Here is a 72,089-nt window from a genome sequence, read left to right as displayed (position 1 = left end):
TATACTTTATAGTTCCCTTGCCTGTCTAGAGCTTTACCCTTGGTCCTCTCACATAAAGACCTGGTGGCAGCTGAGTAGCCGACGGCTCCTCCCGAAGCCAAAGGCGGCTGCTACAGTCAGAAGTGTGAGCCGAGACCAGGACCTTGGAGTTTGTTCTGGGTTTTGGGATACCATATGTTACAGGTAGTGCCTAAAAACTTGACATTTACTCCAAGTTAAAGGCCTAAACAAAATAGTATAGCATACTAGTAAGAGTAACCATAATTATATGTTCAGCTGCTTGACATTTGCTCATTTAATAAAATCAGCACTACATACATGGTAAAGGTGTGCACCTAGTTTTCTTTTTATTCCCCATGGTGCGGAAACTGATTGACTCTACTGGTTTACCACTAATTCAGTGCAGTTTATAAAAAAAAAATACCAAAATAACAGAAATGCAATGGTTTCTTTATTTCTACTTGGTATAAAAATTACTAGTTATTCTGTTAATTAGGTTCCGTTTTTTACACCTTGTGGCCTCAACAATAAAAATGTGCGACATACAGTAAGTCATATCGTGATCTGAACTGCAGAAGATGTCACCCCAATGGGTAAACAGCTGTTGACCACCAATAGTAGTTAGGTATATAGCCTCAAGTTTATATTAGAAATGGTGTTTTGCCTGTTGCACCCTGAAGTGCAAATCTTTGTGCTCCTAAAATGGACCATCTCACTTTGTTTTCAGAGCTGCATATAAAAGGGGAAGGAGGTGGGAGGCATATGATCATGCCTTGGAACTGCCCAGCACAGAGACACTCTGTGCCCTTCAACACTGTGTGTAAGGATACTTCCTGATGTCCGACACTCTCCAATTCCTTGGCGGTGACATCAAGTCCAGGCGTCAATGTGAGCATCTCAATAATCCCCATATGTGCACAGATGCTGATGTGCGCACATTTCGATGCAAGGCGTCACACTGCTTATGTCTTGACAAAAACACTGCGTAATGTTTGGACGCGAGTGTCATAACGCCTGCGAATTGGCGCCAAATCTGATGCTATGTAAGGAAATGCCAGATTCAGATCTGTGCCTGGTTATTAAGATGTACTAGATATATATATATATTCAGTCATCAGAGGTCTTCACAGATTCTACCTTGAAGGAGCCTCTTTATATATATACGTGTGATTGTTTTTATTTTTCTAGTGTCTACTGTTCTTGTTTTTCAACTGGTTCTGATGAGTAACCTTCAACATTCCAATACAACACAGACGTTGGAAATGATTGTAATAATGCAATAGTATTGCCTAAGGTCAAAATGGTATAAAATCTCCCACAGAAACTGAAATAGGCCAATAGAAACAGGGGTTGCCTCCTGTAATATTGATGTGCAACATAACTGGTTTTATGGCTATCCTTGTGCTAATTCACTATTTTTAAAATTATTTATATCTTTAAATTATATTAATGTACAATCCATACACAAATCTCAGTGCAGATGCAAAGCTAAAACTAAAGGATAATGGAAAAATCAAAGCTCAGTAAATATTCATTTTTTAGTGTAAAGCCAATAGTTTCAGACTGTGCCTGATTCTGACTTCTCTGTTGAGTCATGGAAAATGTTGTCTAAACATAGTGGTTTGAGGAATGCTTCTCTTTATTCCAAGTTTATGCATTCCCATAACCAAAAACATACAGTTATGTAAAGAATATTGACACATTTCTGGCAGATGTAAGACTGAGATTTCTTAGTTTTTTTTAATGTATACTCGAAAATTAGAGGATCTTATTGAAGGCTGAAAAAAGTCAAATTCATCTTTACTATGTTTGGATGTTTTGTGTGCTGTATCGCTTCTGAATACAGAGAAATCACATGGCCATTACATTGTGATTATTAACAATTCAATCTTCCTGGTCAGAGAAATATGATAATTTTTGTTTAAAAAAATGATAAAACCATTACAAGTAGCCTATTATCTTCAACATTGGCTCTTTTTTGCCAATACCAGCTAATATTCAGTAACACAATGTGGTTAAATAAAAGAAAAGGGTCTGTAAGTAAGAAATTCTAATATTGACTTGTAGGTGACTGGTAAATTAGTCTCCCAGTATTATTTGGCATGCAGTCCCCTAGTGTAATAGACTCCTAAACTACAGTTAGGAGGGGGACCTGTTTAATAATCCTGCCACGAGCTATGCCCCCTGTAGTTCAACAAGTGTCCATTAGATGGAACTGTGCTAAAGTAGTCCTGAGCAGCCATGTGCTTAGGCTCCATTTTGTTAATCCTTGCATGAGCAGGCAGGAAGGGTAAAGTGAAAACTAAACAGGTCAGGTCTAGTAAGGATAGGCTACTCACCTTAAGGGGTCACTCTAGGAGTGATAGATAGTCAGGCTATTTAGCTGAGCAGCCTGAGGCTCCTACGATGAGTGTGAGTGGGATTAAAATCCCAAGTACTAATTGCCCAGAAGTAGGGACTAAGTGTACAGATTTAGGGATGTAGTGATTCCCCTGGGTTTCACTTAGGGAAAGTTGGGTGTACCTTCATTGCTGCTGTGTATGTTTTCTTCCCTGTGGGGACTAATGAGTATATGCCTATCCACTGTTGCTCTATGCTTGCTTGATCTTTATGTACACTCCTTTGTGGATTGCTCTGTTCAATAAACACATTCTCTGGTTAAGTTACAAGAACAACTGGCACCCAATTATTGCACACTGCACCTATTTACAGTTATTCTACACCCTGCCTCCACACAGTTGCGAGGGCTCATCTATAGTAAGATATTGGGGTAAAGCTCATAGTTAGAGAACAGTGCCACTCAATTTACTATAGCGTTACAGACTCTTGGCCTCTTGGAATTCCATTGGCTATCACTTAACACCATAAGAGGAAACTACTACTGTGCTATGTGGAAGGCAGGGTGCAAAGTAGAAAAAGCAGATGCACTTTGAACCCTGCCATCCACCCTAGAAGCCCAACCTACCCATCCCCTAATATCATTCAGATATGCAAAGTAGTCAGCAGTGGAGAATATAGGGTGGACCAGGGCCCTGTACTTACCAAATGCTCTGTAGAAAACAGTAAGGATAGGGCATTTGCCCACCAATGCTGCACTATGCATGTCATGCCAGATTAAAAAAAACAGCCTCCGAAAACCCACATAAAAGTTCTACTCATCATCTCCTGTTGTCCACAATAAATTTATAAAATAAAAATAATAGCTTTCTGTACATTTGTAGCTTTTCTAAACATTTGTACCAATGAAGAGGAAAGTAAAGGGAAATATGTCCTGTTGACAAGTAGAACACATATTTTCATAGAAATCTTCCGCAAAACTCATATAAACCCAAAATCTGGCTATCCCAGATATCTATTTCCTCCATGTAAATGGAATATTCAGGAGCAATAGTTTCTCAGAATTCCCTGTGCTTTGCTAATGAACTAGGAGGGAATCTCCAAAATGCTCTTTATTTTTTGTTTGTGAAACCCTCTGCTAAGAAAGTAATTTGAGTAAGATGGCTCAAGATAACCCGAATTCCCTTGAGGATACATCTGTCATCAATGGAGCAACAGTGCATGATTGAATGTTTTTTAATATTTGGTGTTGCCCACCTTTTTGTATACAGCTACACATTGGTTCTGAAACCTTCAAGCATATTTTACAAGGATAGCAGGTATGGCAATTACATACACAAATACAAAGACAGCAGAGACCTTTCTGTGCCCTATGTCTTCACATGGGGCGGCAATTAGTCATCTCCAATCTGAGCTCTAACTTATCCTGTGTTTTGGCATTTAACACAAAATAATTTTGATATGTTTGCAATTCGTTTTCCATGCTTCTACAAATCTTGAACTATCAAAGATATCCTATTTTGTAGGATACTAACATATACACAAGCATGCACCCACACCCACACACGTATTTATTATAATCGCCACTTGTGTGGAACAGGTGGGGCTTAAAGGACTTGCTAAGAATTTTCATTAATAAACAGCTTTATGGCCTACATAGTAGTAAAATCTGAAAAATTCTAAGGATAAGAACTCATCTTACTCTTCAATTTTTTTTTTCCATAATGATTATCACAATTCAGTAATTCTCTGGCTCTACTTCTATGAAAGCTGAATCTTCAGTGGGGTGATAGAAAGAGGAAATAGAGTCATTTCAATGAAAAGTCTACTAAAGCCTAAAAAATGGCTACATTGGACACAATGGGGCAGATTTATCAAGGGTCGACGTGAATCGAGGGAATTTTCTAAGTAAAAAAATTCAAAATTCAAAGTCATTTTTTGGATACTTCGACCATCAAATAGGATACTACGACTTCAAATTAGTTTCGAAGTAAAATACTTTGAATATTCAATAATCAAAGTACTGGTTCTTTAAAAAAAACTTCGACTTCAATACTTTGCCAAATTAAACCTGCCGAAGTGCTATGTTAGCCTATGGGGACCTTCTACAGCATTTTCCTAAGTTTTTTGAAGTCTAAGTAAAATCGTTCGATTCAAAGTATTTAATCGTTCGATCGAACGATTTTACTTCGACCACACAATATACAAATTAGATGAAAATAGTTCGAATTTGATATTTTAATTCAAAGTATTTTAATTTGATGGTCGAATTTCAAAGTATTTTTTACTTCGAAATTCGAAATACATCTGTGGAGCCCCCTTGAAAATTACATTTCACTTTACATAGTTATAACTATGAAGATGTAATAAAATGTGTCAGTCTGGATAATATCACACATAGTGTTCCTTAAATATGATTCACATCCCTGTTAAATAATCCACCCCATAATTTCAGCTGGACTTGTTAGAGCAAGATTGTGAAAGGCATCTATTGTAAGTTCATAGCAATCAATTATCTGCTTTAAATGATCTGCTTACAAATTAGTCTGCAAAAACAAAATGGGAAGACTAGATGGGTCTGTAGGTTCTTATTATCTATCACAGTTAATGTTCAACATGTTGGATGAAGGAAATGCATTTCAGGCATGTATGCAAGAGGTATGATAGATAGTGGGGGTGGTGCAGACCTTCTTTTTTGCCTCCAGATTGAATGAACTGATTTCATGGTCAGAGAGGGATTTGGATCACACGTATTGGTCGTGAATGTTCATTTTAAATTGCAGATTGAATATTAATACATATGGCATCACTAAGAGCGGTGGCACAAGATTCCAGGGAGATTAGTCAACCCGTGACAAATCTCCTCTTCTTCAGGCGACTAATCTCCCCAAAATGCCCTCCTTCTGGCAAGAATGTGAATCACCGGCGGGATGACACTTGGATCACTTCATTTTCCTGAAGTCGCCCGAAGTTTCCTTGTGAGGCAACTTGGGACAACTTTCAAAAACTAAGTGATCCAAGTGCCATCCTGCCGGCGATTCACATTCTTGCCAGCAGGAAAGCATTTTGGGGAGATAAGTCGCACGAAGAAGAAGAGTACATTTGTCACTGGGCGACTTATCTACCCAGATTAGTCGCCACCCCCTTATTCTTATATCTTAAAGGGATACTGTCATGGGAAAAAAAAAAATTTTTCAAAATGAAACAGTTAATAGTTCTGCTGCAGCAGAATTCTGTGCTGAATCCATTTCTCAAAAGAGCAAACAGATTTTTTTATATTCAATTTTAAAATCTGACATGGGGCTAGACATTTTGTCAATTTCCCAGCTGCCCCCAGTCATGTGACTTGTGCCTGCACTTTAGGAGAGAAATGCTTTCTGGCAGGCTGCTGTTTTTCCTTCTCAATGTAACTGAATGTGTCTCAGTGGGACATGGGTTTTTACTATTGAGTGTTGTTCTTAGATCTACCAGGCAGCTGTTATCTTGTGTTAGGGAGCTGCTATCTGATTACCTTCCCATTGTTTTTTTGTTTGGCTGCTGGGGGGAAAAAGAGAGGGGGGTGATATCACTTTAACTTGCAGTACAGCAGTAAAGAGTGATTGAAGTTTATCAGAACACAAGTCACATGACTTGGGGCAGCTGGGAAATTGACAATATGTCTAGCTCCATGTCAGATTTCAAAATTGAATATAAAAAAATCTGTTTGCTCTTTTGAGAAATGGATTTCAGTGCAGAATTCTGCTGGTGCAGCACTATTAACTGATTCATTTGGAAAAAAAACATTATATCCCATGACAGTATCCCTTTAAGCCTTTTATCTGTTGCCTAATTATTACTACCTATGGTTGTGAAAGGTTAACAATCGAAAGGGCTCTACAGTTTGCCCTTAAGGGACATCATGTTTCTTCCCAAAAACTCCATGTTGTTTAAACTGCCTTGTGTGTCATAAGCCTATTTCTTAGAACTGCTGCTGAAGTCATAATCAGAATTGACTCATATAGCCGGTCTGGTTTGGAATTATTCAAGGTGTCATAAAGACATCTACATGTAGTAAACACAGATACAATAAATACATTTTAATCAACATACATCTCATTAATTAAACAATAACGAAGTAAAAATATTTAGACATCAGCACATTATAGATCTATTATTTTAAAAATCCAGAGTTACTTTTTAAAGTCCTTTAATATAGTCAGTTGTGTTGATGATTATTTTCTACTGTCACAAGTAGAAATAGAGTACTAATAGGAATTGAAAGGAATGTAGTATCCAAATTGGTTTATTCTGCTAGAAAAGCTAAACTGCAAATTCAGACCTCTGCACACTTGCCGAATTTTAATGTTATGCCCTGCAGTGAATTTATTCTGGAATTCTGAATTTGTTCTCCTGGAATTCACAGAGTTAAACCAAAGACCCCCTTTTATTCCTTTGTTTTCCTTTGGATCTTGTGCGCTGAACGGAATCAGACTGCGTGCAAAGAATAAAGAATACTGAACAAGAATTGGAATTTAATTTTATATAGAAAATCAAAAGATTAGCATAGATTTAACAGAACTGATTCAAATATATCCCGTCTCCATTCAGATAGAGAGAATCGGGTTGGCCCTGGCAGAGGATTATTGGGGTTTTAAAATTCATTGTTCACACAGCACAAAATAATTGTGTCCCCCACCTTGTTTTTTGTTTTTTTGTACAGTGAATGAGCTTTAATAAGTGGGTTACAGTCAGCAGAGAACAATGGGCCTCCCTGGGAATGCTGGACATTTGCCTGTTAAGATATTCAAAAGGGGCTGATAAAAAGACTCGGCAGGGTGTAGGAAGTTAGAGACCTATGGGAAATAGCAACAGATCTTTTTAAATGGAAACACAGGTTTAAGCATTGATCTCTCTTTTTTACTCATCCATACGATTTTAATTTTTGAATTGATTTTCTATTTCTTGTAAGCATGCTAGAAAGAAACCATGCAGAGTTGAAAGTGAAGTGGACAGTTTAGTGGGTGGATACAATTTTTATTGGATATTCCTGCAGTTGGCGCCACAGTGAAGGGTAGATATCAGCAGAAAGTTTCAAGGATAAAATATGAAACAGCCGTTTCAGTTTCTCATCTGAAAGTGCAGGCAAACTATTTAGGCACGGTAAAGCAGGACCATTTTTAGGGCACGGCAAATAAATAAATTAAATTTAATGTATTTAAATAATATAATAAATATTTAAATACATTGACCCTCCAATGACAGAAGGGAAGATGTAACTAGAAAATGTGAGAAAAGTGCATATTGCAAATTAGTACACTGTTTGGTAAATGATGTACTGCATCAAACTTTTAGAGGGTTATTTACTAAACTCTGAATGCAAAAATCACGAAAAGTTTGTGATTTTTTTTTTTTATAAAATCAGACTTTTAAAAAATCACGAATTTTTCGGAATTTATTAAACCCAGAGGATGGAAAAGTCTGTATCAGAAAATCTGGCATCTCAGACCTGTTAAGGTTGCATATAAGTCAATGGGAGAAGTCCCAATGATTTTTTGAAGAGCGCTGGGTTTCATGCAATACCCCGTTTTTGGGCGAAAAAATCTGATTTTTTTTCCCGCAAAGAAATTTTTCAGGAAAATTTAATAATAAATAAGCGCGAAAAACCCGAGCGGATTTGTTCGGAGTTTGTAGCAGAAAATATTGAGATAAATTCTGACTTTGATAAATAACCCCCTAAGTCTAATTATACCATAGATTCCAGAACCCAGCCAACAGCCAGAGGGTCTTTATTTTACACAATGCATTTCTCAGGTATTAAATATGCATCTTCTACTTCAGTGGTCCCCAACCAGTGGCTTGTTGCTCCCCATGGCCTCAAAGCAGGTGCTTATTTTTAAATTTCAGGCATGGAGGCAAGTTTTAGTTGCATAAAAACCAGGTGTACTGCAAAACAGAGGCCCCTGTAGACTGCCAGTATTCATGGAGTCTACTAAATTGGTACTTCCAGGAACATTTTTCATGCGTGCGTTGCTCCTGAACTCCTTTTACATCTGAATGTTGCTCACAGGTAGAAAAGGTTGGGGACAGCATTTACTTTAAATAAAGTACTGAGCTAAGTGAAGGGTATTGCATTTGTGATTACTTTTTTTTTGTTATGTTCTTGTCTATATTTTAGTCTTGTTTGTTTGATTGTTTAATGTTAGTTTATCCTTCTACTTTGTATTCAATAATTCAGTTAAGCTCCATATGTCCTGCAGGTTATTAGTTGGGGGGGGGATCTTTGTGAATTAGTGTAGACCAGGCAAATTTATGCCTTGGGAAGTGTTGCGATGTGCACAAAGCCAGCGATGGCGGATTTTCAGAGGTAAGTAAATTTACCCCTTAAGGTGGCCATACACAGAGATCTGCTCATTTGGCAATTTTACCAAACAAGCGTCTCTTTCCCCGAAATGTCCACATTGAAGTGGGAGATATTGGCCCGACGATCATATCATAATGCAGTCAACGCACAGATGCGGCCGCAATCCGAAGGGATTTTTAACCCTGCCCAATCGACATCTGCCCGACTTTCAGCCATAAACTGTATCAATTAGGGAAGCCTGTCGCAGGGCCACACACACGGGCCAATAAGCTGCCGACTCGATCTGTCTGCAGATTTTAGCGGTCCGTGTATGGCCAGCTTTATCAGGTTTGCTTCTTCAACAACAGGTAATTGCCACAAGTAATGCACTAGACTCAGAGAAACTGTCATAAAACATGTTTGGCGAGTAGTGATGGGCGAATTTATTCACCAGGCACAGATTCGCGCGATTCGCCGCTGGCGAATAAATTCGAAAAATGGCCACAAAAATTTGCTGGCAAAAACGGACGCTGGCATCAAAAACTAGACGCCGGCGCCATTTTGTAAATTTTTCGCCGTATCACGAATTTTGCTGGAAATTCGCAAATTTTCCAAGGAAGCGAAAGGGCGCAAATTCGCCCATCATTACTGGCGAGATTTCTTAAGGTGGCCATACACATAGAGATCTGCTTGTTTGGCAATTTCAGCAAATAAGTGGATCTCTCCCCGAGATGCCCACATGAGGTGGGCAATATCAGGCTGATCCGATTGTGGGCCCTAGGGCCCAATGATCGGTTCATAATGCAGCCAATATGGGCGGTCAGATTGGGCCAATAATCTGATGACTCGGTCTGCCGGCAGCTTTTATCGGCCTGTTTATGGCCAGCTTAACACACTGCAAATGTTTTTTTCTGAATTCCACAAATAAAAATACTTTACTTTCATGAGCGTGTCCAGCTAGTTGGAAGTGCAGAATGTTTAAAAAAAAAATGTACAAATAATTAAATCCTGTAAAATACATCTATAACAGGATAATTGGACTGCTTGTGTCACTTGATTGTCTTCATATGTCTATGTTGGCACTTGTACTGCACATTTTGTACGATATTTTAGCTGTAAAATGTTTGTAGAAAGTGGGAGGTTAGAAAAATATTCTTAGCCCTCAAGAGTAAAACGATTATTCAAAATACAAAAAAGATTCATCAAACAGCTCGATTTTCATTCCTGCAAAGAGCGATTTGCTTCCCTCTAATTTCCCATACTACAAAATGAGAAATATATGCAAGGCCTTCAAGAAAGTGTTTTTTAAAGATATCTCTAATGTGTCTTGTGGTTTTTTTCCTTAAACCCAATCATAAAGTTGTGCACTTTTGATTGGCTTTTTAGATTGAATATGCCAAGAAATACAGAAAGCCTGGTCTAGAAGGAGGTCTGTCTAGTTTGTTTAAAAAGCCACTCTTCCAGTTCTTATAAACAGACTTTACTCACACATTGCATTGGCTAATTTTTGGTTACAAAATGGATCACATTTTGTTTTGTATGATATATATTTTAACTTTCGTTTAAATAAGAGTAACGTTTTTTTCTGTAATGAAAACAAACAAGAATTAATTTCACAATTTAAGTATATGTTCATTTTTACAAAATAATAGACAGAAATATCATATTGGGCTTGTATCATAATCATCATCAGGTAATTAGTAAAACCAATGAGATGTTGGAATATATCGACCTATTTATAAAACGTTATATATTTTTTATAGCAGCAAATTGATAATATTTTTCAGATTTTGCCAACTTCACTTACCTTCAAAAATTCAACAAATACATTTCATTCTGTTTCGACATTAAAGTTGTTTGTAAAAACTTAATTCACCAAAATATTGCTAAAATTAATGGAATTATTAGTTTGGTGTAACAATGGTCGACATAACTTCACTAAAGTAACACCAGCCTCATCATTGGTAATGTTTAAGTTTGTGGCAACTTTAATTATTAATAGATGGCTTATGGCTTATATCCCTGATTGAATTGGCCGGGATTTTCTAGCAAGGTATAGCTGCTTTTGGGAAATGTTGGAATATAGAACGCTATTGCTAAAATTCAACTCAAACCTGGTGAAATCCCAGTATTTTTTTGGGCAAAAGTAAGAATTTCATTTGAGCAAATAAAGCTTGTTAATATTTTGCCACCAATTTCAGTGTTGTTGAAATAATGGAATAGTAACATTTTACTACTTTGACTACATGTCTCCTTATAGATTGACAACTACGTCATCACTCGTTCTGCAATAAAATTGTTTACAGCATCAACAGAAACTATTGCTATTTTAGTCAGAAACTTTTATTCTTCAAGGTATTGATGAGCGAATCAGTTCCGTTTCGCTTCACCAAAAAAATTGCAAAACTGCTAGAAAAATTAGTGGAACGGCAAAAAAAATAAGTATTTATTAATTTTTTTTTATATTAAAATAAAATCAATAGGTGACAATTTTTTTACGCACATTTTTTATATACGTAACTTTTTTTCTCTCCAAATGCATTAAAGTCAATGGCATTTTTTCTTATAGCGACTTTTTGTCTTGCTGTCTTTTTTGTTGCTAATTTTTGCCGCAGTTTCATGAAAAAATTTGCAGATGGTGAAATGTGGAATTTCATTGGGAATCCATGCCTAGCAAAAAAATTCATTCATCACTAATTGAAAGTGTTTTCAAAGAAGCAAATATGTTTCTGTTCTCTACTTTTAATTCGTTATAACCTTTCTGGGAACATATGCACATTATCACCTATATCGACCAATCAGCAGTCAGAATTTACTGGTCACCAGTTTAAAAGCAACCATCTCATTGGTTTCTATGGGTTACTGCACCTGGTCAAGCATTGTACTTTTTAATTACCAATCGGGGGGTCTGAGGTATATCAAAAAACTATTATTATACCCAAAATGAATTGTCTATGTGTGTGCCTACTGTGGCAATGTGCCTACATTTAACTGCTTTAAACTTCCCTACATTGGGGATAAATATCATGGCCTAATTTATGCCACAATATTCAATGTGGCATCATCTGAAGGTTAGACCAATCACAGGAAACTATCATAACATGATACAGCATTGAATATAAATGAGTTTTTTAGAGATGGGTCACATCTAGGGGCAGATTTATCAATAGTCGAATTTAGAGTTATGGGAGTTTATGAAAATTAAATTTTTTAATTTTTTTAGATTCTGGTGAATCTAAACTCAAATCGAATTCGAATCAAATTCGATTCAAGCTTTTTTTTACAAAAAAAAAAATGATTTTCAGAATGCCACCAAACAAATTGATTCCAGGAAGTCCCCCATAGGCTAAAATAGCATTTCAGTAGTTTTAGGGTGGCGAATAGTCAAAATCGAATTCTTAACGGGCCAGTACATGATACATTTCAAAATTAATTTTTTTTAAAAAAAACTCAATTTTAACTAATTCCCGAGTGGAATTACACTAAAATAAACTCGAAAATTCAAATTTTTGAAATCAAAATTTGAAATTAGAATTTTCCCTTGACAAATCTGCACCCTGATGTCATCTGATGCCATTCAATAAAACCTTCCAGAGACTGATTTTGCAAGCTATGAGTTTTCAGCATGAGTATTCATTGAATAAATCAATCATATAGATTTATTGTACAAAAGTTGTCATATTCTGTGCTTGCATGGGTTTATTTCCTGGTACTCATATGAGTGTCTCTGTTTTCTTCCAGATTGAAGCACTTTGTTTTATTGCAAGGATTATAGATACATATTAAATAACAGCAAGTTTAGGCAAGAGTTACAAATCCACACTATATAAATGCATGGAGATTTAATCATATATTGAGACTCAGCAGAAAGAATTTTGCAGACTGAGCTCTTAAATGTAATGTGATTTATCTGTGGTAAAGCCCAGGGCCATTGATGTGGTTTGGTTTTCTCTGTAGGGGACTTGATTTGTATCTGGAATTAGAAATACAGATACAGAAGTAAAAAAGTTTTTAAAAATTCTAAAAATAAAAAAGTATTTTGACACAAATTACTCAGATACTTTTTACTTTCGGCAGAATTGGATTTCAAAAGACCAATCACTTTAGATCAAATTAAAAAAAAACATATTTGCATATGATACAAACCACAATGGTTTCCAGGCATTTTGCAGATATAAGGAAATATCATTAAACAAATATCTAGAATGAGCAAACATATTCCTGACCAGGGTTCTACTGCTAAGCTGTTCTGTGTTGCTTCCTAAACATATTTGATGTTAGCCAGCATGTTCCTCTGCACTTTACAGTGTACATTATTTTTAAAGACAAAAACCCATATTAATTTGAAAATGCATATGATTCAAAATTTTTGGATGATTTTCACAATTTTTTTTTGGAAATTTGGTCGGAGTATATTTCAGAAAATACATTCGGAATAACCTCCTAAGTCTCAGTGACATGGTAGATGATGAGAGGCTCTGAGTAGGTTCTTTAAAGCAAGAACATGTTTTCCTGAGAATGAAGATGTTTATTCACCTGGCATGGATTCAAAGCAAATATCTGTATTTTTCGCAAAACTGTGACAAAAATTTACCATGAAAGAACAAAATTGTTGCGTGTCAAATTCATGTGAGTTTTTACAATTAAAATTTATTTTAAAAAAAAAATCAAAAATGTTTAACTCTGTTGAATGGAATCGACCTGAAAACTCGAATCAAATTCGATTTGGAATTTTAAAAACACAATTTGAGTTTTTTCTCAGAAAAGAACTCGAATGTCAGGAAGTTTGCAAACAAATCAAAATTGATCCCTGGACCTTTCCAATTGACTTAAACCAGTTTTAGGTGGCGAATAGTCGAATTCGAGTTATTAAAGGGCCAGAGTATGATAAATCTCGAAAATCTAATTCAATTTTCGTTTTAAAAACTCGAATCTAATTTGAATTACTCCGTAGTCAAATTTGACAGTTTTGACCATAAAATTTTAAATTTGACCCTTGATAAATCTGCCCCTAGGTGTCCTCAACAGAGGAGTGACCCTTGCATGACCATCTTTTGCACTAGTGTGATAAATGTTTATGGGTATTTCATATTGCTTTTAGTGATGGGTGAATTTATTTGCCAGGCGTGAATGCGCTGCGAATTCCCACGATTCGCCGCCGACGAATAAATTTGCCAACATTCGCTGGCAATTTAGCCAAAAACAGACGCCGGCATCCAAAAAAACTGGACGGCAGCATCAAAAACGGAAGCTGGCGTCAAAAGCGGACTCCGGCGCCATTTCGCGAATTCTTCGCCGTTTTGTGAATTTCGCAGGAAATTCACACATTTTTCCATGAAGCGAAACGCCCCAAATTCGACCATCACTATTTACTTTGCCATATTGAAGAGTGCCAGTGATTTTGAGATTACGGTATCTAAAATCCCTTCTGTAGAGCAAGATAGTTAGACATTAATACTACTCAAATAATTATATTTTTATATAATTAGATGGCAATTTAAGTACTGCAAAAATATCCATCCTTTTTTACATGTTCACATATTGATCATACACAACACTCTTGGTAAGAACACTGTGGGGCCCATTTACTTAGTTTGAGTGAAGGAATAGAGGAAAAATTGTTCGAATTTCAAATGGTCGAGTATGGGCTACTACGACCTTCGACTACGACCTTCGACTTCGAATCAAACGATTCAAACTGAAAATCGTTCGACCATTCGATAGTCGAAGTACTGTCTCTTTAAAAATTTCTTAGACCCCCTAGTTCACCACCTAAAACCTACTGAGGCTAATGTTAGCCTATGGGGAATATCCTCTGATCGATGGATTAAAATCCTTTGAATCGTTCAATTTGAAGGATTTAATTGTTCGATCGAACGATTATTCCTTCGATCATAGGAATAGTGCAAAATCCTTCAACTTCGATATTCGAAGTCGAAGGATTTTACTTCGACGGTCAAATATCGAGGGTTAATTAACCCTCGATATTCGACCCTAGGTAAATGTGCCCCTGTGTATGCACTATGCTCCCAGAGAAATTTGACAACAGAGAAGGGACCTGAACTCTAAGAGAGAAACAATAAGAGGCTTTTATAGCCCAGGACACTATTCAACAACAGATAATTATACTATAAAATTGATTTGCCATTCACCAAAAAAATCCCTTTAACAGAATAATAACTAATTTGCATAGTATTGATTTTTGAAAGTGTCTCAGTTCTCTTTTGTGAAACATCTGACTGGCCCAACCATTGATCTTGTTCCTTAAAGAAGTCACATACTAAGTTGTCAGATATATTTCACTTGATATTTTCCAGTTCTTTCCATGCTCAGTCTGCATGGTGAGCTGACTGTCATTTATTTATATCTAAGGGAAGAAAAGCTGCATGCATTTATTTATTCTTCAATATGGCTGTAGCATGAAGTTGTATACATACATATATATATTCAAAAGTAAACTTGGAAGAACAACAGTAAAAGAAAAGTATTTGAAGTGCAGAACAAGTTTTCAAAACTCCTCTGCTTTTTCTGCTTAATTGGAAATAAACATTTACAGCACAATCCTCCTACACATCCCAGAATAGGAGCTGCTAGCCAAGTGGGGTGTGGGGCTGTATATAGTAACTGAGAGATATCTGGATGTCTGCTATAGCTTACTAATGAGTTCCATGTGCTAGCTGCCTCTTGCAGAACCAGACACTTTCTGTTGCCCCTCTAGTTCAAAAGCATGCCTAAGTGCTCTCTGGAGTTCTTTGTACCCCTGCTGTTTTATCCACCTCCCATGCATCGCCTATTCCGCTTTGCTAAGAGCCTCATTAAACTTTGCACAAATAACTCAGGTTCATTTCTTTGAATTAATTTATTGTGAGTGCAGGTTGGCTGGAAAGATTAAACATCATGTTAAGCTGTGCTGCAGTAATGAACGGACCTCTCCGAATGTTGCCTGCATGATTTGACAAGTGGTAAACCTTATGTTGCATGAATAGTGCACTCAGCATTGGTTTTCTTGCTGTTTATCCTGACAGTTTGCAAATCATACACATCCAGAAAAGACTAAAATCAGCAACACAGCCAGAAAAGACTAAAGTCAGCAAAACTGGGTCTTAAAGTGCAAACCAGAAAAAGACTAAAGTCAACAAAACTGCGTCTTAAAGTGCAAACAATCTTCTTTCACTTGAATGTGGTAACCTGTTTTCAACAACTAGTAGAGGGTTGTAGGTGGGTTATCCGTAATCTAAATGTCACCCACACTAGTGATCCAGTAGATACACTGCTATACATAAACAAAGGATTTTGCAGCACAGCTAGAATTCTAGACTCTAGTTTGGGTTCCTTCAGCATTGCTTTTACCAATTCAAGGCTTGAACTATCCACATTGTAATGAGCGCAGGAGTATTGAAGATGAGAAGCTTTAGGAGATTACACACACTCACACTGACCCTCTATAGACTCACATAAACTACATATACTGTATACCTATATATATATATATTAATTGTAGATGTTAGCATTACAATAGCCTTGGATATTATGGTTGTCAAAGAAATCATCCAACCCCCTCTTAGGGTAAGGACACACAGGCAGATTCGAGGAGATTAGTTGGCTATAATGAAAAATTGCCAACGGGATGGCACTCGCGGTGCTTCGTTTTCCAAAGTCGCCCGAAGGCAACTTTGGGCGACATCAGGAAACGAAGAGCCATGAGTTCCATCCCGCTAGCGATTTTTCATTATAGCAGGCGGGAAGGTAGGGGAAGGCAGTTTGGGAGATCGTCAACCCAAAGAAGAGGCGATTTGTCGCCGGGGCGACTAATCTCCCTGAATATGCCCGTGTGTCCTTACTCTTCAAGGCATTAACAGAATCAGCCATCACAACATCTTCCAGCAGTGCATTCCATAACCTAACTGTGACTAACCAACTATGTTGTTTCAGATTAGTTATATTCCTCTAGTCTAAAGGGGAGGCCTGTGGTGTGGTGATCCTTTTTATCGGAAAAGGTCCTAAGGGTTGTGTTGTTTATCGCTTTATTGTTATATTGTAAATGAGGAGCAAAGGTAGCCCAAACCATTGACAGTGGAGTGCTTCAATTTCTTGTTCTCTCCTGTTCCCATCTTATGGGATGATCAGTATAGTTTAAGGACATATGCCATTAAAATCAAATGAAGAAAGGTCACAAAGTAAACTCACCAAGTATAGGAGGAGGTTCAGGTGCACTTCCGTGTTCCATCAGCTAAGGGAGCTGATCCAAACCATAATGTAGTTGAGCAGGCATTCAAGGACCATTCCTAACCCCAGATGTGTTAAAATTCAAGTATATTTATTTTGTTCATAAGACATGGCCTTACATGTTTCGTATCACAGCAGATATTTAATTATAGGCTGCCATTCAGTCATATTCCCTTTTCTTAAACAAACAAAAAAACAATAAATATGTACTTACTTGTTTGAGGTTAAATTATATGATGCTTATTATAAACAAGGTTCAACCTGAGATCCAGCCACTTTTATACTGACATTTATTTCCATTTCCAAAAGACTGATCAAAGCTATTGGTTTCTGCTCTGGTGCCACTTTTCTGCATTCATAAATGAGTCCAATGAGTTGAGCTCTTGACCTCAAAGTCAACTCCTGCTCCTAAAATTTCCAGCATCCAGTATTTTCATTATTCCAGCATACATCATCAATGCAGCCTCTTTCTGATTCCCCAACACAACTCTCCTATTAACCTTTCTGATCATAATTATACATTATTTATGTCTTGATCCTTTCATTATCAGCCCAAAAAATTTTTTGGCCATTACCTACAGAGGTCCCTTGGTTGGCCATTCACTTCTCCATTAACCTTTTACCTCATTAAGAGTCACTGACCTCCTCAACAGAGCACATTTCCAACCTCCATATCAGAGACAGCTGTTGAATACTGACCTATCCTTAGATTAACCTGCTATTGATAGATCACTAGGAAAGCTGTCTATATATCCCTTATTCATTCTCTGTTTCTTAGCTATTCAAGCATATATATGCATTTCTGTGTATACAGATGAAATAATATGATTTCCATACAAATCCAAACAAATTGTTATGAATTTCTGATGGTGTGTGAAGTAAGAAACAAACAAGGGAAAGTTGTGCTCACCACTTATTTTTAAAAACATTAATCCGGGGTGCAATGAGGCTGTGACCACAAAATTCACATCGACTAATACAAGAGTCATCTGCACTCAACCCATTATCAATATATTAAGGACATTGAAACATTTTGTGCCTTAAGCTACTAAAAAATGCCTTACCCTTTAAACAAAAAACCAAACAGGGATTGTTTGTCCATATATTACAATATATTTAAGATGGCCAACTACATCAATGTCATCCCCAGTATGGCCAGTCCTATGCTCAACTGTTATCTGATTCATTAAGAATTCTATTGCTTCATTATACATTTTACAAAGGGACTAAGTTTTACCTGCAACTTACTTGCTGCTTTCAAAGTAAAACTCCCAACTTGGTTGCCCTTCAGCGGGATCACCTGACTTGTTATCACAAGTACGCGAGGTGTTTCTCTGCTTTTTTTGCCTTTCTGAACTTGAAAGGAAAACTGAAGTCTAAAGTTGGCCATCGACACACTGGACCAAATTGGGCTGATCTTTATGAGGGCCACATCCATGGTCCTCCACATTTACAGCTTTAGCCGTACATGAGTATTTGGTCATTAATCACATAAGCACAGTGGCTATGTAAACTAGTTTTAGATATCAGCCAAACAGCTAATGTTCTATAGCAGATAAGGGATATTCTGTTGACACAAAATATTATGACTTTAAAGGAAAAACAAATCACAGTAAAAGAAAAAATCACAGTCAGCACGAACTTCTTATTTCTAACGTTATGTAATAAGAAAAGTTTCAGTAGACAACAAAAGAACCCCTTTACAATTCTGGTCCCTCTGATCTGCCTTGTTACTGATGACCACACTGCAAGTGGTTACAGGCAGATGGCTTTGTTCTCCTTTCAGGTTCTGTATTTACTTGATAAAACAAAGTGCTGCCGTGCTGTCTTCACAGTGGTTCCATTGATGTTAGTCTGTAGGAGTTAGCTTTTTATTTCTTGTAGATTACTAGTGGCCAAACCAAAGATAGGCTGGCTCCCTGACTGACCTATTTGTACTTTGAGTAGGCTGGGAATGCATGGTGATCAAACTTTCCTTATTCATAAATGATACACTCATGAAAAACAAAGTCTGAGGCACATATGAAACAGATGCATACAGTGACTTGCTGGTTTTAAAATACCACGCAATATACTGGTTTCAGCCAGCAGACCTAAGAACTGAGGCTAAAGCATGCACAATACTCAAATAATATATACAGACAAAAATGTTCTAATGCTGTTGCAATGAAACTGCAATTGGAACACTCATAGGATCTGTACTACTGTATACGTATGTCAGCAGGCTTGCATTTATCCTTCATTACAAAAGCACCCGCGCTGTAATTTTTGCCCGTTTTTTTTATTGCACCATGTTGCATTATCAGCTCTGATGTATTATCATCTTTTATTCTCCGATTGTGATTGTCTGTTGTATTCCAAGGAACTGAAAATAATGCACAGTCCCTACCAGAAAAGCTACAGGTATTTTTAAATACAAATGCCATCTGCTTACGATATACCCCTGGTGGTTTTAAGTCATGTGCAGGATGAATAAAGTGAAGAGGCAGAATTGAAAATTAAAACTCATTTTAATGACTTTTTAATACAATAAAGCTTAATATATAGACTCAACAAATTTGGCTAATAATTCCAATGCCATTATTGTCAGTAAAATGAATTCTGTATCTGATATGTTTATTCATGCTGCAAAGCAATAAGGATGTCCACTGTTCCATTGTCAACTAAACACCAAGAGAAGTCACCCAAGTGTGACACCCTTTCAACGCAATTCATTTGTGGATGAGCCAGAAGCTGGGCTTTCCACACATTGCTTTCTTTTCCATCCAGCAATAAAAGAAGCAGGTGGGTAGAGAGATGCAGGCCCAGATTTGTGTCGAGGCCGCAGCAAAATATTAGGGGTGGCATGCCGCCCAGCCGCTTTCCGGGGAGCAGTGGGGAGCGCAGCGCGCTCAGGTGCTGGCGCAGCCGGTCACCAGGACCACGCAGCCTCGGGCGCCCGCCCACTAAATCCAGCACTGGAGAGATGTAGAGTGGAGAAGAGAAAAATAGAAGGGGGACAGGGATGAACAAAGTCACTGATCCCAGCATCCAAAAATACAGATTGACTGAGAGGCTTGAAATGTATTATTGTTCTTGTTTTTTAATTGCTTATATACTCACTTGATGCTCATCTATTCTGACTTTCAAACTGCCGTCTGTTTGCTTGGTAAATGTAGTTTTGTTGAAATTCCGAGCCTGAGAGATAGCCTTTCAACCTTTTTTACCCATGCGACACATTCAAAAATAAAAAGAGATGGGGACCAACACAGGCATGTAAAAAGTTCCTGGGTGCCAAATAAGGGCTGTGATTGGCTATTTGGTAGCCACTATGTGGACTGGCAGTCTACAGGAGACTTTATTTGGCAGTGCACCTGGTTTTTATGCAACCAAAACGTGTCCACAAGCCTGGAATTTAAAAATAAGCATCTGCTTTGAGGCCACAGAGAGCAACATCAAAGGGGTTGAATGGTTGGTGAGCAACATGTTGCTCGAAAGCTACTGGTTGGGGATCACCGATCTAGAGCATACTGTAAGTTCATTTTAAAGTCAACTACCCCAGGACAGTGGAACAGGAGAAGGAAGATTGAGGAGGGAAATAAAAAAGAGGGATGCTGTTTTATGCCATTTATGAAATGTCTTCGTTCTGAAGGGAGATTATCCACAATTATCCAAAGCTGTGCACACACATTTGTCAACACTTTTCCTGACCTTGAATTTGATGACGTTTTTCATGACCTTTGGATTTTTTCTTTAATTCATACTTCCCTACATACTGTACCCTGTCTTTATCTGTATGGGTTCATGCTATATATTGGACATTTGACCCTCAATCAATAAGTCTGAATTCTTTAGACAATCCCCACTTTGTTGCCCCAGTACAGGCAATGTACCCAAAATCTCTTTCTCAGTTTTATCTACTTCATAACCTATTTAAAAGTGTTGATACTAATATAGCGCTATAGTAGACTGAGTGCACCATCATCTACTATGAGCTCCACTCCCAATATTGTACTCCGGATGAGACCTTAATTCTTTGGGGGTAAGCCCTCGCAAACGATGAGGAGGCAGGGTGTAGTATAACTATAGCTTGGTGCAGGGTACAATAATTGGGCCCCAGTGGTTCTTATAACGTAACCAGAGAAAATATTTATTGAACAGGAGCATCCACAATGGAGTATACATACAGAGCAAGCAGGATCATACAGCAACAATGGATAAGCATATACTCACAGCACCTTTGGTCAGTATCAGTCCCCGCAGGGAAGAGAACATGTATAACAATGAGGAGGTACCCCCGCTTTCAGCCTCTTCCCTAAGTGGAACCTGAGGGGAAACTCTACATCCCTAGGTCTGAACACTTAGTCCCTACTTCTGGGCAATTAGTACCCGGGATCATAATCCCACTCAACTTCTTGGAGGAGCCTCAAGCTGCTCAGTTAAATAGCCTAACTATCTGTCACTCTTAGAGTGACCTCTTATGGTGAGTAGCCTATCCTTACTAGACCAGACCTGTCTAGGTTCCACTGGAGCCCTGCCTACCTGCTCAGATAAGGAGATGAACAAAATCAACCCTGAGCACATGGCTGCCCAGGACTTTATACTTTAGCACAGTGCCATCTACTCTGCACTGATAGAACACCAAGAGGCATATGTTATAAACAGGATAAGGAAACAGGTCCTCCTCCTAACTGTATTTTAGAACCCAGTTATGCGTATATAACACTAATGGACTGCCTGCTAAATAGTACTGAGAGACTAATTTACCCGTCCCCTACACTAATATGACTAATATTTAAATACCTAGATCTAGAACCCAGTAACAATACATTTATGCTTCATCAACAAGCCAATACATTTCTAAAAATTAAAAATAAATCTAAATTAACTGACCTTTAAAATTAAATGTAAAATAATTAGATAAAAAAAGCCTCTCTTTGATGTGCCTTATTCAGCAAGTCCTTATATGAGAGACTCTTGCAGATAGGAGTAGAATAGCTAAAATGAGTGAAAATGTGATACCAGAACATGTGATTCCGATAATGTAATTACAGAGCTTGTTAAATGTATTGAACTTGTTACAAGGTAACAAGATAAAAAGAACATTCAGACTGTAAGTAAACCGCTAATACATGTGGGAGGGACGACCAGAGAGAAAGAATTTGCCCAGAGAATGATTCGAGTAAATTCTTTTGATATTATACTGGTTTATATGATCAAGGTCTCTGGGTTATCAATTTCATATTTTAATGTAGGGTGATAAGTTCCCAAACTGATCAAATTTCAAGGTACCGGGGTTCATATCTGGCCTCAGATCCGTTATTATTTTTTATTATTTTTATAACAGCAGTACACTGTGTCTAGCCTTTTCCATTGAAACCAACTGGCTCATCACACATATACATCAACATGACCTCCTACCACTGAACAAGGGATTTTCCAGTCCTGATAATCCATTCACTATATTTTGCTTTGGTAACAAAAATATAGTGAATGGATTACCAACAGCCAATGATACAGTCACTCCTGGGGACAAAAGGGGAGTTTGGATAGAAAAACATATTTTACCAATATATAGGAATTTACAAAATGTATTGCTCAGAATGATCAATAAACTCGAAATTAGAAAAAAAAACAACTAATCAAAATTTATTTAAAAATTCAGATTTTTTAAATTTGGGTGAATGGGATTGACTCGCAAACTCGAATCCAAATTGATTAGAGTTTTTTCACCAATAGAAAATGTTTTTTTGTTTTTTTCAAAAGTCCACCAAACGACTCCAAATTGATTGTAGGAGGTCCCCCATAGGCTAAAACACCAATTCGGCAGGTTTTAGATGGGGAATAATTGAATTTTTGATACATTTTGAATTTTGACTATTCCTAGTCGAATAACAATAAAATAAACTTGAAATTCTAATTTAAAAATTAAAATTTTAAATTCGACACTTGATAAATCTACCCCTTAAACTCTATTTATCTAAAATCACGAATGCCATTAAAGTGATTAAAAGATCTGCATATAAATAGAAGGAATAAAAAAAAAAGATGGACGGTGTGCTGAGAAATACGAAAACCTCTAAATACTGTATTTGAGTTTTAACGACAATTACTAGCAGAAAAATCAGAAAACCTCAGAAAATCAAAGTCCAAATTGATTAAATGTAAATGGTCCAATAGGATAAGCTCAGCTCCCATTGACTGCTATATGACCTCAGCTTTTACCTTTTTTAATTTTTGTATTAAGGAAATATAGAAAAACCACAATTTTTTGTAGAAAGGAAATAAAATAGATTTGAATGTTAGTAAAAAGGCCCCATAGTCAAAAAAATATATTAAAAAAATATATATCAGAAACAATTTGAATTAATTCAATCAAATATTTATCTCGATAATTGTAGTTTTATTTAAAAATGGGCAATGGGTGACACAGAAATCAACATATTTAATTAATTTAGTATGAACGTGAAAACACATCTGGTGCTATAGATGCATGGACAATTAAATGTAGGAAACAGCTGGCATAAAGAAATATAGGGTGAACTGTGGTATGGAGATCATTTTCTTGGCTGACCTCCCAGTAAAGTGTCACTAGACTTAAAGGAATCCTGAGCTAGACTCTGGATATTTAATAGGATTCTACTATAAGCCCTCTACAGTTAAAGTGTGAAGATTTCTCTCTTTTTTAGGCATGGGTGCACAGTGCATGCCTGTAGGGTCCATATTTACCGTAACTTTTAAACCGAAGGTGTCAAACTCCTGATCTTGCAGCTGTTTAGAAAAGCAACTCTCAGCATTCCACTGTAGCTTTCAACTAATGGGTAACGCTAGACATTGTCATTCACAACAGCTGGAGGGTTGCAATTAAACAGCTTTAACTTTACTTTATATAATTCATTGGAATGTTTGCAGAAAATGGCTGTTTGGTTATTGGCCCAGTGAATCCCCGAAAGAGGAACTTTGAAGAATTGTTGAATGTATGTTTGGAAAACACCATAGACACTACCTTTCACTGGAAAGAAAGCTCTTAACTAAAAATACACAAGCAGACACATGGACAACTTGTAGATGTAGCTTCCTTGCTGGTGATAACTCATGAAGTGCATTGATAAATAACAAACTAAACATAGGTGCTTGTTTATAAACAGAATATAAGCCATTGCATTTATTATTCCACCAGAATTAGGCACGGGGTTGCACCATGCACCATTCTCAAATGCAATTGACTGCATTTTGTTGCTTATTGATCACTAATTGGTGGAATTAATGCATTAACAAGCAGAATAAATCAATATCTGAATGTGTACCTTATGTTTAAAGGGCAACTATTATCCAAAGCAATTACCCAAAAAATCCTAAAGCAGCCTGAATTCTGATTGTGGGAAACAATTGTTTTTCCACCCACACTTGGAGGAATAGTCTGGTGCTGAGTGACATGTTGTGGCACTGAGAATAGTGCCACAGCTTTTACTAATTATGTGCATATGTTCAGGCTTGGACTGGAGCACGAGGGGCCCACCGGGTTCCACACTTCCGGGACCGCACAAATGCCGGCACGGACTGTGTATGCGCGGATGACAGCACAAATGCCGGTGCGCTTCGCACTAAACATTTTTTTGAGGCATCGTCCGATAAGGGGAGAGGGCCTGGGCCCACCGGATTTTTTCCCAGTGTCCTGCCAGGCCAGTCCGACCCTGCATATGTTGATGTCAACAACCAGGATAATCGCTCATTACATGCAAACATACCACTAAACGGGTAGTGGCATTATTCCCCAACCGAAGTGCAGGCTGTATTAGCCAGGGTCGGACTGGGGGGTCCAGGGCCCCCCTTCGGCCCCCCGCTCTCTGTGCGCATACGCGAGTGGTGTTTCTTTGTGCGCATGCGCAAGTGTTTTTTCTTTGTGCGCTTGCGCGAGCGGTGATGCGTCGGAAACTTTTAATTTTGGGAGAGGGGGACTGGCCGGCAGGAGCCCTCGAGGATCGGGCCCACCGGGTTTTTTCCCAGTATCCCGCCAGGCCAGTCCGACACTGGTATTAGCCAGCACCTCTGATGGTGAAAATTTTTTGGGTGATAGGTGTCCTTTAAGGCATAATGCCTGGAGTTACTAACCAAAAGGAACAGCCAACTGTTACCAACAGTACCAAACAGAAACTGATTCTTCAGAAAAGCTACCAATAGTTGAGCTCTTATCTGACCCTCAATGGGTGCTGCTTCTAGTAATTTCCCTGAAATATTTTTAAATATTTCAAAGAGGTTCAGCCATACATATGTTTTGAGCAGTTCTGCTTAACTGATAAGCCCCTTTTGTGGGACTTAGAGAATAACCAAAGCACAAAACACATAAATCCTATCAACAATCACTTTCATGCACAAATTAGATCTAATACATTTATTAAGAAATCTAGGCAAAAGCTATGTGTAGAGCATGGCATGTGAATATTCTGTTTTCGGGTGGCATAATAAGTAACTGAAAAATATACCCCCTTTAGTGCTTCCCAGTAGAAGCAGAAACCTTGTTGTCAGCATAAACAGAATAGACATAAATAGTATCTAATGCATTTAATTTTGGTGTTTCTTGTCCCTAAAAAGTAAAAGGCGAAAGACAGGATTACTAAATCGAGCTTCTTCCTTATTTAACTAATGGCCAAGAACAAATTACTAATTAACTACCGGGTGAAACTGTGGAATCCATTTTACATACACAATTGGTTTCTCTATATTCTTTCCCGCATAGTGTAGTAATATTTCAGATGTCTAACAAGCCTTTCTTCTGTAGCATAATGTTTGCTCTGTTTTTTACAGTTGACTTCAATACAAAATCCCATAGGACTATTTAGCACAATTGTACCCATTAAACAAAGTGAGAATCAGAAATGATTCCTAAACGAAAGAAATCCTGACGATCCCAGCTGTTTGAATTTGAACTTCACTTCCGCGACATTTTACCCTGGTGTGTTAGCTGACCATTGTACAAGATGGGCTTGTTTTCAACATTCTTGGTCTGCACTGGCTGAGCTCCAGCAAGCAGTTCACTGAGAGTCCACACACCTCAAGAGCTTGCAGGAATTCTGCCGTTTTCTTTAACCCCTTCATTCCAGAGGCAGAAAGTTGGGATGCTCTTCTTCCAAATAAGAGTGAGCATGAACACATTCCCACCTGTTAGCTGCTGTAGTCTCCCAGACAATAAAACAGAAAACACTTGGACGATATGCTAGCACTTGTTTCCCAAACTGTGGGAATCTCCCAGTGGGGCCCATGGCTTTTGCAAAGGCAAGTTATAGTGAAACTTGAGAGTTAAGGCTTATTTAATGTCCCTGGAATAATATCATGTGACTGTGAAGACCATCTTTTTTCCTATAACTGCAAAACTGTTATAAGCTAAGTGAGTCCTACCAAGTGTTAGGGTAGAAATGGGCTTGAAAAAATCAGATAATCTACCTTAAAGAGAAGTTGCCCTTTTTTTTTTATTAAAAAAGTGTTTCTAAATAATAATAAAAAATTAATTAATCCGTTTTAGTTATTTTAAAGTTCACCTTTACGTGTATTTGCTATTGAACGTAGTACTGTATCAATCTATGCATGGGGGATTCTCTGCAGTGCTGGTCCTCACTACACGTACCGTTGAAACAATGTAGAATTTGTCAGCCCTCTTCCAGCACAGACTCAGGTTCATAAAATGCATAGAAAGAATTTCCTACAGCAAGTTAACTGTAACTTTGTGCAGGGTACAATAATTGGGCGCCAGTGGTTCTTATAACTTAACCAAAGAATATATTTATTCAACAAGAACATCCACAATGGAGTGTACATACAGAGCAAAACAGTGGATAGGCATATACTCACAGCACCTTTGGTCAGTATCTGTCCCCGCAGGGAAGAGAACATGTACAGCAGCAACCACTCGTGGTACACCCAGCTTTCAGCCTTTTCCCTAAGTGGAACCTGAGGGGAATCTCTACATACCTAGGTCTGTACACTTAGTCCCTACTTCTGGGCAATAAGTACCCGGTATAATAATCCCACACTCGAGTGACACTAAAGTTAGTAGCCTATCCTTACTAGACCTGACCTGTCTAGGTTCCACTGGAGCCCTGCCTGCCTGCTCAGGCCAGAGCTAACACAAAATGGACCCTGAGCACGTGGCTGCCCAGGACTTTATAATTTAGCACAATGCCATCTACCAGGCACTGATAGAACACAAACTTTAGGACCCAGTTAGGCGTCTATAACACTAGGGGACTGCCTGCTAAATAATACTGAGAGACTAATTTACCAGTCCCCTACACAAGGATATAGTATATGACATTGGCACTGTGTTTATTCTTCTATGAGTTCTGAGCTTATTAAACATGAAACTGATACTGTAGTTCTACTACTATGTGTCCTGGGGCATTATATATATATATATATATATATATATATATATATATATATATATATATATATATATATGGAACTGACAATATATCTATTCTGCCGTGGGTGTGTGTTAATATACTGTAAATGGAACTAGTGCTAGATTCAAGGCGTTCTGGAAGGTGTTTTTAAATAAACTGACACTGCATTTATACTGCCTTGTTATGGGGTTATTATACATGGAATTGGCCCTGGGATACTATGATGGAATCTGTGCTGAAAAAATCTTTAATTTGCCTCCCCAAATGCAATATTTGCCCTCTATGTTCTGTAATTATGAGACCTGTAATTTTCGAACTGAAGTTACCAAATGTTGCCAAACATTAATTGTTAAGTATGTGGAGAGCTGATGCAAAGGAAAAGGCTTAGAAATGAGAAAAAAAAATATGTAGATTGGGACCTGCTGGTACAGAAAATATGCAAGCTGTGTACATTATATGGTAAATTCCATCATTTTGTCAGCACTAGCTACTGCATTGAATCACGGGTTTATTTGTTTGCTTGTTTTGCACTACTGCTCATTTATTTGAACTATAAATGCGTCATAAGTAAAAACACAACAGAAAAAGATTTCTACAAGTCACACCTCATCCCTCTTCAATAAACAAACCTGTTTGCTCTACAACAGAAGCATACCTTTTCCCATACTGTGTACTTGCTCAGAGTAACCCAGCTGCTGGCCATATTTGCCTCCCAACAAGTCGTTTTTTAATGCATCTGTGGGAAGTAGTCTTTTCATGTGTCCTGGTACATCTATGTGTTACTTGATTATCAAGGGAAATGTGGCACTTTACCTACTTATCTGGCATTGCCATAGAGTTTAATGTCAAGATTGTGTATTAAAATTCATAGCAACCAAGCAGCAAGCAACATTTAATTAGTCGACTTAAATGATTGGTTGCTATGGGTTACTAGACCCAGATAAACAAACATGGCACTATTTTCTTCCTACTGGCACCCTTGAAGCATTGTTACAAATGTATTGATTACATGATAAATTAGAATTGATCGAGATCTTATAGCTGGCGCGAAGATCTCGTTGCTAACAGACCTGGTGAGGCAGTTGCAATTACACAGAGATACACATTCTCAGGGCAAAGAGGCCACTTTTTATGGACTCAAAGCATATGAGGCAGGCAGAGACTATCCTTGATTATTGTAAAAAAGTCCAACTGGTTTTAGTTAACCTGATGACAGATCAGTTCTCCACTGGAGCAATAAGAAAACATGTGAAAACATTTTACTCATCAGTTCCCAGCAGGATGCCTTTTTTTTAGATGTCTCTGGTTTAGTGGTTGATATACCTGGGTTAGGTATTAACAGCTTTATGCTACAATAGATCTTTCTTTCTAGCCAAAAGTAATGTTAAGCAAATCTCTGCTGGTGCCCTTCATTTTAAATTTGCATTCCTGGGGCCCAGGGGTGCACAGCTGTACCGGGCCCGGTGCTTTAAGGGGGGCCTGGTCTTGCTGAACTTCCTCGATTATCTGGGCCCCCCTTACGTCGCCGAAATCCGCTGAAGTCCGCCAGAGTTTCCGAAAGCTTCCAAAAACAGCTGAACTCTAAAGAGCCGAAAAGCGATGGAAAGAGCTGAAATCCTCCGATTGGACCTGAAAGCCGCGAAAAGAGCCGAAAGCCTCCGATTGGACCCGAACGCCGCGAAAAGAGAGGAAAGTCTCCTATTAGAAACGAAGAAGAGGAGAATGAAGAAGACCTTTAAAGGTAAGTTCCACTGAACACCAATGGTCTTTTATTTTATTTTTCAACCACTAGTCTTTTTTAACTTTAACGGGGGCCCTGACCACCAACGTGTTTTTTTTATTTAACTTTTATGGGGGACCCTGGTGTCAATGTTTTTGGTTTTTTTTAATTTATAGGGGGGCCCTGACCATCAATGGTGGTTTTTTAACTTCTAGGGGGACCCTGACCACCAATGGCTTTTTTATAAATTATGTCTGTGTTTACCATTCTTAGCACTGATGTCTATGTACCCTTTTTACTGTGGTGTGGGCGGGATCTAGGGGTGGGGCTTGAGGGCAGGCTGGGGTCGGCTGGGACCAGGGGGCTCAATAAATTTTGTTGTACGGGTCTGATGGCGGCCCTGCTGGGGCCCCACATATTGTTGGGAGAGTCCTGACTGGTTGTGCTTTGTGTAACTGTTATTTTGCCAGAGAACCCGCCAACCTAAAACTCTGGCCAATGTATGAGTGGGTTGGTTAGATGTTTTATTGCGCAGGGTTGCTGTATGTAAGAATGCATACAATACCCCAGTGCAAATAAATGCACTTAACCACAAAATAACATTTACGGATTTCAATATCATGAGAACAGAAAATGATGCACTATTGTGATACTGTGGTTATTTTCTGCAAGAGCAGTGTGGACAAATGAAATGACAGCAACACGGTCAGAAGAAATTGGCTGATACATAGACCTTTTGTTGACACATTGCTGCTCCCTTTCTAAGGAGGAACAAGGACTGCTGCCACACCTCCAACAGAAGCAAATAATCTCTTGGTAGCCTCTGTTTAACTGATATTGTCTTTACAGGTTGGTCACAAACTATAAAGGGTTTGTTACTATTTTCCACTGTCGCAAAATAGGGTGTTGTGACTTTGGATATTGCCATACTATCCCCAGGTAGAAATTTCTCAGGCTATGAATTAGTGAACGCATTTCTTTGCACGGTCTATGCTAACTTGCAATCTATTTATAAAAAATGAATTGCACAATTCAAATGCATTTTGAACTATATGTTGAATGGAATTTCGTCCCTTATTAGTGACACTTTCCTACTCATTATCCCCAAATGCACATATTAGGTTCTCGGAGGCTTCAAGGCTTCAATAACTAAATGTGATTGAATTCATAGAGAATCAGTTCACAGAATGTATTATTACTAATTCACGTAGCTTTCCTGCTGATATATTAAATCAAAGTTGGTTAAAGGAGAACTAAACCCCTTATTAAAAACCCTACCCCCCTACCCTAAATAGACCCCCCTCCCTGCTCCCCCCAGCCTAGCTGTTACCCCCGGGTAAATGGCCCTAACTTTTTACTAACCCTTCGTGCAGATTCAGGGCATTGGAGTTCACGGCAGCCATCTTCTTCTCTTCAGTCTTCTGCGGGACGTAAGTGCCATATCGGCGCATGAGCAGTTGGAGCAGTGTTCGGTTTTTGACAACTGCGCATGCGCCGAAAGTCACGGAAATTGCCGAAGTGCCAGAAGACCCAAAGATTACCAAAGAAGAAGATGGCTACCGTGAACTCCGATGCCCTGAATCTGCACGGAGGGGTAGTGGCTAGGCTGGGGGGTCTATGTAGGGTAGGGGCGTAGGGTTTTTTTTAATAAGGGGTTTAGTTCTCCTTTAATGCTAATACATTGACAAATCTAAATTCATCTAGTTTAACCATTATTGATTAATTCCTACCTAGTTCTTCAATTCTGCAACTTTATTATTTCCCACCAAATATTCTGGAAAGGAATTTCATGAATCTAATTCTTCTGTCTCTCTAAAGATTTATTGTTTTTGAATTATATGCCCTTTTCTCCTGACTCTTTCCAGCTTTCAAATATCTGGCCCCATCTAAAAACAAATGCTCTGTAGGCAATCCAAGGAGATATTTATCTAGAGTGTATATATTGGTTAATCAAGCATTTAGCATCCCATTATTCTTAACGGGGTGGTTCATCTTTATGTTAACTTTTAGGGGCCGATTCACTAAATTCGAGTGAAGGATTCGAAGTAAAAAAACTTTGAATTTCGAAGTATTTTTTGGGCTACTTCGACCTTCGACTACGACCTCGAATCGAAGGATTCGAACTAAAAATCGTTCGACTATTCGACCATTCGATAGTCGAAGTACTGTCTCTTTAAAAAAAACTTCAACCCCCTAGTTCGGCAGCTAAAAGCTACCGAAGTCAATGTTAGCCTATGGGGAAGGTCCCCATAGGCTTGCCTAAATTTTTTTGATCGAAGGATATTCCTTCGATCGTTGGATTTAAATCCTTCGAATCGAACGATTCGAAGGATTTAATCGTTCGATCGAAGGAATAATCCTTCGATCGTACGATCGTAGCATTTGCGCTAAATCGAAGGATTTCAATTCCTAATCGAATATCGAGGGTTAATTAACCCTCGATATTCGACTCTTGATGAATCGGCCCCTTAATATGTTATAGAACAGCTAATTCTACCTTCATTTTTTCTTTTTAATTGTTTTTGAATGATATGCCTTCTTCTTATGACTCTTTCCAGCTTTCAAATGGGGGCCACTGACCTCATCTAAAAACAAATGCTCTGTAAGGCTACAAATGTATTGTTATTACTACTTAGTATTACTCCTCTTTCTATTCAGGCCTCTCCTATTCATATTCCTGTCTCTCGTTCAAATCAATGAATGTTTGCTAAAGGAATTTGGACCCAACCAGATTGCTGAAATTGCAAACGGAACAAAAAGCATATCGCTCGTTTTGTCTCTGAACAAAACCAAATGAAAGACGCCAGCTCCTGTGCCCACAGCGCGTTTGTGAATCGCCTGTAGCTCCAAAACGCACTGAGACCCTTTTCCGAGCGATTTATCAGAAATAGCATTTACTTAGAAAAGCACTGAAATCTCCTAGACACGCACACACATACAGATAAGTAGCAGCAATTGTATTCAAATTACAATGCGAACGCAATGACGCAAGAACGCAAGCACGTAAAGACGCCAGGTTACAGCGAGAAGCACAAACCGGTTCCGGTTTGGGTGGAGCACGTACCGCACAGAGTAATGGGATACAAATCGCTCTGTGCCAATAGTTGCTGTGAATCGTCTGTTCAAAAAAGACGATCGTCTTGTTGCCGCGATTTACTTTTTTTAAAACGTTGGCGGTGTGTCCCTACCCTTATGATGCATTTCTTGCACGTAAAGGGCTTTTTGGCTCCTTTTAGCCCATGACACCCTAACCAGGTTTGGTTTTTTGCATATATTAGAACCAGTATGGTTTTGTGTTAATATTACACAGTAGTCAAAGCAACAAACTGACAGAAGTGACCAATGGCATTGATTTTGGTCATCTGGGTTGAATAATTCTTGTGGTGTGTTTAGAAATCAGCTTCAAAATAAAATTTATATGGGGTCACTTCTGGCTGGAATTTCTATTGGGGAATGTTATATTCCAACTGTGAACAATCTTCCGCTTGAGCATATCAGTGCTTATATAATAAATATTTTGCAAGAACATAAAAATATTTAGTATCAAAAAGCCTCCTGGAGAAGGTTTTTTTTTTAGGTAAACCCCTTTGTGCCATGTATATAATAAAATTCTTATTGGAAAAAATATTTTTGGAAAATTTTCCAGGCCACATTTAAGAAAGATTTTAAAAGGCATTTGCACCATTTACAACTCTTCCAGTATCACAGTTCAAAATGTTATTACATTTTGTAATTTACATATATTTTACTACACCCATCAGACTCACAGATATTTGTTCTTCAACAGATTGCCTTCAAAACATTATGGCTAGTTTTCACTTGGAAAAACAAACGTGTGGTTTATTGGGTGATGATTATAGTTCTAGAAAAACTACATTTGTTTGTGCAGTGTGTTCATATTGGAATTTCCCATGCATTTTAAGGATACAATTTACTGGTTACTGTCATTGTTATTTATATTCCAAGAAAAATTGGGGCACAAAGTTAAGGATATGTGAGACAAAAAACAAGTTTTTGATACTGGAACAGGCATAGGACCTGTTATCAAGAATGCTCAGGACCTGGGGTTTTCTGGATAACGGATCTCTCCATAATTTGGATCTTCATGCCACAAGTCTACTAAAATATCAAGTAAACATTAAGGGGCCAATTCACCAAGCTCGGGTGAAGGATTCGAAGTAAAAAAAGTGTTTTTTGGGCTACTTCGACCATCGAATGGGCTACTTCGACCTTAGACTTCGAATCGAAGGATTCAAACTAAAAGTACTGTCTCTTTAAGAAAAAACTTCGACCCCCTAGTTCGCCATCTAAAACCTACCGAGCCCAATGTTAGCCTATGGGGAAGGTCCCCATAGGCTTGCCTACGTTTTTTTGGTCGAAGGATAATCCTTCGATCGTTGGATTAAAATCCTTCAATCGTTCGATTCGAAGGATTTAATCGTTCGATCGAACGATTATTGCTTCGATTGTTCGATCTAACTATTTGCGCTAAAATCCTTCCACTTCGATATTCGAAGTATTTTAATTCCCAGTCGAATATCGAGGGTTAATTAACCCTCGATATTCGATCCTTGGTGAATTTGCCCCTAAATAAACCAAAGAATCTGGTTTTGCCTCTAATAAGCAGTAATTGAAGTATATCTTAATTTGGATAAAGTACAAGGTACAGTTTTATTATTACAGATAAAAAGGGAATAATTATAATATAAATTTGGATTATTTTAATAAAATGGAGTCTATGGGAGACGGTTCCCGGATAACGGATCCCACACCTGCACTTTCGGCCTTCAGTTTTGCAGATTTCATGTGGAGACCCATTTATCAAAATTAATTTTTGTACGGTTTTAGTGATTTTCTAAACCACGATAAAAGGCACTAAAATAAAACACAAATGTCGTTATTTATTAAAAGATCCTAAAATAAAAGGCGTGAACCACACGGATGTCAAGTTATTTATTAAAAGATCCTAAAATAAAAGGCATGAACCAATGAAAATGCAGAATGAATTTGAATAAATCAAAAACCTTGAAATCCTCAGTTTTGAAAGGATTTTTGTATAGTGATGGGCGAATTTGCGCCGTTTCGCTTCGCCGAAAAATTCGCGAATTTCGCGAAACGGCGAAAAATTCGCGAAACGGCGCCGGCGTCTCGTTTTAGACCGCGAATTTTCGCGGGAGTTTCGCGAATTTATTCGCTCGGCGCGAATCGCGCAAATTCGCCTCGAATTTGCGCCTGGCGAATAAATTCGCCCATCACTATTTTTGTACGATTACAAAAGAAAAGAAAAACAGAAAACCTCTAAAAGCTCAAAGCAAAGAATGAATTTACAGTGGATAAAGGACAGCTCCAATTGACCTCTATATTTGTTAGTGCTTTTTGTGTTTTTAAATGTAATAAATTATGATTTTTTTCTATAGTTTTATATAATTAGTATAATCCACAATTTTTTAAAAATTTGAAATTTTTTAAAATATTTAAAATAAATATGATTTGGGGGAATATATACATTAATAAACTGACCCATAGTCTTGTCTGAACAATGCTGTTAACTATGAAGAAAACTGTTGTGAGAGTTAAAACATCAGCCTAAATCTACAACAAATTTATTCTGGAATTCTTCAGCAAGTATTGCTCTGATTTCTCTTAAGTAGAATGTAAACTCCCTCCTTTGATATTTCTGACTAAAGCCAAGCAATGCAGTTGATTGGAAACAGTCAAATTGTGTTGACAAAAAGTCCTTACTTTATGTTAAATATAAAATGATACAATAATTTCTTGAAATTATCTTGAATTATTTTTAATAAATGTTTTATTTAATAAATTATTTTTTTTACCCATCTGAATATCTTTGATAACAATTTTAGAAGATAGGGAGACAGATTTATGCATTTATATTTGAGGGTTTTTTTAAACTCATTCACAAAAAGAAAGTTGTGTTCACGGTTTTTATAGTTTTGCTAGGATGTGTACAAAAAACTAGAATGAGAATAAAACAAAAAGTCAAGGGAAAAACTTTATTGCATTATTTCATTTATTTTAGGGAAATTTTTTAAAAAAAAATAGCATGGGTATATAGATTGAAGGCTTTAGTTGCTGAAATTGTTATTCTGATTTTCAAGATTTTTTCAATTGATAAACAGTATTTAACAATTTGAGTTCGTAAAACTGAAATTAGAAATCTGCCCTTAAAGTCAGTCTGCACTTGGAAATATATTGCTGTTTAAAGTATATTTCCAGTATATATGCAGCAAACTGCTCGTCGTTATCTGAATTCAGAGCATACACCAGAGTTGAACAGATAAATGTATGAAAACAATCACATTTGCTTGTGACTATCACAATGGTAAATAGAAGGGAGAGCTCATGGGCAGGAAGTGAACATTTCCTGACACGCCCCTTCCTTTGGGCATGTTATAAATACAGGAGTCACTTTTGCCCAGGATTGGTAAATGAGTCCCATGTTGTGTTGTCTCTTCTGTGAAAAGAAACATCAATGCAAGAAGACTTAAGAGTTAATGTATTGTTTTATATTAAAAGCAAAGCTTGATTGCAACTGTCACCATAAAATAGTGAAGCAGAAAAGAAAATGAAGAACATCCATTTTCTCCAGCAGTAATTGTTCTCAGAGTCCTTAATTCTTTTTTTATATATTTATTTTTATTTGTGCTGCCTTTTAGGAGAAGAAGGCAGGCAAGGCACATGCGTACGGCCAGATGCAACCAGATGTAATAACGTCACCGGCAGAAACCAACTCAGGATATGGTACTCTTGTGCCTGGATCGGCACACATCTAGACCCATCAGTAGCAGAAGGGTCTGTGTTGGTGTAGCCTAGGGTCCCTATATGTCATTAATCAGATTAATCAGATCAGATTAAACAGATTTACAGTAATCGGTTCCACAATTGCTCATTATTTTTGTAGATGGACAGTAATATATATCCCTGTGGGTCTGAAGTATCTGAGTTCTGATAAATTTGGCTATAAGGTCATTGTCTAATTATGCTTAGCCTGAGAGATAAGGGGCTTGTGCACTAATTGCTCTATAATAGTTGATATAATTATAAAAATCCTGTACTTACATGAAATGCCTAAACCATGTTTGTCGGCATATGACAGTTCCATTGCAGTGTTTAGTTGTATAATCTTGTTATTTTGCTTTTGTCATCACAACCTTATATAACAACAGCTTAACAGTCTAAAAACACTTTGGGGCAGATTTATCAAAAGTCAAGGTGAATTTTTGAATGAAAAAAATTCTAATTTTGAGCTATTTTTTGTGTATTTTGACTAGGGAATAGTCCAAAAATTCAAATATTGAAATCTACCATGTACTGTCAACATATGTCTAATTGTTAATTTTCATATATGATCCTAATAATCTGCTTCCTAGGACCATTAACCCAAAAACATTAATACACATATAACAATGATATAGAAATGGTAATAATAACCTAGTTCAGCATTTATTGTTATTAGGTTCACTAATAATAGCGAGCAGAGGGAAACTTGATTATCAGATTGGGGAAGAGGCAAACTTGAAATGATATAATATATTTAATAAAGGAGAAAACGTCTTTTTATGCACTTTTTCACAAAAAGCAGCTGTTTCCTGTAGCTGGAAGTTCTACATTGTGTCCACTTTACCATTTCCACCCATATTTCCGAATATGAAGCCAATTTTTTTTTTCTTAGCTCAAATTGTTAATAAAGGCAAACTGGAAGTTGACTGAAAACGTATAAACCACTGATCCCAACAACCCCAAATCCATTAGCCCTACAACATGATGTTTTAATCTATGTTTTGTTTAATCTATATTTTTCATCACTTTTCTTACTACTCAGATCCTCTCCTTCTCATCTACCCATCTCCTCATCCTCATTTCAAGGTGAACTGCCCTCTTGATGTAACCATTGATGTGTAAGTCTGCTAATTAAAATCAGTTTCAGATAGTGAACCTACTCTACTCTACTTTAACTGAAAAAGAGAAAATAAATGGGGGGTCAACTTTGGTTTTCACCAAAATCTGGCCCTTTCCATAACTTTATTTATATCTAGTTCAGTTTTTTCACTCCAGTTTTACTCATCTGTTACTTTCAGTTTCCACTTAGCCTTTCTTGCTACTATTTTGCATTTCACAGATGATCTCATTTACTGCTCATGTTTTCCATTTAGTATCATCCTCCAACTCAATATATTTTACAGTCTTGAGATAATCCATCCATTTACCACGCTTGCTCGATCACTCACATCAGTATCAACTCTGGTGAAGCTTGCAGAGGCACACAAACACTGTATTCAATGCTATCAGAGGTCAACTAACATATAGAGAAGCCAAAGCAAATTGTTTTATGTTGTCTTATTTATTTATACAGCTTAAGTGAATGTAGTGTTTTACAAGGTATAAACAGAAACATGGGCACAGTTAATATAAATGACACAATAAGGATAATTAAAAACATAAGTGCTTGGAATTTCAGTAAACAGTTGGAAGTCCCTGACCAAAGAGTTTAAAATCTGTGAGGAAGAGGTGATAAAGTCAGGGCGGTGTTGTAGCAGAGTGTAAAGGAGTCTTCATTTTGAAATTTTTCTGAAACAAGATGGTAGAGCATCCAGAGTTGTGAGTGAGTGGTGAGATACATGGACAGTAGATTGTTCTGAGTGTAAGGACCAAAAGGAACTATACACAAAGATAAGAATTGATATAGAAAGAAGAGCAGTAAGACGAGACTGAAATCAGCCTGCTGAAATCCGGAGGCCAATTTCAGCCCCTAAAATGTGGAGCAGCCTCCTTCTTCTTTGGCGTCCGGAACTATTGTATCGGCTCCAGTGTGAACACACATGGCGAATTTAGGCATGAAATGCAAACTAACGTTTTTTTTTCACAAAAATACACTAGGGGGCAGATTTATCAAAGGTCGAGGTTAATTTTCAAATGAAAAAAACTAGAATTTCTAGCTATTTTTTGTGTACTTCGACTAGGGAATAGTCCAAATTCGATTCGAATTTGGAAAAAATTCAAATATCAAAATGTATCATGTACTGTCTCTTTAAAAATTCGATTTCAACCATTCGCCATCTAAAATCTGGCGAATTTCTGTTTTAGCCCATGGAGGACCTCCTAGAACCAATTTTGGAGTCAATTGGTGGACTTTGAAAAATCATAGTTTTTTGGGGAGGAAAACTTAGAATACGGACCTATTCGATCGAAAACGGACCTATTCAACCAAAAAAAAAACCTTTGATTTAATTTCGGTTGGTCTTTGTGAATTCGAATTTCGAAGTTTTTTCGAAATTCGACCCTATCCTAGAGATTTGATTTAAAATGCCCATATGTAAGCGCGTGATATAGATTGTAATCCCCTTTTATTTGGCCAGGAAAAATCATATAATATGCTGAGAAAAGAACGCTCTTATTGTTATTCCCAATTTAGTCTTCTACCCTAAACCCACTCCCACTCAGGGGTGTGGCAAGCAATACATGGGACGTAAAATGCACATACGTACAGTATGGGGCAGATTTATCAAAGTTCGAAGTGAAAATTTGAATGCAAAAAACTTGAGTTTCGAGCTAATTTTTGTGTACTTCGGCTAGGGAATAGTCCAACTTTATTATATTCTGTCTCTTTAAAAATTCGACTTTGACCATTCTCCATCTAAAACCAGCGAATTGCTGTTCTAACCTATGGGGGACGTCCTATTTTGGGAAAAACTTTGATTCGAATTTGATTGAATGCGCTATTACTCTGATTCGTACGATTCAAATTCGTGCGAATACGGACTATTTAGCCGCAAAAAAACCTTACATTTTTTTCAAATAAATTTCGGTTGGTCTTTTTTCATTCGAATTTCGACGTTTTTTGAATTCAGAATTTGACCCTTGATAAATCTGCCCCTATATGTTATGACACAAAAAGATGAGATATCTCCTGATAGCAAACATTTTTCCGTATGTTCTGACAAGTGCTTAGCATTTTAGGAGTAAAACTCATTAAGATTATCACTACCCCTTTTAGAAAAGGTGACATCATACATCCCCTTAACCTATGGGAGGCTTAATGGATGCTTACTTTATGTACATACATACAGTCTAAACATAATCTATGGTATCACATGTCTGGTTTAAATTGCTATTATTGGTGCTGTATAAATTGTCCTTTTCAATCTTTCTATTGTTGGAAATGTAACGTTTATATTTGTGTTATTTTTCATGGAATGTTTTTACCTGCATTTGAGGTGTGGTTTGCTATCCTTAAATAGTGCCTTGCCTATATTCTAATATGCAACACATCAGTTAATAGTGCTGCTCCAGCAGAATTCTGCACTGAAATCCATTTCTCAATTTTATTTAATTTTGAAATCTGACATGGGGCTAGACATATTGTCAGTTTCCCAGCTGCCCCCAGTCATGTGACTTGTGCTCTGATAAACTTCAGTCACTCTTTACTGCTGTACTGCAAGTTGGAGTGATATCACCCCCTCCCTTCCCAGAACAATGGGAAGGTAACCAGATAACAGCTCCCTAACACAAGATAACAACTGCCTGGTAGATCTAACAACAATCAATAGCAAAATCCAGGTCCCACTGAGACACATTCAGTTACATTGAGTAGGAGAAACAACAGCCTACCAGAAAGCAGTTCCATCCTAAAGTTCTGGCTCTTTCTGAAAGCACATGACCAGGCAAAATGACCTGAGATACATCTATACACCAATATTACAACTAAAAAATGAAATTTTATATGTTAGAGTGAATTATTTGCAGTGTAAGTGTAATTTAGAAATAAAAACGACATGATTTGATGACAGAATCCCTTTAAGGATGGATTGCCCGAAATGCAACTCAGGCATTCATGGTGATGTATAATGTTTTAATACATATCAATAAATGGAAGTTATAACTGTTTCATTGTTTCTCTGTCTTGCTTCGGGGTTTATTTGCCATTTTTTAATGTAAATCAATTGCTAGGCTTGAAACACAGGCTGCCCCAACTTTGAGCAAGTAGCATGCACATGCTAGCAATCGGTGCTACTACACAGAAGCAAATGGGTTTTATTTCTTGGCTGTAAAAAAATGCCCTTTTAAAATGCCCTCTTGTAAAGTATTTGCAGTAAAGAAGGGATATAGATCTGGATTTAAAAGAAAAAAATTGATTCCCATACAGGGTTAATAAAAGAGCCACACTGTAATATCCAACCTTTTGTGCTAGAAAGGGAGTTTTCCAAATAACACAGAAAAAGAAAGTAACATGATCTTTTGCAATCTGCTTCTTGACAATGCCCTGTTGTAAAGTATTTGCAGTAAAGAAGGGATTTGGCCCAAGCTTCAGAGGGAATGTTCTGCAGATATAAACAGCGGAGAACAAAGAAAGCCTTTGTGTGCTCTTGTACAGAGAGCCAGGGCTTGGGCCAGCGCTGAGGGAGTGTTTGCTCATGTATACATTAGAGTACATTCCATTGGTTTCATTACATGACAGTTTTATATAGCAGGTAAATACAAAGTTTTACCTTAACCCTTCAGGGGGAGTAACATTCGTGTCTGCACTTGAGCTCTTCCCTTAACTCAGAAAATCTCTAGTACTTTAATGTATTTGTAATGCTCATCCTGGTGTCCCAACTTAACCACTTAAGGGATCTGACATGTGTTGCTTTCTTATTTTACTCAAATACTATTAAAGCTTTAGAAACAGAAAAACACAGTAAGATATTTTAATTATAGTAAAAATATGTTCTGGGATTTAAGACTGTTGCAGGTATAGTAGGGAGAGATGGTGCCTATAGTAACAGTGGGATAATAGTCTCTGGGAAGGGAGTGTGACTGTGGGATAGCAGGTATAGTAGGGAGAGATGGTGTCTATAGTAACAGTGGGATAATAGTCTCTGGGAAGGGAGTGTGACTGTGGGATAGCAGGTATAGTAGGGAGAGATGGTGCCTATAGTAACAGTGGGATAATAGTCTCTGGGAAGGGAGTGTGACTGTGGGATAGCAGGTATAGTAGGGAGAGATGGTGTCTATAGTAACAGTGGATAATAGTCTCTGGGAAGGGAGTGTGACTGTGGGATAGCAGGTATAGTAGGGAGAGATGGTGTCTATAGTAACAGTGGGATAATAGTCACTGGGAGGGGAGTATGACTGTGGGATAGCAGGTATATTAGGGAGAGATGGTGTTTATAGTAACAGTGGGATAATAGTCTCTGGGAAGGGAGTGTGACTGTAGGATAGCAGGTATAGTAGGGAGAGATGGTGCCTATAGTAACAGTGGAATAATTTGTCTCTGGGAAGGGACTGTGGCTATGGGATAGCAGGTACAGTAGGGAGAGATAATGCCTATAGTAGCAGCAAGAAACTGGAAAATAACTAGAAAGAGATTGTTAATATGCAATGACGTATGAGCAAGCAGTAATAGTAGTACTAGTAGTAAAACTAGTAGTAATAATAGCATTGGCTTATATAGACAAAAGCTAAAATTGTGACTGAGGCACTAGAGCTTTTCTACCTGCACACAATAGATATAACTGGTATGTCAATTCATTTGAGTAAGTTACAGTTTGCTTGTGTGACCCACATTACTTCCCTGGGAATGATGCAGCCAAAATAGAGAGCAGTTGGCAATGTTACCAATTTAGTGTCGGGGATCATCTTTTGACATCATCCAGCCCAGTTACAGGCTGGAGAGCCATCTGATTGGCTGGGCGCCCCAGTGCATCCTTGGGAGAGGTAGTGCCTGACTTTGGAACCTTTTTCTACAGGGTCTCTGAGAGATTTTAACAGGGGTTGTCTACTTAAACATCCAGCCCAAAGCAGTTTGTGTGAGACTGTCCAGTGTAGAGAAGCTGCTGCAACTCTGGAAGTTCAGAGAGCCCATCCTGTTCCCTGCCAAGCTACAAGAGACTCAGGAGCAGAAAGGCGCTACTGGTGAGATTAATGTAATCTCCAGTGTGACTGCCTCTAAGAGCACCCCAGTGAGTGAGCCACCCAAGGGAGGATAATGGCAAGGATACAAACATGGGGGCCACAATTTGAGGACAGGTCTTGTGCATGTACCTGCTACGTGGGAGCGGCAGCTAAGTTCCAATGGGAGGGGTACTTTTGGAAAAGGTAGCACTACCTGGGGTATAAGAGCTCTGGGGAAGAGCACATTCTATTTGAAATGAACTGTGTGGTTATTAACCCCTTCCAGAGGATTGGGACTTTGATAATAAAAAGGACTGTGTTGGAGAACGTAACTAATAGTGAGATAGTTAGGTTCCACTTGTCCCCAGTGCAGGAGTGTATCGTGTATTAGATTTACCAAGTTCTTCCACTACTGTTTAATATAAAGTTTATATCTTTTTCATTTGCAAACTGTGTGTTTTATTTTTCCTAGTGGAAATTCCCTGAGGTGTGCTCCTCAGTGTTCACTTGGTGGAGGCACTGTGCTGTAAATCCCAGTTCCCAGTACTTTTCATATGCAAAAGGGACTCAGGACCCCTGGATTGCCAAGGGTTAATTGCGATTTAAAGAGACAGTAACCAAATTAGGGTTACATTAGCCTTTCCTTTAAGCTGAGCATTAATATACTGACTTTTTAAAGGAAAAGGAAAGGTAATTTACATTGAGGGTTCCAAAAATTAGGTATCCCCAAGTCATTATATTTACTTACCGGACACCCAAGGCCAGTGCTCCTGCACCATCCCGGGGTTCTTCCAGCGAGCACCACAGAGCTATCCTCTTCCTTCTTCTTCTTCTTTCTTCAAGTTTCCCAGGGGAGATGCATGCACAGTAGAATGAAATAGCCAACTTTTTCGTTTAAAGTTTGGCTTTTTGCTCTACTTTGCATGTGCAGCTGTGAGAAGACCAAGTACGCAGGAAGAGGATCTGTGGTGCTCACTGGAAGAACCCCAGGCCGGTTCAGTTTTCTTCTGATAGTAGCCCGGGGTGTCAGGTAAGTAAATATAATCACTTGGGGTGCCTAACTTTTGGCACCTCTAAGTGTAATTTGCCTTTCGTTCTCTTTTCGGGAAAATTTTCTAATTTCACGATTTTTTAGTGGAAACATTCGAATTTCATGATTTTTTCGTGAAAACATTTGATTTTCACAATGTTTTTGTTCAAATTTCACGTTTTTTTTGTGAAAACGTTCGCATTTCACGATTTTTTCGTGAACTATCCGTTTTCACTATTTTTTTGCAAATTTTTCGCTCTTTCCCGAATTTTGCAGGAAATTCACTAATTTTTCGGCAAAGCAAATCGGGAGAAATTCGCCCATCACTACTGATAATAAAAATCTGATATAATCAATTTCAAGCAAGTTTATAAAGTTATGCAATCTAATCTGACAGATCAAAATGACCCAGCACTCTTGAAATTCTCTTATAATAATATTCCTTTCCACAAAAATTCTCCACTCAACATTGCTTGTAGCATTTTCACAAATCAACACATTGCTGCCATAGAATGTGCCTGAAATGTTTTCTGTAAAATCATTCCTTTGGGTGTAAATCTGGGGGTATATTGTATCTCAGACAACTTCCAAGCACCCAAAACAGGGAATCAATGTTTTGTGCAGGCGTGATTAATCCAGTGGAACAGCATTGTAGTAAACCTTAATAATTTTTTTTTCCACTAGAGTAAATGTGTTTTGAATGTGGAGCTGATTACATTCGTTTTGGCCAATGACTATGTCCAATGAAAAGGGCACGCAGAAGACTGTGGTTTGTTTTTCCCAGGTTTTGTCGTCCAGCTGTGGTGTCTTGGATGTAGAATAACAACCAGCTGTTCTTAGATCATGTCAGCAATGGCTGGGGCATCAGCTAGATCTGGAAAGCAAACCCTCTATTCATTGCTTACCCTGGATTATCCCCATGTAAGTTTCATTTTCCACAATTACTGTTGGCATTTCTTTTGTTAATATGGGCTGAAAATTCTTGGATGTCTGCAAACAGTCTGAGCTGTAGCATCAACAATTGACTTTCTTTTTGCTCATTTTTTAAAGTTCAACAAAAAATATTGGTCCGGTCTACAAACACAAAAGCCTTTTGCTAGGGACCACTCTGGTGTCAAAATTGCCACAAAATAGGGGTTGGTTAATGCACATTTCCAGGTCCAAATTGCATTTTTAGATGGTGCATATATTATTTAAAACAGGGTATCATCAACATTTTAAATCCACAGAAACAGACAAAAATCCAAAAATGATTATCCTATTGTTCTCAAGGCACCCCTAGAGGTGGTGCACTATGCAAATAAATGGAGAAAAAAAGAGAAGCAGGACAAATGCAGAACTAGCTGCTAGTGTTTTTATTGGCACAACGTTTCTAGCTTAACGCTCTTTGTCAAGTGTAATACATTCGTGTAACTTACAGAGATTTAAAGGTCCGCACAGGAAGTGACATAATTCATTCCCCTCCCCCAAATATCATATAGAAAATACCAATCCATTGCAATAAATGCAAGTTCATTAATTGTCCAAAGTTTGAAGATCCGAGTGTAGAATGAGAGTGTACAACATCAATAGTGTATAAATGCCCTTTCAAGTCAATTTAGCGAAAAGTCGACTTGCTGCGGTCACTTTCGCTAGCCAATTGTCGTCTGCGCCTGTTAGTAAATTGAAGATGTCCCTGCGGATTGGATTTCTGGTAAATTTTCACCAGCAACCGCTACTTCGCCCTTTAGTGAACCTGCTCCTATGTTTAGACCTGCACTGGTAATTCCAAATTAACCAAATTATCCATCTTGCAAACACTGCAACCAAAGCTCCCACCATTAATTATTGCTTTAGGTATAGGGATGGAAATTAAACTAGAGCTTTATTACGTTCTCTTGTGCCTGGTCAAGATTGACTCCGTCGAGAGAGACAGAGGGGCAAATTTACTTACCTCTGTAGATCCGCCAGCGTTGTCTTCACCGCACTTCAATGAACTTCACCAGGCGTAGATTCGTCAGGACATCGCAAATTCACGTAGATCCGAAGTTCCGCACAAGTTACGGATCGTTTCCGAAGTTGCGCTAGTGAAGTTACGATGAGCGGTCCGAAGTTGCGCTAGCGAAGGCTAATTTGAATACGGAGCCAAATTTGAATTTCAATGGACGTGTATGCAGCAGCGCATACAGAACACTACACAAGCGCAGGGAAAATAAAAGTTTATTAAGGTGTTCTAATGCCCTACATATGTGCTCACAGTATAGTTAAGGTGCCACGAATGTAGGAGGGAAGGTGGGCACCCAAAAAAAAAATTTGATCTTTTTTAGCCTATCACCCCAAAAAAAATTTCAACTATTTTGGGACTTTTTTCAACTTTTTTTTTTAAAACTCTTATCTACTCTATTGCACTTCGCCTGCTCTAACCTGGCGAAGTAAACTCTGGCGAAGGAGGTCACTTTCAGAAAAAGACCAATGTTAGTAAATTTGCGTATTTTCGTTCCCTTCGCCAGAGTCCAACTTCGCCAGCGTTAGGGTGCGAAGTTGCGCTAGGCTATCATCATCGATGGCGAATTTTCACCAGGGTGACTGATAGTAAATTTGCGAAGTTGCGAAATTAATTTTCGCCAGCGTTAGTCACTTTGCCCTTTAGTAAATTTGCCCCAGAGTGTAATGGAATCTACTTCTGGTCTTCAAGATGGCGTCCAAGATGGCGTCCAAGATGGCGACCGTCTGCCTCACCACATGGCTCCTGCTGGGCACAGGTCTATTACCTCACCTTGTTCCCACTCCAGGATTGGTCGTCGGCGACGGAACGGACGCCGGCGTCAGAATCGGGCGCCGGCGTCGAGACGTCAACGTGAGGACGCTGGCGTCTGCGTCTGACGCAAGCGCGTCAAAATTTGGCGCCAACTCAGAGACTATTTAAACGTACTTCCCCTGCCAATCCTTGCCCAACTATAGGTTCCTGCTACTGTGTTCCTGGGTGTTATTATCTATTTGATTCCTGTGTACCGATTCCTGCCTGTTCTTCGATTTTGCTTGTCTTCTGCCTGGTCTGACCTTTTGCCTGTATTTTTGACGATTCTTTGGATAAACCCTTTTGTACCTCGAACCTGGTCTGGTCTCCTCTTTGGTCTACACTATTACTGTGCGAGAGAGAGAGATCGTGTTTCTTCTCAACCAAAAAGAAATATGGCCAAAAAATATACATGTGGGTAAATATTTGTGCTAGTATTGCACAGCTGTATCAAATATGCCACAATATATATAATATTATTTTATGTTGTACACACACTTTTGTACCTCCGCTCTACTTTTTGTTGGTCACTTTGTGGTTCACTGCAAGATCAAGGAATGACTTACATAAAGGGGCACCAGTACTGTTTCCCGAAGGACTAAAATGTCCCACCAACATCAGAGCAATTTACTGCTGTAATAAGAATCCAAACCAAACACTAACCCTTGGGCCTATAGCCACAGGCCCATAGCCAGCAAGGCAGATTAAGAGGGGTGTAATTCACTGTCAGACAGTTGTAGCAGGGAATTTCCAGCATGATGTGTTTACCAGAGAAGCATTTTCAGCAGATGTTTTCTCAGATTAGAAGGTCAATCTGTCACATTTAAGGGGGCTGCAGTACAGTAACCTGCAACAGTATTATTGTAGATACAAAGTCTCTAGTGTAATTATCTTTATTGCCTCCAGAAAAGTTTACAGACAGATGCCAATTTCCATTTTGTTCCATATATGTATGCACTGATCAAAGCTTTACTGCAAGCCACTGGTGGTGGATATGATTTTTTTTTTAACTAAACAAGAACCATAAGTACTAACAGCAATCACAGATATCATTTAATTTAAAGGGATCCTGTCATCAGAAAACATGTTTTTTTCAAAACACATCAGTTAATAGTGCTACTCCAACAGACTGCACTGAAATCCATTTCTCAATTTTGAAATCTGACATGGGGCTAGACATTTTATCAATTTCCCAGCTGCCCCTGGTCATGTGACTTGTGCCTGCACTTCAGGAGAGATAATGCTTTCTGGCAGGCTGCTGTTTTTCCTTCTCAATGTAACTGAATGTGTCTCAGTGGGACATGGGTTTTTACTATTGAGTGTTGTTCTTAGATCTATCAGGCAGCTGTTATCTTGTGTTAGGGAGCTGTTACCTGGTTACCTTCCCATAGTTCTTTTGTTTGGTTGCTGGGGGGGGAGGGGGTGATATAACTCCAACTTGCAGTACAGCAGTAAAGAGTGATTGAAGTTTATCAGAGCACAAGTCACATGACCTGAGGCAGCTGGGAAATTGACAATATGTCTAGCCCCATGTCAGATTTCAAAATTGAATATAAAAAAAATCTGTTTGCTCTTTTGAGAAATGGATTTCAGTGCAGAATTCTGCTGGAGCAGCACTATTAACTGATTCATTTTGAAATTTTTTTTTTTCCCATGACAGTATCCCTTTAAGCAGAGAATGGCGACTTAATGGTTTGATTCCAGCCAGGGCATTACCTGGTAGTTTGTGTTTATTCCTTCGCGTCTCAGCAGCTTTCCTCTTGGTGCTCCAGTTTCTTTTGACACTTCAAAGTTCCCTTAGTAGGGCAGTTAGCATTATCCGATAGCACATAATACTAGGAACATATAGTTTTATAACAAGTTTATTTAGATGAACAGTGTTTTACATATAGGCTGCTTTATGTGATGTATTTTTCTAGATACCTGCAATGTTGAGAGGTAGTATTTTATTTTGAAATATTTGATGTGAATGTTTTCAGACCAAGGCAAATATCAGTTGCTTATTTTGTCCCTCTTTCCCAGGGGTTTGCAACCTTTTTTTTACTCATGAGCCACATTCAATTGTAAAAAGAGATGCATGCAAAAAGTTCCTTGGAGTGCCAAATAAGGGCTGTAGCCCCTATTTGGACTGGCACTTTTAGGGAAGCTCTGTATGGCAGTACACCCAGTGTTAATTCAACCAAAACTTGCCTCCCAGCCAGGAATTCAAAAATAAACTCCTGCTTTAAGGCCACTGGGAGCAACATCCTAGGGGTTGAAGACATTCATATCTACTAGTTTCACACTGTCACCATGCAAGCAGATCACTGTCTGATTTGGCCACTAATGTACTGGTTTAAATGAGCCTGAAACTACTGTTGACATGGTTATGATAAAGCAGGCCAAAGGTGTCAAGTCAGTAAAGGACTACCTCAACTGTAATGATGGGTCCATGCCTGGTGGAATTTTTAATTTGTTAGCTATTGGTCAGACACGCCCTCTCAAGGGACCTATACTCAGGCCTAGAGGGACAGAGTTGGCTGCTTTTATCTGTGCGTGGCTTATCCTTATGTCCAACTTATGATTGTCGGTAGCTGTCTTCCGATCTACCACTAACTATTCAGATTAAATAAAGTAGTAAAAAGAATAAATCAGGCTGTGGCCAGCTTAAAGGACAAGGAAAGGCAAAAAAAATAAAATCCCATTTTTACTTTCTTTAATGAAAAAGAAACCTATCTCCAATATACTTTAATTAAAAAATGTGTACCATTTTTATAAGAAACCTGACTGTATGCAGTGGAATTCTCCCTTCATTTACTGCTGTGGATAGGAATTGTCAGATGGTCCCTAACTGCTGAGCAGGGAAACAATCATACTTATGAACAGCAGGGGGAGCCCCCGCCTTACTTCCCAGCCATGCAGAACTCAAGCAGCTTTGTTTATGACGATCCCTAAGCAGCCCAGACCACACTGAGCATGTGCAGGGTCAGGGTCAGGCAAAGATGTTTAACAAAGTTACAAGATGACAGCCACCCATGGCCAACTTTGAAAGCATAAATCATTTGTTTGATTAGGCTTCTGGTGCAGTAGGTTCATGCTTATGTTTAGTATACAAAACACAGCATTTCTAGCTTTATTCTATTTTAGACTTTCCTTGAGCTTGTTTAGATAACTAGTCATGGGCAATTCTGACCAGTTTCATTTTTGAAAATTTTTTGGAACAGAGAAAATTCGAAAAATGGATTGAAGTCTTATGGGCGGCAGATATTTTTGTTGCGCTACAATTTTTTTTTACCTATTGGAGTCTGGGAGTCATTTTTGAGGGCGAAATCCGGCAAAAGATTTTGCTCATCACAACAGATAAACATTGGGTTATTGATGCAGCCTGTGGCTAACAGCTCTGCACAGGCTCCAGCGTAATCTGTTAAAGATCTGAAGTGCTTGAGAAGCCCATAGTTGGGTTGCAAAAGTGGGCAAAAAATCCCCTCATTTGGTGACCTGGCCTGACCCGGATCTTCATCTGTATGGCATCTTCAGCTGGAAGAGCTTTATGATGGGACCAGCTGAAGTGTTCCAACAGCTCGATGCAATACAGGTATGGGACCTGTTATCCAGAATGCCCAGGACGTGGGGTTTTCTGGATAATGGATCTTTCTGTAATTTGGATCTTCATACATTGTCTACTAAAAAATCATGTAAACCTTAAATAAACCCAATAGGCTGGTTTTGCTTCCAATAAGGATGAATTATATCTTAGTTGGGCTCAAGTACAAACTACTGTTTTATTATTACAGAGAAAAAGGAATTTATTTTTTAAAAATTAGGATTATTCGGATAAAATGGAGTCTATGGGAAATGGCCTTTATGTAATTCAGGGCTTTCTGGATAATGGGTTTTCTGGATAACGGATTCCATACCTATATAATCATCCATGTGTGGGACCGCTAATATTTGACTGCTTGTCATGGCAACTGATATAATTTGCACATATAAATATCAGTAAATGAATAAATACTAAATACATGCAAGGAATCATTAAATCAGTTTTTTTTTCTCACCGTCACCCATCAACATATATTAATTGCTTTTACTTGAGTGGGAAATCATCTCTTTGCTCTGCTTTCTCTCTCACTGTAATAACAAAATGTTTTCTTGTTAATAGTACCAACTGGTCAGTGTGTGAAAGGCTTCACAGCTGACGTGTCCTTGAAAATGTCCTCTGTTTAATCTGAACGGGATTCTTAGGGCAGCCTGTTCCTTTAGGAAATTGAGGGGGTTGCCTCTTTAAAGAGTTTCCTCTTTTTTCCCACTGGATTCCAGCTGCTCCTGTCTTCTAAGCTGTGTCTGTGGAATATATAATAGCTCTGAGGCAGATGTTTGAAACTGCAATTTATCTTAAAGGGGAAGGATCCAATAGGTGTGCAATCAAGGCTTTATTAAATGATCATGGGAAGCATTTTTTTAATTGAGTTAATCTGTTTGCTCTGAGAATATGTAACAGTTTTAGACAATCTGTATGATTAAATTATGCCTTGCTTATTTCAACTTTTTATCCTACTTGAACATGCCTAGTTAGTCTGCTAGCTATCAATTAAAATCACATGACCTGAAAATAATTTCTTGCACAGTTATCCTATTTCCTCTAGGTAGTCCCCCTTATCTCAACTACCTTGTTGACCGGGTGGCTTCTTTACATTGCAGAATCTTGTCTTCTTTACCATTTAGGCTCTTCACTTCTAAAAACTTCTTATTTTCACAAGTGAAAAGCAAGTTCTCAGAGGGTCATCTTCTCTGTTGCCCAGGCTGAGATTTAGGCCTAGCTTTGAGTGGCAGGTGCATCCCTCTACATGTCAATACTCATATAGACTGTGTAAAAGATGATGACCCACCCCTCTTACACACTACGGAGAAGAAACTAGGTCTGTGATGAGTACTAGGAATTTCTTGGACGTTCATGCCCCCTTGTAAAACCATCAAAGGACCAATTCACATTGCCTTAAGAGCTTGATGAGTTTTCCATAGACATACACTGACCTTTATAGATCTACACAGTTGTAGATGGCATAAGGGCAGTAGAGGATATCTGATCAAATGAAACTTGATTACTGAACAGCAAACTGCATTCATCAACAGTGGGGGCCTCAGACAAATCCAGTCCCAGCAAGTCCCTTTGTTTGTTGTGTTTCCTATCTGCACCACTGTCCCATATCATTTGAGGCAGGTCAGGAGGATTTATACATTTCTAGTGACATGCTTATTTTTTTCTGGAGCAGTACTTCTAATTAGATGACTTATTTAGCTCAACAAATGGAACTTGGTCTTTTAAAGGAGAAGGAAAGCCGGTATTTAATTGGGGGTGTCAAAAGTTAGACACCTCCAAGTAATTGTATATATTTAGCTAAAACCCCGGGCTCCTATCAGCAGAAAACTGCATCAGGGGTTCTTCTAGTGAGCACCATGGAGTGATTGGATTGGAGGTCGCCAAATGAGCAGATCTTAACCTGATATGCCCACTAACGACAGGGCGATATCGGGTGAATCTGAACGTACGACCCTGGGGATTACAATGCTGCGATTGGGCACCAACGAGTCGCACGACTGCATCAACTAGCCGATGTGGTCCTGGATCGCAGAAAAAAAAATCAAACTTGCCCAAACGATATCTGCCCGATTTTTGACCTGATATCGATCAGGAGGACCCGTTGGGAGACCTCACACATGGGCAGATAAGCTGCCGAATTGGTCTAAATGGCCTATATTGGCAGCTTTAATCTGCCCGTGTATGGCCACCTTAATACATACATGCCTAAATACAACCATGGCAGTTATACATTAGTGTAGAATCCTCTCAGCCAAACCCATGGGTCACTGTAGGACTCCAGATTTATATATAGTTCCAATGTCCCATTGCTGGAAAAGAAGCAATAAACTATCTGAGAGGCTGCCCCTTACCCTCCTCATGCTGTGCTTCCTGACACGACTGAAAGCATCAAGCTAGAAAATCCTTTGATGTCCCAAGACACTGCTGGAACCATTTTATATGGCATCAACCATAAAGTAAGCTTTTTATCTCCTTTTTGGTGGGGAGGTGTATCCCAGAAAAATATTATCTCAGTATTTTTTATGCATTCAATAGCGGTTGGGAACTGAACAGAATATATGAACTTAAATAGGTTATTATGCATGTATGAATATGAATTTATATGAATGTCAAGGTTTGTTATTTAAAAATATTCCCAAATTGAATTGTGTAGCCCCTCCCCTGCCGCTTCCAAGCTGTTGATTTCCTATAAAGCGAACATACTGTTTGCCTGTTTGGAATAATGGTTGATTCCATGACACATGCTTGAGTACTTGCAGATAATCAGGATGGTATTTGAGGTGGGACTTATGTTAAAAATGAATTGTGTTCAACCTCGCATACACCATCATTAAACAATCAGAAATGGCAATGACCCATAAAAGTGCAGCCTTGTCCTACATCAAAAGGGTTCCCCTCTGGCATTTGGTCATTTAAGACTGACACTAAGGGGCAAATTTACTTAGCTCGAGTAAAGGATTAGAATGAAAAATACTTTGAATTTCAAAGTATTATTTTGGCTACTTCGACCATCGAATTGGCTACTTCGACCTTCGACTACGACTTTGAATCGAACGATTCAAACTAAAAATCGTTCAACTATTCAACCATTAGATAGTCGAAGTACTGTCTCTTTAAAAAAAACTTCGACCACCTACTTCGCCACCCAAAACCTACCGAGCATCAATGTTAGCCTATGGGGAAGGTCCTCTACTGTCTCTTTAAAAAAAACTTCGACCACCTACTTCGCCACCCAAAACCTACCGAGCATCAATGTTAGCCTATGGGGAAGGTCCTCTACTGTCTCTTTAAAAAAAACTTCGACCACCTACTTCGCCACCCAAAACCTACCGAGCATCAATGTTAGCCTATGGGGAAGGTCCTCATAGGCTTTCCTAGCAATTTGTGATCAATTAGGAATATCGTTCGATCGATGGATTAAAATCCTTTGAATCGTTCGATTCAAAGGATTTAATCGTTCGATGGAACGATTTTTCCTTCGATCCTTCGATGAACGAATTGCGGTAAATCCTTCGACTTTGATAGTTGAAGTCGAAGGATTTAACTTCGATGGTCGAATATCGAGGGTTAATGAACCCTCGATATTCGACCCTTAGTAAATGTGCCCCTACTTGTACGAAAGTACCGAAAATAAGTCATAGTTCTTTGAGTTTTCTTTTTCTTTAAATTATTTATTCCTCTATAATATATCAAGAAAAATATGCTTTTGAAAACTATTAAATCCAGGGCAAATCTCTTGATTTGTGGAATCCCAGGCTATTTTGTTTTTATATTTCAATTAAAAAAAAAGGTTTACAATATATTTAGTCTTTAGATCAGTGATAGCCAACCAGTGGCTCATGAGTAACATGTTGCTCACCAACCCCTTGGATGTTGCTCTCAGGGACCACAAAGCAGTTTCTTAATTTTGAATTCCAGGCTTGGAGGCAAGTTTTAATTGCATAAAAACCAGATGTACTGCCAAGTAGAACCTCCAGTCCTCATAGAGGCTACCAATAGCCAATCACAACCCTTATTTGGCACCCCAAGTACTTTTTGAAGCTTGTGTTGCTCCCCAACTCTTTTTACATTTGAATGTGGCTCACGGGTAAAAAAAAAAAGGTCTGGACCTCTGCTTTAGACTAACTAACTTCAGGCACTTTTAAGAATGGCTTGGAAAAGGTTTAAGAAAGTATAAAAAGCCTGGTCAAAAAATCTTCTGATCCAGTAAACCAACAGAATTAATAAAGCAAGCAGTTACAATTATTGTAATACACATGTTCAAATATTATCCTGACAGCTTGAAATAACAACTGCAACATTTCTATAAAAGCACCCTAGACCCAAAGCAGAGATTATAGAAGTAATGTCACTACTAGTGATGTGTCGGCCAACCCGTGCAACCCGAGATCTATTCTGAAATAAAGAAATCAATATAGCATAATAAACAGTCTTTAATACATTTTAAACATAAAATATACACTGACAAGTAAAGGTGGCCATAGACGTAACAATTACGATCTTTCCTGGAAGATCTTTCCGAGAAAGATTGTTTGGGGCAAATTCACTAAGCAGCGAAAATGCGCTAGCGGCGCCTTCGCCACACTTCGCCAGGCGAATTTTCGCCAGGGCGCCGCTAATTCACTAAAATCTGAAGTTGCGCTCAGGGAGGTGAACGGTAGCGAATTTGCACAATCGTTAATTCGTCAAGCAAAGCGAAGTTACACTAGCGATGCCTAATTTGCATACGGCGCCATGTTAAAGCTGAATGGACATATATGTAGCAGCAAATACATTACACTACACAAGCCTGGGAAACCTTCATAAAATAAAATAGAGTTATTATTTTGCCCTACACATGAGCCCACTGTATAGTTTAGGTGTCATATGTTAGGAAATGTAGGGGGGAAGCAGGATACTCCCAAAAAAATTTACGATCTTTTTCAGCCTATCACCCTTAAAAAAGGAAAAAACGCCAGCGTTTTTTGGGACTTAGAAAAATGTTCAACTATTTTTGAAGCAATCCCTATCTACTCTATTGCACTTCGTCTGGACTGAGGTGGCAAAGGCAAGTCTGGCGCAAGAGGTAACGTTCAGTAAAATGCGCAAGTTAGTGAATTAGCGTAGTTATGTCCCATTCGCCATAGCGCAACTTCGCCTGGTGTAAGGGTGCGAAGTAGCGTTAGAGTAGGTCTACTTCGCTAGCGAATTTACGCCAGCACCCATTAGTGAATTGGCGAAGTTACGAAATTACGTCAAGCTGAATTTGCACCAGCGTTAGTCACTTCACCCTTTAGTAAATCTGCCCCTTTGTTTCTATACACATGTGTAGAGCTGAATCGTCAGATATACAGGTAGAAACAATAGAATTCTACCTTCAGTATATCTGACGACTCAGCACTAACAATGGCCGATGTTTGGCTGCCTTCAAAGGTTCCCTATCCAAATTGTCCGGCCGGCCTGATCGACGAGCCGACCGATATCCAAGTCTTCTGCTAATATTGGTCGGCTCCTCTCCCACCATTCACACACTGAATATCACACGAAAATTTGTTTTGTACGATATTATCTGTGCATCTATGGCCACCTTTACCCCCAAGTTACTCGGAAATATTCAGTTTTGTTAGTAAGGTGTCATATTGAGTGAAATAGATCTGGGCTATGGCAAACTGATTTAGAAAATGATCACCTAATACTAAAATATTGATTGTTGATTGTGTTTTGCAATGAAAAAGCTTGTACTCTTTACATGAGAGTTGTAAATAGATGGGAAAGAAACTGGAGCTACAAAGCTATGTCGTATCTTCCAATAATGAAGGAACTGGTACAAAAGCACCCAACCATTTTCCATGTCTGAATAGAAGCATATTGAGGCAAAAGTTACACTGAATTAAATAGGGTAATACAAAACAGGCCTATTGTCATTAAAATGTGCTATTCACATGTTAATTGAAACTCGCATAGTTTATCATATACTGAAAGCGTAATAGGCTTGTTCCCCTTTTTCACACTATCAGAATTAATAAACCAGGCTGTCTTTTTATTTTACAAAGGATGGAATTACAGATTAATAAAATGTGTTAATCCTTAACTTCTTTCTCAAAATCGATGTTTTCAGCAATTTCTTTCTCAACCCCTCCTAAATAGGAGAAAGTGCCTGAGAAACAGCTGTTACACAGCGGAGCATGAAAACAATATCATTTAGCTGCATAGGAATCTGACACCTGTTTTGGCTACTGAGGCAACCAGAAAAGATAAAGGGATGGAATAACATATTGTCTCATGTCCGTTTGTTGATAATTCGTTGATAATGAACAACAATATTATAATACAGGTAAGGGACTTTGAGTCTCCCTACATTAAGTCGGTTATTTATCAAAATCCAAAAAATACTTCAACCAAATCTGCATCTGATTTTTTTCCCCCTTATTTATCAATACATTTTCCCAAAAATTGAAAATTTGTGAAATTCAAATCGTTCAAATTTTTCGACTTTGACACCCAAAAATTTAAATTTTTTTCATATTATTTCCAGAAAACCCCAACATTTTTGGATTAATGCACGAAACCCGACACAGACCAGGATATTTTAGGGATTTTTCCCTTTGACTTCTACATGAACTCAACAGGTCTGAGTTGGAGTATTTTTTTATTCGGACTTTTAACACCCTCGGGGTTTAATAAATTCCCAAAAAAATAAATTCCACTAAAAATTCAGATTTTATAGTGAAAAAAAATTGGAATTTTTCAAGTTTTTGGCATTCGGACTTTAATAAATAACCTATTATTACACAATACATTTTGATGAACCCAGGGACGTGTTTAATATTTAGTCCCTCGGGAGCCTGTGCCAAGGGTGACAGCTTTAATAGGGGAGGCCCTTGGATGCCGATATGGTAAATAAATTTTTTTTTGAAAAATACCGTTTCCCCTGTCCCAGATATATTTCAATGAAATCTGGTGGCAGAGGTGTGTGTGTGGGGGAGGGTCCAAGTCACGATGGGGGTGATGTCACGTGCATGTGCGGTGTGCCTTGTTGTCACGCACATGTGCGAAGAGGTCCAGCGCACACCAGTTTAATAAAAGTATGTACAAAAGACACAACCAAGCAGAAATTAAAGGGAACATTGAAGGCTATGACTTTAGTGATGATACAATCTAATGAGTTTACATTAACTGGTTTAAATAGTCCATAAAAATGAAATCAGTTCATATTGATATTGAGTTTAAGGTAAAAAGAATTTAACTTTCATCATTTCTATGCTTACAAAAGATACATCTAGGCAGTTTCTCTAATTACGTCTTCATTGTACAGACATATTCGCTATAGTGATGTGGCAGATACAAGAAAGGAAGAACGATCCTAGAAGTGAGGTTCAGAGATCGATTCTTATCTCTATCTGAAAGGAGTTTCTATGTTCTCCCTTGTCTGCCTGTGTTTCCTTAGGCATGTGAATTGGCTCCTGATAAAATGTACCCTAGTGGTTTTTGTAAAGTGTGAGCGGAACTAGGAATAAGAATAAGAATGATGAACTCTATTTGTAAAAGTGTTTCATAACATGTCAACACTATATCAATAAAGGCTAATAATAATAATAAAAAATTCATCAATGAATATCAACATGTTCTCACACACAGGCCCGGACTGGCAATCTGTGGGTTCTGGCAAATGCCAGAGGGGCTGCTATAAGGTCCTATAGAAAGTCAGTATTTAGTGGGCTGGTGGGGGCTGTTTGGGCCTCTGTGTACCTGAAATGCCAGGGCCTATTTTAATTCTCAGTCCGGGCCTGCACACACACCATTATAGCTGTTGGATAATTTGCTGCTATTAAATAATCTAATGGGGCAGATGGCTAATGCCAATAATTAGTGATGGGCGAATTTGGGGTGTTTCGATTTGCCAAAAAATTTGCCAATTTCCTGCGAAATTCGAAAAACTGAAGCCAGCGTCCGTTTTTGGCAAAATTGTTTTTGGTGGTTTCGTGAATTTATTCGCCGGCAGTGAATCGCGGGAATTCGCCGCGAATAAATTTGCCCATCACTACTGTAAGAAACTTACCCTGGTGGTCTAGTGGGCAGCGGGGTCCACACCGCGTCCTTGGCGTGGACGCCCGCTGCGCCGCTCCTATCCTACCTTGGCGGGGCCATCTTTGTTTCCTAGGGCGCGCGGCGCACCTGCGCGCCTCTTAAAGGCGCAGGCGCGCTGGCGGGATTGCGCCAGCACTCAACGGCGTGAAATTGCGCACATTTCGTCGCCAATTGGATCCCTATTTAAGGCCCATTCAGACCTGTAGCCAGTGCCCGTTATAGGATCATATCCTGAGGTTTCCTGAGCTTTGGCTACCTGTTCCTGAATTTGCTATCCTGACTGATTATCCGTGTTTGACCCTGCCTGTTCCTGACTACTCTGCATTCTGTATCCTGACCCTTGCCTGCCTACGACAACGATTCCTGCTTAACCCTTTGATTGACAACCTGGTTTGACCCTTGCCTGCTTGACGATTCTGATATCTGCCTGCCTCGACCCAGCCTGTCTGACCATCCTTCTGCCTTATCCAGTCTGTCTGATTATCTGGTTTTGACTAGGGATGCACCGAATCCAGGATTCGGTTCGGGATTCGGCCAGGATTCGGCCGAATCCTTCTGCCTGTCCGAATCCGAATCCTAATTTGCATATGTAAATTAGGGGCGGGAGGGAAATCACGTGACTTTTTGTCACAAAACAAGGAAGTAAAAAATTTTTCCCCTTCCCACCCCTAATTTGCATATGCAAATTAGGGTTCGGATTCGGTTCGGTATTCGGCCGAAACTTTTGCAAAGGATTCGGGGGTTCGGCCGAATCCAAAAAAGTGGATTCGGTGCATCCCTAGTTTTGACCCCATGCCTGCCTGACGATTCTGCTATCTGCCTGTCCTGATCCGGTCTGTACCGTTTCCACCAGACGCCTTGTCCTTGACCTTCTGCCCAAAGACTTTTGCTATCCGGTCGTGCCCCTTTGCCAGCCAGAACTCCTCGCCTTGTACCCCTCGTTAAGTCCAGGTGGCACCCAATTAAGCTGAGGGCTCCTCCAGAAGCCCAAAGGTGGTCACACTACTGGTGAAGCCGAGCCGAGACCAGGGTCCTTGGCATTTGTTCTGGTATTGGGTGCCGGCCGTGACAACTACCAATAATCGATATTTCTGTAGGCGAAATAAACTCAGAACATTCAGTACTTAGCCTCCCAATACTTTCCCCTTACTTCTTTACTTTGGCCCCAAGAAATGTCTTCCCTTATAAAGTACCTCTACCAGTCACATAGTATGCCGTGCTAAAAACTTTTTTTAAAAAAAGGATTTTTAATGACAAATTCCTTGAAATTCAGAATCAAGTCACAATTCCCTGCCTTCTGCTGTTCATCATATATTCAAAATTATGGGGCAGATTTAACAAGGGTTGAATTGAAAATTAGAATTTTCAAGTTTTTTTATGGCAAAACTGTCAGATTTGACTAGGGAGTTATTCAAATTCGATTTGAATTTTTCAAAAAATTTGAATAAGATTTTTTGAAATTTATCATACTCTGGCCCTTTAAGAACTCAAATCCGACTATTCACTACCTAGAACCTGGCGAAATTGACGTTTAAGTCAATGGGAGACATGATGGGATCGATTTGGAGTTGTTTGCAGCCTTCCTTGAATTCGATTAGAATTACATTTTTTGGGTCCATTTAATTCACCAGAGTTTTATAATAATTTTCAATCAAATTTGGTCAAAATTTAGAGTTTTAAAAAAACTCACTTGAATTCGACCTTTTAATAAATGGGCCACTAAGTCTAATGGCGATTATGTCAAGGCTTCTAGATTAAAAACGCTTATGTGATTTGCTTTCCCCTTTCACACTAAATTACCATAAAAGCTTTCGTCAAAAAATTTGTTGTAGCTTTCTCCCTTGTTCTGCAATGATTTTTTTTGGAGAAATAGTATTCCCATCAGACTATAAAAACAAATCATTCACTGTTAAGAAGTTAAAATGCAAGGAGTCGACACTCGTGGGATGTACCCGTAAAGTGATCGTCTTTTTTTTGGCATCTGTTTGGGGCCAAATCTTTTCCTTTAACAAACGCAAGCGACCCAATCAAAAAAAAAAACCTGACTGCCAACATCTTTCATCTGAGACCTTTCAAGCTGCAGATGTTGTGTGCAATCTAAACAAGTTGGCGAAGTGTGGAAGGGTGTGAGGTGAGGAGCAAGACAAATGAATCCTTTTAAAAACTCGAACCAAGATTATTTCATTTATGCTCATGGGAGAACTCTCAAAACTTGTCCGGGAAGGATCACTTTAAACAAACACACAAAAATGATTAATAGACATCTCAAGGTTGGGGTGTCTAAAAGTAAACAACTATAAATGCTTATTAAGGTGTATGTAATGAGATGTCTTTAAAAAAATAATAAAACTTGAAACCCTCTTTTTTCTTACGTCTTTCCTTAAAGAGGAGCGTTGAGCACAAGTAGATTATTAACGTCTAGTAAGTGCAGCCCTCTCTTTTCAGTAGGCTCTGAGGAAGGATTCTCAGGCAATATTGCCATTACTTATTGAAGTAAGAGGAAAGGAATCCCGCATGCTCGTCAAAACCATAGGCTGCCTTTTCCCCTTCAGGGGTAAAATTCAATTAGACTGGATTATTTTCCAGAGCACTTGTGTTGAGCTAAATTTTCCATAATAATACTATTCAGCTGAAAGTGAAAGGGATGTGCACTCACTATTGAAGGGTAACAGCATCTATGTGAAGTCATACTATGTATCGCCTATTAGATGCCACAGAAGAATGTGTAAGTTATTTTCCCCCACACAAAGGCCATGCACAAATTATATGGTCTGGAATGTAGGTTTCTATACTGCCCGCTTCAAGACAATAATATAAAAATATTTCAAATGCCTCTCCATTCAAACCATGGCCAAACAATTATCACTGCAATGAGAACCCACCATCCATCACAAAATCTTGGACAACTTGCAGGATGTCAGAGACAACAACAAGACATGGAAATGGAATAACTGGCTTATTACTAAAAGAGAAGTCAATGATTGGCTTCTCTTGGTGCCTGCTCAATTTATCAATCCCCTTGAAATTTGAAATCTTCTTCTTTTACGTCTAATTATTAGATCATGGCGATCTTTCATATTAAAGGGGACCTGTCGCATTTAGAGCTAATTCCAAATCTTATTTTCTGATGTTAGTCGAGCAAAATAAACTTCACTTACACTATAAAAATGATTTAAATCTTGTTTTTATTTAGTCTTGGAATTCACAATCACAGCAAGCAGGCAGGTGCCATTTTGTAGACACTGTTATTAAGACAGGCTTTGCATCATGCCAAAATCTTGTTCATCTGACAGAATTGGGGACCCAATACCCATTTCCATGCCCTGGCTACACAAATAGATGGTAGGCAATATATGAATATTAAATGAATCTGCGTGACAGGTCCCCTTTAATCTTCTCTAAACAAATCCATTTCTACAAAATGTTATTCCCAAACATTGATTTGGTAACAATGTTACCCTACTGCCCAATCAGCTCTCATATGGATAACTCTTCCTGCAAAAATAATCACTATATATAATGGACCCATTTTTTGCTTCTCATGCGTACATAAAGGGGTTATATTTATCAACGTCCGAATTTATCTCAGTATTTCCAATATCCAACTCAGAGCAACTCCAAATTCCCGAATGGACCTTATTTATGAAGAAGAAAGCCAGAAAAAAATAGGGTCGGGCAAAACTTTGAAGCTTTCCACTGAAAATTCTGAATTGTTTGTAGTTTTTCGCAAAAACGAAGATTTTTTCTGAGCTTTCAGAGTTTTTTGTGCCGAAACCCCGAAATCATCGGATATCGGTACGGACATCAGCACAGACACTGTGACCTTCCCCATTGACTTATACAGGACCTCAAGAGCTTTTAGATGCCGGGGTTTCTGATTCTGAGTTTTTAGACCAGTTGTTTTGTTTTTTGCTCCGAAAACTACAAATTATTTGAGGTTCGGATATTCGGAACTTGATAAATAACCCCCTAAGTTTTCAAGGCCTTTAAAACATTCATTTCATTGAATGCTTCACCCAATTTTACTGCAGTTCATTGAAATTAGTAGTTGGCTTGGCTGATTTATAAATTATGAGGTTGTAAAGCTCATTTGTCAGAAATTTGACATAACCTGATTGGTGACAGTTTGGTTCTAGCATAACCAGTGACATACATTTTCAGAGAAATTAGGGATGCACCGAATCCAGGATTCTGTTTGAGATTCGGCCTGGATTCTGCCTTTTTCAGCAGGATTCGGATTTGTCCGAATCCTTCTGCCCAGGCCAGAATCGAATCTGAATGTAATTTGCATATGCAAATTAGGGACGGAGAGGGAAATCACATGTAACAAAACAAGGAAGTAAAAAATGTTTTCCACTTCCCATCAATAATTTGCTTATACAAATTAGGATTCGGATTTGGTTTGGTAATCAGCCGAATATTTTGTGAAGGATTCGGGGGTTCGACTGAATCCAAAATAGTGGATTCAGTGCATCCATAATAGAAATAATAAATACATATTTACCTAAATAATTTAAAATTGCTTATCTTTAGGGGCAGATTGAGTTTAATAAATAAAAACCCACGTTCGATTCATTCCTAAGGGATATTTAGAATTGTACACCCAAATGCTGTTATTAAACCCCATGTAAAATTGGCTTTATAACACTCTTCCATAAAAAGAATCCGAATTCATTGTATCATATTCATCATAATACAATATGTAAAGTTATATAGAAATGCCAGTTACTATGCAGTAGACAGCAAAGCTAATAATCCAGACTGCAGAAACACCAGCTATATCAGGTGACATTTAGATGTTTTCTGACTGTCATCATTTTAACTTTCTTTGGATATAATAAAGGGGACCAATGTTTGTTAGAACTCCAAATACAGTACTTGAACCAACTGCCAGTTCTTGTCCTTGCAACAATATTCTTGGAAAACCCACTGCCAGCTCTAGTCTGCTTGAACATGGTAGGCAACACTATTAACGTCTACATCAAGCCAAGTCTTTGTTAATGTTAAGTCTTGCCATGTTCTTGCACCTATACCCACAGAGCTCCTGTGGGGCCACACGTCCCTATAAATAAATATTTTAAATGACATGGGCCATTGATCCATCTATTATCACATCATGTACATGTGAGTTTATATAACCCCACAACCTTCACTGAAGTTAAAAAGTGATGTATGCCCAATCTTATGTCCAATCCTATGGGAATACAGGATTCTTAATATAAAATGCAGACCAGCTGTTCTAGAACCAAGCAAATATACAGAAGAAATTTATTGGGAGCTTTAACTGAGCCTTTTTTATGAGTGTGCTTTTATGGCCTTACACTGTAGTCCTAAACATGATTTATATGTATTCATTCTCTAGAGTATCTCAACATTGTTCTTTGCTGCATATGAACAAAAAAAACATATATATTGCCCATAATGCTGAACCTCTGAGAGGTAATTGGTACTAAATCTCATGAACAATGCTGGGACAGTATAAAAGAGATCAGACGGAAAAAAATATATGTATGACAACTGCAAAACCTAGACAGAATTAGGCTGGTGGTCAATATGTTTACTACAATTAACCTATGACATTAGCCTTTCTGTCAAATTAACTTAGAAATGGGAAACGTAACCCAGAGCAACAATTAAAATGTTTGCATTCAAATAGGTTTCCATTAAATGCTACCTTGCCATGGCTTAGTAGACCAGAGGGGTGATTTGCAAATAGCACGACTGTGTGCAAAGTGCATGAAAACAGCAGTATCAGTGGCTTTGGGAGCAACAAAACCTTAGTTTTCCATAAGGATATAGTGTTGCTTATGTATGGCTGCACTGCATTCTTGGGGAGGTGGGCTGCAGGAGGCAATTAGGCATAGACATTCAATTCAGACTTGCAAGTTAGGGATTGACGGAATGCACATGCAAACCCCAGATGTTAGCACTGGGTAAACGAGAACAAAAGGGTACCTCTTAGTTACATAGTTCATTTGTGTTGAAAAAGGACAATAGTTCATCAAGTCAACCCCTCCAACTGACCATCAGTGCATTTGTATTGTATGTTTGTTCAAGAAATCATCCAAGCCACTCTTAAGCTCCCCATAGACGCAACAATTCTTCTTGCTGAACGACTGATTTTAGGGAAGTCTGACCAATCCTTCAAAATTATCGTACATCTTACGATTTTTTCGGCCCACATCTGTAGGGAAATTGATCGGCTAGGTCAAAAAATCTTTGTCGGTCCCAGTGCAATCTATCTATGTTTTCAGGGCCAAGCAGGCCGCTCCCCTTTGTTTTCCTGGCAAATTGGTCTTTTAAGTTGATGGTCAATTCGTACGATTGTACGATCGTTCCGAGAAAATCGTGGTCTCACGATGAGGATCGGATCATTTAAAAATCTCAACATCTATGGCCAGCTTTAGGTAACTGGCACATCTGGAACTGGAGATTTATCATCCAAGGGTAGGCATTTTCTGGAGATTTGTTGGTCATGCTAAAGCAGATATACGACTAGCTGCTCATAATCAGCCACAGGCAACCTGTTGCTCTATCATGTTCTAGTACCCTTAAAAGCATTAATAGTGCTCTATCACGTGTGTCGGGGACATAAAAAACTTTCCCTGCTGGTGTCCTCTCTACTTTGTCACCTTTATTACATTTCCCAAGTATAGAGAATATAATCAATTTATATAGAGGAAGGGTTACCAGGTTGGTGCTGAACAGGGCGTTAACAACTGAATATCCAATATTCTGCTCATAAAGAAACAATGCACACAGTATAATGATGATTTCGGCATAACCAGACATTACAGGGCCCATGGCCGAAACTTGTTTAGGGTCCCTCTCACTACATCTTAATATGTGTTTTGTTTGTTTTACAAATATATAAGATTTTCACATGAATAAATCTGAGATTAGGTTCTCCGAGTATGAAGTGATAACTCACCACAAGAAGGAAGAGGACCAGGTGCAACGCCCTGAGCCCTCAGCACGGGAAGCGGACAAACCGAAAAACCTTTTTGGAGCAGATACTCAGTGAAGGCAAACTTCCACCAGGCAAATAATTCAAAGTGAAGAAAGTTTATTGTGTTCACAGCCTTACACGTTTCGTGTTATCGTAGCCTTTATGATAAGTGTTTATGACACGAAACGCGTAAGACTGTGGACACAGTAACATTTCTTCACTTTGAATTATTTGCCTGGTGGAAGTTTGCCTTCATTGAGTGCCTGCTCCAAAAGGGTTTTTCGGTTAAGCATTGAACATTAGTCAGAAGCCAGCAGTGTCGGACTGGCCCACTGGGATACCAGGAAAAGTCCCGGTGGGCCCAGTGTCAGTGGGCCCTTGTGCTGCTAAACATTTGGCCTATTTCATGGCCATTCCCTATTTCTATGAGAACAAAGAGGCTAAATAGATGGAATAATAGATTATTGCATGTAAAGAAAAGAGACTAGGAGAATAGTGTCAGGGAGCCGGGAGCTCCCTCCAGGGAGGTAGTCTGGATCAAGGAGGAAGCCCTCTTGAGGGATCAAGGTCGCGGTGTCCAAAGGGTAGGCAAGTGGATAATCAGAGTTCAGGCAAAAACCAAAGCAGGAAACAGGCTGGAAGCTGGAAACAAGGTTGGGAGCAGGAAACAGGCAATAACAGGAACCCAGGATTCTCAGACAGCAAATCCTATTCTTGGGCGCCATTCTGGCGTCCTGGAAGCACTTTTATATTTGAATTTGGTGCCAAAGTGACGTCATTGGCGTCCTTACGCCGGCGTGTTTGCGCCGGCGTGTTTGCGTCCCAGCACCCACGTGGGCCGACTGGGCACCGCCATTTTGGATTTTTCGCCGCCGGCCTTGACAAATAGAGGTTGAGTGAGGAGAGGAAGAATAATAGTGCTGAGAGTGGGCCCCTGGTCTAAGATTAATTGTAGGGCCCCTAGTAGAGCCCCATAATGTTTTCAGTGCATGCCACAGTGTCCCCTTCCCTTTATAAACATCTGCTCTTTTTAAAGATGACCAATGTTGCCTCTGCTGAAAGCCAGGAATCATGGGCACCTTCTGGTCATCCCCTACCTTTCTGCCTCAGCAATTGTCTGAGCAAGGTCTCTCCACTGTCCATGGCGTCTTCCCTACTCATCTGAGTTTTAATCACTATTTGACTTACACATTTTGAATCGAATTCTAGCCAGCTCCTTTATTGTCACCTAGAATGACCTCTGCTTTTGATACTTGACTCTTGACTTTGTAATAAACTCCATGGGCTACCAAACTGAAAAAGAAAGGCCATTCCACTTCACTTGTGAATCCTGCAGTGACTCAACAGTGAAAGTTCCTGCTATTCATAAAGGAAAGGTTTCTGCAGAGCTGCTTGTTGCCAACAATATTCCAAAGGAAGCTGTGAAAAATGTTTTGAATTAGGGAAGGAAGTCCCACGTGCTCATGTGTATAATGCAAGAAAGGAGGAATTTCAAGGTATTATCAGTCACATATTCATAGGCTGCATAGTGAGTAACTATCATGCAGAGACCCACAATACCCCTTTTTAGAAATTCTCTGCCTTTTGTTTTCCATTTAACTGTATTGTATTCAATAATTCTGAACACTATGGGACAGATTTATGGAAATTCACACACAAAAAAAAATCTTTTTTATTTTCTCCTTGGCCATATTTTTCCTTCTGATTGCTGTTAGTATATTTTTTTCACCTTGATCACTAAATATTTCCTATGGATATCTCCCATATGCCAGATTACTTATTTGCAAATAAGCAACAGTTTTACAAATGAGTTATAACACTTTTGTAAGTGGAGGGAACACAATTTCATAAAAAATCATCACGTGCAAAGAAAAAAAGCCATGCAAATATTTTCACAATACGAACATACAAGGATAAAATCAAACTTTAATAAAGATGACTTGTTTTTCCTGTTCTCTATAACACTTTATTAATTAGTGTATTAGCACTTGCTGCTCCCCAGGTACAATTAAGTCAGGAGTGCCCATACTAATGTGAGATCTACTTTTAGGGGCACATTTACCTAGGGTCGAATATCGAGGGTTAATTAACCCTCGATATTCCACCGTCGAAGTAAAATCCTTCGACTTCGAATATGAACGATCAAAGGAATAATCGTTTGATCAAACGATTAAATCCTTCGAATCGAACGATTCGAAGGATTTTAATCCATCGACCGAAGGATATTCCTTCGATCAGGAAATTGTTAGGAAGCCTATGGGGACCTTCCCCATAGGCTAACATTGGCCTCGGTAGGTTTTAGGCGGCGAACTAGGGGGTCGAAGAATTTTTTAAAGAGACAGTACTTCGACTATCGAATGGTCGAATAGTCGAACGATTTTTAGTTCGAATCGTTCGATTCGAAGGTCGTAGTCGAAGGTCGAAATAGCCATATTCGACCATTCGAAATTCTAACTTTTTTTCCTCTATTCCTTCACTCGAACTAAGTAAATGGGCCCCCTAGTGATGTTGTCCCATTATGATCTACATCCATAAAAGCATTGTTAGCATTCTGTTCCATGGAAAATATTACTTAAATATTGATTCATGAGAAAATGTACATTGCTATATTTAACAAACAACTATTTCCTTATGTAACCGTAACATAATAAATATCTGAATGAAAAGAATGAAACAGGAGGGAGATTTAGACAAGCTGTTTGTTGACATAGTCTTGAGACCTTCTGATCATCAGCTAAAGGTCTACTGGTAGACCCCGATCTACTTTTTGGGCACCCCTGATGTAAATCATCATCAAGTGATGTAGCCCTTTACACTGATGTATAATGAACAGGAATTTTACAATAATTTAACAAACAAGAATTTATAATCTAAAGGCCCCTATTAGATGGGCTTTCAAAGGAATAATGGAGGTAAAAGGTCTCCAAGCTGATCTATACCACTTCTATCATATCAAATCTCTTCACAATGATTTGGGTGCCAGGACTGGACAAGATAATTAAAGGAGAACTAAGGCTTAACTAAAGAAGTAGCTAGAAATGTTGTACATTATGTTTTGTGCTTGTGTACCAGCCCAAGGCAACCACAGCCCTTTAGCAGTAAAGATCTGTGTCTCCAAAGATGCCCCAGTAGCTCCCCATCTTCTTTTCTGCTGATTCACTGCACATGCTCTGTGCTGCTGTCACTTACTGAGCTTAGGGACCCACTCACAATATACATTACACATAGAATATAAATGTCACAATATAAGGCTGATTAGTAATTAATACAGATAATTACTACATGGCAGCACAGAAACCAGTGCAATTAGCATCAGAATTTAATAATCAGTCCTGTAGCATCAGCTTATATTACAGGGGAAGCTCATTTTCTGCTGGATAATTAGTGACGAGCCCTAAGCTTAGCTTCTCAACAGCCAATCAGAGCCCACTGAGCATGTGAGTGTCACAGACACTTTCCAAAATGGTGACCCCCTGTGACAAGTTTGAAGTCCTGGATCATTGCTGCTATTGACAAGCGGAAACTTTAGGCTGGTGCAATAAGTGCAGTATATAAAATATGGCATTGTTAGCCATATTCATATTTAGAGTTTAGTTCTTAGTTAAGTGAGCCTTCTGAAAGGCTTACCATGGGCAGCATGGGTTCCCTAGTATTCACCATTTTATATGGACACTCTATACTACATTAATTTTCTTTTGTTATGGAAATGTGTGTTCCCTATTTCAGAAGCTCCCAGCAGAAAGCTTTACTATTTTACTATATTAAAATATAGTGTCCCAAGTGGGTTCCCTTTACCCAAGGAAAGTGATGCTGATGGGGCTTATGGGTTTTTCATACTTATGGGTTTTTCATACATTAAACCTGGGAAAAAGATACTTTCCTAACTTCACTCTCACATGGGGTTCGATTACACAAGTTTCTGAAGCTTTGGAGACTTCCTTTTGTCTGTCGGTTTCTTTAAATGTATCACAATATATAGTATTCTCTGATCTCTGGGATTTACGCAGCTGTGAACTACATTATTTGATTATGTGAAAATCAGAGAAAGAAAAATCACCAGGTTTCCTCTTTCACTCTTTTGAGCTAAACTAGTTTACCAGTACACAATGTATTTGCTGATGCATTGCATTTAATCTTATAGTTGGCACATTTCCTGTGTCTGTGTTTATGAGGATGGTGGAGAATGCGGTGCCGAGTGTAGTGTGGATAGATTAATTGGCATCCTATTTTCCCATCAGCCTCATCTGCGGTTTCAGTGTAATTAAAATGTAAGTAACACAAATGGTTCTGCAATAACAATAGCATTTCTAAATAGTTTTGTTCTGTTCTGCAAAATCATTTCGTTTGCTCGATTAGTGTAATGAGAATGTCAGAAATGTTCATTCTGAGCACCTGCCTATTGCACAGAGTTGAATTTAATGGAGAGTATATTTACAGCACTATTTAATTCACAGTGAATGTAATAATTAGTGATGGGCGAATAGAAATTCGCCTGGTGCGAATTCACGACAAATTTCCACGTTTCGGCGCCGGCAAATAAATTTGCAAAACTCCCACAAAAATTTGGCGTCAAAAAAAATTTGGACGCGAGTCCGAAAAGTCACTCGCGTCAAAATCGCCACGTGTCAACACTATTCGGGTGCCCATTGACTTTAACGACGGCGTCAAAATTGACACAAGTGACTTTTCGGATCCGCGTCCAAAATTGCAACGGGCGTCAATTTTCTAGTTTTTCGCCTTTTTGCTAAATTTTCCAATGGGAGAAATTCGCCCATCACTAGTCATAATGCTTGCTATATAGTCTTAACTGAACTCATTACCAAGTATTTGCTTATGCCTGCCCTTATATAAGGGCTCTTGAGGGTGTCAGATAGGTTTACATGCTGGCACTGTCTTTGGCACTGTCTTTGGGCACCATTCACATAACACTTGTGCCTATTTGATGAGCAGTTCAGATTGTGCAACAGTTGCACCTTTGTTATCATGACGAGAGCAAGATGCAATGTGCAATGTACAACATAAGGAGGCCATGTCATCTACATGTGCAGGTATTGAGAGGAGAAATGTGATTGGTCTCTAGTATCATTGTACCTCAGTCCAAATCTACTTAATGGTTAGGGTGTCTACTATTAAAATACATAAGCCTCACACCTGGGAGAAGTTGCCATATTGACGATACCAATAATGGCATCAGACTTTGGCCCTATAGCCATGAAGAAGGTTATGTTTTGTTACCATGGGAGGCTTTAAAGGAGAAGGAAAGCTACGGAGGCATTTTATTGCCAATAGATTAGCTGCAATAGTGCAAGCTAGATTGCTATATTTATTCTGTAGAATATTTTACCATACCTGAGTAAAAAGCCCTCTGTTTGTTTAGGATAGCAGCTGCAGTATTAGCTTGGCGTGACATCACTTCCTGCCTGAGTCTCTCCCTGATCTGGGCTCAGATTACAGCAGAGAAGGGAGGGAAAGACTGAGCATGCTCATGCCTGGGGCAAGGAGGTTTATGCTGAAGGCAGGAAGTCTGATACAGAAGCCCATGTGTACACAATAGAAGGTAAGAAATGAGGACTCAGAGCAACACTACTTTGAGGGTTTACTGGTGTATTTAGGTGGACTTTTCTGATAAGGCTTACTTAGTTTTAACCTTTCCTTCTCCTTTAATAAAGCCATATCTCTGTACACAGTAGCTTTTAACTTATGTTTCCATGTATTGGGCATTTTTATGTTATAAACACTTATGTAGTGCAGTTTGCCTTTAAATGCTGACCATAAAGATGCCATGCAGAGGCCATTTGGATGACATATATTTTTATACTTAATTTGGATTATTCCACTGAAATACGACAGTTTTTTCCTTTGCATCCAGTCCTTGCACAGTATTCTGTATGGTTTATTGCTACCTCGTGTGTCTCTTTTAATCATACCTCTCCCACCAATATAAAGGTGGCCATACATGGGCTGATTTTAGCTGCTGATTCTGTTCCTTCTGTCCGAGTTGGCAGTTTACCTGCCCATGTATGGGACACTCTGACAGGCCTACTCAACCAACAGCTGGTCCAAAATTGGCCAGATGTTGATTGGACTGGTTTAAAAATTTTGTAGGAGCAATGACTGCATTGACTTGTTGATGTGACCCTTGCCCCAACTGCCTGTATCCCCTTCATTGTGATCCAATCTTTTGGCACTAGAGCCAACTAGGTTTGTATAATGCAGTAAACAATTTGTGGCTTTTTTCTATGGTTGCTCATCATTCAGTGAGTCACAAGGAAACATTGCATCACTTCTAGGAAACAGGAACCGAATTGAGTGAGAAGGAGCCATCTTTACTTGACAGTCCTCGAAATGACTTTAATTCAACTAGTTTAAGAGGCGCTAATTGAATTTTTGAATAATCATTTTGTTCAGGAACTTTCACATTCTTTGGTGGAATCGGGGCAGATGACTAAGCAACGCCCTTCAGAGTCTACCAACGGCACCCCTAGAGTTAGGAACAAGGGATGTGTATTATGAATAGGCAGGAGTGCCAAAAATTTTCAGCTCAAGATCTTTAGGCAGACTGAGGTCACAGTAGACAGAGAGTAGCAAGGTTCAATATCAGGTCTAGGTCTGGACAGACAGTGAGCAACGTAGGTCAGTATCAGGCCGAGGTCGGGACGGGCAGCGAGCAATCAGGAACCAGGAACAGGCAGAAGTCAAACCAGGAACAGTAATCAAGTAACAGGAGGATAAGGGCTTGGTGCTAAGCAGCACGTGAACAGACGCTGGAAGACGGCACTGTACCAAGGACGCACAGGTATGTGAGGATCGTGACAGGAACAGAATGGGGTTTTTTTCCATTTCTTGACCTTGCCAAATGAGCGGATCTTTCAGTGTATAACCAGCTTTACTGTTCACTAGCTTGACCATGTATTATTATCAGGAACAAAATACCCAATAGCAGCAGCATTCCTAGAGGGGGGCGGGCCCTGGTGCGTGACGCGCAGCCGGGCCCCGCCCCCCTCCGTACGGTGCGCTGCAGGGGTGATTTCAGTGGCGTGCGGCGCTGCCGGGGGGCCCTAAGGGGGTGCGGGCCTCCCCCGGTAGTTCCGCCACTGCCCAATAGCAATTAAAGGAACACCAATCCAATCAGGAAACTGTCAGTAACAGCATTACACTACAAACACTACAATATTGATATTTGCTCATAATTAGAGTCACCTCCATTATTTCCAGCTGGACACTAAAAAGTGCATAAAATGGTTAAACATGGCTTAACATTTTAACCATTTCATTTTGTCCCATGACTTTCTGTCAACAGACGAGTTAATATGTCAAAGGAAAGGGCTACTTTCCAAGCCATGACTAAGCCGATGATTGCGTTTGGAAAATGTTTGCCAGCAAACAGTTTTTTTTCACCTGCAATTCATTGTTTTGTCTGTTATGGTCAGGATATCTAAAAAAAATGAAAATCACAAGAGCATAATCTTTCTGTTTCCTTTCGAATGAACATTTGGTTTATCTCAATATAATGTTTCCCAAAAGACAAAACTTCCTAGAATTCTACATGATAATAATAGTTTTGATTGGAGTTATTATGCCTTTATTTGGCAAGGCCATTCAATCCCCTTGCCTGCCTGGATAAAATAAGCATAAAATGCAAGCTTTAAGCATCTGGTCTATTTTCTTCTGTAACAGTCATTGTTATACATTGAAGCCATGTAATCTGCAATTCCATTCTCATTTTAGTCAAACAGCTTGCATGCCATACACAGTGACGTAACTACCGGGGGAGCAGGGGTGCAACTGGGCCAGGGCCCGCACCCCCGCACG

This window comes from Xenopus laevis, chromosome 8S (assembly GCF_017654675.1).
Source record: "Xenopus laevis strain J_2021 chromosome 8S, Xenopus_laevis_v10.1, whole genome shotgun sequence".
In the NCBI taxonomy this organism is placed as follows: domain Eukaryota; kingdom Metazoa; phylum Chordata; class Amphibia; order Anura; family Pipidae; genus Xenopus; species Xenopus laevis.
This window is presented reverse-complemented; position numbering follows the sequence as displayed.